At 39.4% G+C, this 72089-nt stretch overlaps 2 protein-coding genes across 2 annotated transcripts; both read right to left on the bottom strand.

Annotated features, from left to right (window-relative positions):
• Positions 1 to 13838: 13838 nt before the first annotated feature.
• ankef1a (ankyrin repeat and EF-hand domain containing 1a) lies at positions 13839 to 27516 on the bottom strand. Its single transcript, XM_077553244.1, has 10 exons — positions 27412 to 27516; positions 25492 to 25727; positions 24243 to 24404; positions 21584 to 21783; positions 19596 to 19745; positions 19360 to 19483; positions 18491 to 19292; positions 16119 to 16345; positions 14174 to 14295; positions 13839 to 14081 (listed from the first exon to the last, which is right to left on the bottom strand). Exons 2-10 carry the CDS (start codon positions 25679 to 25681, stop codon positions 14076 to 14078), a joined length of 1983 nt encoding a protein of 660 aa, XP_077409370.1. The 5' UTR covers positions 25682 to 25727; positions 27412 to 27516; the 3' UTR covers positions 13839 to 14075.
• Positions 27517 to 27979: 463 nt separating this feature from the next.
• Positions 27980 to 68442, bottom strand: emilin1a (elastin microfibril interfacer 1a). The gene is made up of 12 exons (XM_077553242.1): positions 68137 to 68442; positions 50134 to 50250; positions 45970 to 46145; positions 43969 to 44068; positions 43773 to 43881; positions 43371 to 43541; positions 40515 to 41792; positions 37675 to 38089; positions 36077 to 36202; positions 35929 to 35946; positions 35707 to 35841; positions 27980 to 30377 (listed from the first exon to the last, which is right to left on the bottom strand). Exons 1-12 carry the CDS (start codon positions 68244 to 68246, stop codon positions 30058 to 30060), a joined length of 3075 nt encoding a protein of 1024 aa, XP_077409368.1. The 5' UTR covers positions 68247 to 68442; the 3' UTR covers positions 27980 to 30057.
• Positions 68443 to 72089: the final 3647 nt, after the last annotated feature.

Below are 72089 nucleotides of genomic sequence, written 5' to 3'. Positions count from 1 at the left end.
CAATAAACATTTATCTAAATCTAAATGTACAATAAAATGTACAGTAAAATATTGTTAAAATGTCAAAATAATAGAAATATGGCTGCATCTTTTAGTTATTGATATAGTAATTTCATAATTCATAAAAAACTAAAACTTAAAAAAAAAAATTGTGTGATATTGATTTGCATTGAGGTAATATTTTTTCTGCCACTAGATGGTGATATTTGCAGTTGTTAGACGGTGACGGCTCAGTGTATTTTTCTCTTCATATTAAGAAGAGCTATCTAATCTTTAACATGAAGTAACTTGTGAATTTCTGCACATTTTTAAAACTGTAAAATACAACTTGACACTAGTCCCCACAAATATATGCATTATTAATAAATTTACTACTAAATTTTGACATGGCCGTGTCTGCTGCATTGCGACTGGAATTCCCCCATTATAGACATTCCAAGTAAGGGGCGGTCATTAATTGTACGTTAAAAAAATGAGTTAAATTGACTCAAAATAAACGCACAAATTTTGACACCCTTTGTTTCTACACAATTTTTTACACAATATTTTTTTTAATTTAGCACTTACACGCACACATACAAACATGGTCTCTCAGCCCCGGGGAAGCGAACCCACTCCAACCTGCATCATAGGCAAGTGATGGTACCACCGGGCAACCTGGAGCGCCGTCTCTACAGAAATTGATTAGTCATGGTTGGAGAGTGGAGCATGGAGATGACATGCTAAAGAGGCGACTGTGACTCTATCACTTGTGAGCTGAGTTTAATAGCATGTGTGAGTCTGTAACGGATGCCAGCTCGCGCTGTGCAGAAGTACATTAGTCAAACCTCACTCCTCAAGAGCCTTATGAGTAGAGGCAGTAGCGGGTTAGCAGCCCGGGCTCTTAGTCTGCTGTTTAGCGCATTCGACTCTCGACCCAGGGGACAGTGGTAACGTGGGTTTGAGCCTCAGGCAGGACTGTACTGGATAACCACTGTCGCGAATGTACTCCAAGATAGAATAAGTTCGTTTTTTTTCCCCCAGTCTTCTACTATATATGAGTGTTTTAGTTCATTTAAAAAATATTTTATTCATTTTAATGGGTTATCTATATCAAATGTGGATCACGCCCCAGGTTATGGATCCACACTATTGCCATTCCCTCATACTCCTATCCCCCTTTGATAAAATCATAAACTTCCTCCTTTCTCCTTGTACCTTTAATCACCAAGGTGTTCTCTTTCATTTCATCAAATTACACTTACACTACGTATCACATAGTCCTCCCTGCCTTTGTGTGTGCCGCACCGCCATGCGCATGTAAATGTTTCACCTCCGCAGATCGAAAGCCAGAGCAGCTCCCAATGTCTAGCACCTGCCTGTTGCTATGGAAACTGGGGATCCTCTTGTGCGTCACCTGTGCCCATGTTTGGTCTGCTTTCCGGTTGCCGTCTATCAGCCTCACGCTCGCTCTCGACGCACACGCAGTTGCTTCATATCATTTCCCGACTACGCTTCGTGAATTAATGAGCATTTCCATACGTCAACATTATAGCATTTATGTTGCACAGAAAAAGCATTTAGAAGAATGTTAATCACCAAACAGACCTTATTCTGAATAAGCCATATTTGTTAATTGGATAATATTATATTATGTACATATTATATGATATACTGTATAGTTTTTGGACTCACACTCACATTACGTCTCTACGATAGCCTTATCATACAGAACACCACAACCTCCATTTATCTTAAAATATGTATAAGTACAACTAGCATTTGAACCCTCAGTCATTTTGCCTGGGATTTGTATAATACATCGTGTTGCTAAACACCTTTAAACACAAACACAAATTGCCACTCCCTTCCAACCCACAGGGGTGCTATTAAAAATATTTTTAAGATAATGATGATCATTCAATGGATTATTTCCACAATGATACAGAGGGATTTTCCAATGCTGGAAAGGAAGTTTCCAATACGACAATATGCACCCCACACGCCTGTTGAGCTCAGAATCTGTCTTCCTGCACCTTGATCAAATTGCGTTATATCACCTGCACCACAACTTAGACCTGCTTATAGCTAGTCTAAAATCTAGTCAACAAATTGACAGCCAACCACTCAGGCACCTGTCAAAAAAAAAATTGTACCTGGTTCAATGGATTTGTTAATTTGGAAATTTTTTTTTAAATAAATTGTACCAAAATTGCAATTCTCTCTTCAGTTTTGTTTTTTATCCACAAAAAAAATAATAAAAAAATAAAATCCCAAACGAAATCCCTTCTTAACATCAATTGATCAACAGTATTGGATTTTTTTTCTTGATTGGATTTTCCATCATTTCTGATTTCAAATTAAAATTTTTATACGAATAAAATACAAAATAATATGTGGTGATTATACATTTACAGTACCAGTATATGATTCACACAGACTGAGGGAAACCGTAACTACAATGTGGCTTGTGATGAAACTGAGTTTGACATTCCTGATCTTGCGGAAGAGAAAAAAAAGCCAGCTACTTGACTGAGCAGAAATGACATCATCAGGCTAATAACCATCACCATGGGTACATTAAAAAAAAGTCAACTGTAATTAAGGTGCCAATAAAACCAACACACCCATGATACTCACAAACAGAAAAGGTATAATACCAAAGTTCCTGACCAGTTAGCATAGTAGCTAAGAATGCTAGCATGTACTTTCAAGCAAAAACTCCTAACATTAGCATTGAATTATAACGTTGTAACTGTAATTAGAGTAGGACTAATGTCAATTAGTATTGGAATACAATTTAATGTTCCTTATTTCACTGAAAAGGATTTATTCATCATTACTTGATAAGCATATTTTTCAGGGGCCTTAGTATCTGTAACCGAGTTGCGCTTGGCTAAACAGTATACTATACATGCTAATGCTATGAAGTAGTACTGCCAAAATCACTTTGTGCCACAAGCCAGACAGCACCGTCCAAGAAGGACAGCAGGACAGAGCGAGAGAGACATTTGGGTCTCTCGGTGTCACATTATGGAATATACTGCAGTGCAACAACTGGCAGATCCACACACACCCCAGCCCACCACATCAATCCAGCGGTGTGGCAGCATAACAACTAAGCTGCAGGCCATGCAGCAGATTCCCCAATTTGGAATAATACACCAAGTACTAGCCCATTATCTCCTTTGACTCCTACATCGTCCCTATTAACTAGGGTGTAAAACCTTAGCCACCATGGCTCTCCATTACCCTGCAGCTTATTTCTCTTTGTGTGATAACATCAGGAACAAGTGAGCAAAACAGGCACTCCAAAGACTCTTTATATATTAATAAGATGAAGCAATACATTCTCAATCAATTGTGTCAGTATGGGTTAGCAATGTTGCTTTGTAAAATGTTACATAGCATAACACCTATACATTATATTACATATATGCCATTAAAGAATGGTTTTAAATTCAGTAAACATCACACAGCTTCATGGAGCCGTGAGTCTCTTCCATTTGTCATCTATTTTCCTCTTGCGGCCACGTCACAAGAGTTGGCTAAAATTGCTTACATTTCTAAATAATACTTGCAACTGTAGCCACAGGAACATCAATCTGCTTGGTGGTGGTTTTAATATCACAAAAAGTTTTATTTGAAAGTGTGTAGACTTTTCAATATACAAATATTAGGGGTGTCAGGCAATTGAAAAAATGGTTAATCGTAACTCGTAATTAATTGCATGACTTCAATAGTTAACTCAGGATTCATCGCAAATGTTATATCTGTTCTAAATGGACAATAAAATGTACAATAAAATATTTTTTTCTAAGGTTCATACTCTTGTTAACATAAAAGTGGGGAAAAATGTTAAACTAATCGAAATATGGCTACATCTTTTAGTCATTGATACAGTAATTTCATAATAACTTATAAAATTGAGTTGAAATTAACTCATTCACTGCCATAAATTCATTTGAAAAAAGATGATTAAAAATTAGGGGCGACAGGCGATTAAAATTTGTAATTGTAATTAATCGCATGACTTCACTAGTTAACTCACGATTTAATCACAAATTTTATATCTGTTCTAAATGTACTATAAAAAATTCTAGGTTTTCATACTCTCGTTAACAAAAGTGGGAAAAAAATGTTAAACTAATAGAAATAGTTAAAATGAATTTTTGACGTCTACAGCTGTCAATGGCAGTGAATGAGTTAAAAAGATGGACTAAACTGTAAAAAAAACAAAAAAAAACGTGTGATACTGATTCATGTTGAGGTCATTTTTCTGCCACTAGATGGCATGATTGTACACCTAAGACATTGGTAACAGCTCAGTGCTTATTTATTTTCATATTACGAGCTATCTAATCTTTGACATGAAGTAACTTGTGAAATTCTGCACATTTTTTTTAAATTGTAAAATACAACTTGACCCCAGTCTCTACAAATATATGCATTGTTATTTAATTTGTTACTGCTCAATTTTGACATGGATGTGTCAGTTGCTGGAATATCCCCAGAACAGTCTTTCCAAGTAAGGGGGCAATCATTAATCGCATGTTAAAAAAGATTTGTGGCATAAAGGAACATTAAATGAACTCAGAATTAACGCACTTATATTGACACCACTAACAAATATACAGTACACGGACTATACTGTGCTATTTCTGCTGCCTTTTATTGCAAAGAGGCAAAAAACTAGTATGGCATTTTAGAGTAATGGCATCCCCCAGGTTTTCAGCTAGCTACAATAATGAGCAGTTTTGGAGCAGAGGAGACTACACTTCCGAAAAATTAGAGAGAGGAAATATATCAGTCAGTCTAGCTTGTAGTGTTGATTAATTACTGTAGATGACTCTGTAGTTGTAGAACACATGTTTAAAAAAAAAAAGAAAATAGCGGAGGCGAATACATTGAACACTAAATGTGCCAAAATGTCTAAAATGCAGTATATACAAAAGAAGTACAGGTAGCTGTAAGGTATCCAGTGAAATATTTATTGCATCTGTTTTTGGACGGAAGAATTGGTTTGCTCATCTGAGCCAAGACTCAGCCGCCCGTGTTTACCACCCAGCGTTATTGGTCTCACTATGAAATTCAAATCGATACCCTCATAATAAAAGGCTCAGACCTGCAGCAAATTGGAATCTGTGGCATGGAAAGCTAAAGAAATCTATGAGGGTACCAAGGCCGCTCTAATGAATGATGAATCGCCGCAACAAACAAACAAACACACAACTGCTGCGTCACATGCAGTCAGTCAGGTCTCCACCGGCAACTGCTGTGGTTGGAGGTAAACACATTGTAATCCCAAAAAGTCATTTGTGAACTTTCAAGTTTTTGTTTGTATGTATGCCCTGTATTTCCTCAAATAATAGCTGATGTGTTATCTACTTGAACAAAATAATAAAATTAGATGCCTTTTCTTCCCTTCAGGAACTTTACAAGATACTGTAGCTGTAATTACCTTTTCATCAGGTGGCACCATTTTGGTAGCCTACTGTATACCCTGATTTAATGTAACCGCAAAGGGGGAGCAAGCCAGTGTATTTTTGTGCCGGTCCCAAGCCCAGATAAGTACAGAGGGTTTTGTCAGAAAGGGCATCCGACGTAAAACTTTGGCCAAATCAAACATGCGAATCAAATATATGACTTCCGGATTGGTCGAGGCCCGGGGTTAACAACGACCGCCATCGGTGCTGTTGACCTACAGCAGACATGGGCAATCTCGGTCCTCGAGGGCCGAAGTCCTGCAGGTTTTGGAGGTTTCTCACTTCCAACACAAGCTGATTCCAATCAACAGGATTGTTATCAGGCTTATGCAGAGCTTGCTGATGAGCTGATCATATATCAGCTGTGTTGGAAAAGGGCAACATGCAAAACCTGCAGGACTCCGGCCCTCGATGCCCACCTCTGACCTACAGGGTGCCGGTGGAAACTGGACTATTGTTGGTTGAAGAAGGAGAGGAGGAAGGTATCTTCCTAGGATGAAAGAGAAGAGGAGCACCAAGAGTCTAGGACAGAGGGTAGGGACTTGGAACTTGTTGGAACTATGACAGGAAAAAGTAGAGTAGAGTAGAGAGGTTGACATAATGCAGAGGAGAAAGGTGGACAGATTGTGTGTTCAGGAGGCCAGGTGGAAAGGGAGCAAAGCTAGAAGTTTAGGAGCAGGGTTCAAGTTGCTCTATCATGGTGTAGATAGGAAGAGAAATGAAGTAGGAGTTATCGTGAAGGAGGAGTTTGTTAGGGAGGTCCTGGAAGTAAAAAGAGTGTCAGATAGAGTGATGAGCCTGAAGCTAGGAATCGAAGGTGTGATGATCAAGGTTGTTAGTGGGTATGCGCCACAGGTAGTATGTGTGCTCGAGAAGGAGAACTTTTGGTTGGACCTTGATGAAATGATGCAGAGCATCCCTAGAAGTGAGAGAGTTGTCATTGGTGCAGACTTCAATGGACATGTTGGTGCGGGAAACAGAGGTGATGAGGAGGTGATGGGCAAGTTTGGTATCCAGGAGAGGAACACAGAAGGACAGATGGTGGTTGACTTTGGAAAAAGAATGGAAATGGCTGACTTTCTTCCAGAAGAGGCAGGAACATAGGTTAACCTACAAGAGTGGAGGTAGGAGCACACAGGTAGACTACATCTTGTGTAGACGGTGTAATCTGGAGGAGATCAGCAAGTAGTGCTAAATGAGAGTGTAGCCAGGCAGCATAGGATGGTAGTGTGTAGGAAGACGGCAAAGGCAGAGCAGAGGGCAAGATGGTGGAAGCTGAAAAAGGAAGAGTGTTGTATGACTTTCAGGAAGGAGTTGAGACAGGCTCTGGATGGTCAGGAGGTGCTTCCAGATGACTGGACAACTACAGCAAATGTGATCAGGGAGATTGGTAGGACAGTCCTTGGTGTGTCATCTGGAAGGAAAGGAGATAAGGAGACTTGGTGGTGCAATGAGGAGGTGCAGAAGTGGATCCAGAGAAAGAGGTTAGCTAAGAAGAAGTGGGACACTAAGGGGACTGAAGAAAGTAAAAAATAAGTACAGGGAAATGCAGCGTAAGGTGAAAGCAGAAGTAGCAAAGGCCAAACAAGGGGCTTACGATGATTTGTATGCTAGGTTGGATAGTAAGGAGTGAGAGAATGATCTATACAGGTTGGCAAAGAGACAGAGATGGGAAGGATGTGCAACAGGTTAGGGTAATAAAGGATAGGGATGGAAGTGTATTGACAGATGCCAGTAGTGTGATGCGAAGATGGAAAGAGTACTTTGAAGAGTTGATGAATGAGGGAAATGAGAGAGAACGAAGAGTAGAAGAAGTGACTGTTGTGGACCAGGAAGTAGCAAAGATTAGTAAGGATGAAGCGAGAAGGGCATTGAAGAGGATGAAGAGTGGAAAGGCACTCGGTCCTGATGATATACCTGCAGAGGTATGGAAGTGTCTAGGAGAGGTAGCAGTAGAATTTCTGACTGGGTTCTTCAACAGGATCTTAGATAGTGAGAAGATGCCTGAGGAATGGAGGAGAAGTGTGCTGGTGCCTATTTTTAAGAACAAGGGAGACGTGCAGAGTTGTGGCAATTATAGAGGAATAAAGCTAATGAGCCACACAATGAATCTATGGGAAAGAGTAGTTGAAGCTAGACTGAGGGCAGAGGTGAACAATTGTGAGCAGCAGTATGGTTTCATGCCAAAAAAAAAGTACCACGGATACAGTATTTGCTTTGAGGATGTTGATAGAGAAGTACAGAAAAGGTCAGAAGGAACTGCATTGTGTCTTTGTAGATCTGGAGAAAGCTTAAGACAGGGTGCCCAGAGAGGAACTGTGGTTTTGTATGAGGAAGTCTGGAGTGGCAGAGAAGTACGTTCAAATGGTGCAGGACATGGGGATTGTAAGACAGTGGTGAAGTGTGCTGTAGGTTTGACGGAGGAGTTCAAAGTGGAGGTGGGACTACATCAGGGATCAACTCTGAGCCCCTTCTTGTTCGCTATGGTAATGGACAGGATGACAGACGAGGTTAGACAGGAATGTCCATGGACTATGATGTTTGCAGATGACATTGTGATCTGTAGTGAGAGCAGAGAACAAGTGGAGGAGAAGCTAGAGGCGTGGAGGTGTGCCCTGTAAAGGAGGGGAATGAAGGTTAGCTGTAGCAAGACAGCGTCTCTCTGTGGGAATGGGAGGGACCCAAGTGGAAAAGTGAGGTTACAGGGAGAAGAGACCAAGAAGTTGGAGGAGTTTAAGTATTTAGGGTCAACAGTACAGAGCAATGGAGAGTGTGGAAAAGAAGTGAAGAAGCGTGTGCAGGCACGCTGGAACGGGTGGAGAAAAGTGTCAGGTGTGATGTGTGATAGAAGAGTTTCAGCTCAAATGAAACTGTGGTGAGACCAGCAATGTTGTTTGGTATGGAGACAGTGCCAGGAAAAGACAGGAGGCAGAGCTGGAGGTGGCAGAGATGAAGATGCTGAGGTTCTCTTTGGAAGTGGCCAGGATGGATAGAATCAGGAATGAGTACATCAGAGGCACAGCACATGTTAGAGGCTTTGGAGATAAAGTCAGAAAGACCAGACTGAGATGGTTTGGACATGTCCAGAGGAGACATAGTGAGTATATTGGATGCTGAGTTTCCAAATGGCAGGCAGGAGGTCTAGAGGAAGACCAAAGAGGAGGTTTATGGATGTAGTTAAAGAGGACATGAAGGTAGTTGGTGTGAGGGCAGAGGATGCAGAGGACAGGGTTAAATGGAGGCAACTGATTCACTGTGGCGACCCCTGAAGCGAAAAGCCGAAAGGAAAAGAAGAAGACTGTATACTGTGACAGCAGATATTATCGGCCACCGTCGCGAGTTAAAACCAATACCAGGGTATCGGTACTCGCCTATCCCTTTAAGTGCTTTGGTCTTTTGTGACTAATTTAGACTTTAAAAACTTATTTGCATTTGCCAGCTTTCATTGCCAGTGCAAAAATGCATGATAGGAACCAAGAATAATTGAATATGTGATTAGAAAAATTCTGGTGTAAATTCTTTAGTGACCAAATCAACAAACCATTTATTTTAAATAAATAAGTAAGTAAACATCCCTGGTCACTGTTTGAAGAAATATAGTAGGCTACTGCGCACCAGTATCAGTTCTCTCAGTATATAACCAATAGGGATGTAACGATATCCAAACATCACGATACAATATTATCACGATATGAAGGTCACGGTACGATAATTATCACGATATTGTGGGGAGGTTGGCGATACAAAAAAAGTCTAAAAAACACATACACACAATATTATGCTTTTGTACATTACAGTAACGATAGATATTATAAGAATATATTATATATAAAAAAATATACAAACATAATTTATATATTGAGGCACTTACATGCTAATTCAAGGGTTCCTCCACATAATGACCCTGTTCACAAGCATATTACGTTCCCCTTCATCTGACCATTAGCGGGGATTTTAAACATAGAAGGGCCAAAACATGCCTTGTTAAAATTAAACTGCACCAAAAAAGCAAGCCACCAGAGGGTGCTAGCATTGCACAAATGGAAATCAACCCAACTTTTTTAACAGACTGGCTGCTTTTAATATCGTGACATAACAACGATGATATAGTGTGGCAGTTTTAATATTGCGATATCATGATATTGCCGTTATTGTTACAACCCTAATAACCAATGCAATGCAACAACACATACAGGTATGCAAGTGAACAGCATATCACACACACACACGCACAGTGATCCAGTGAGTGGTTTGGGGATGGAGTGCTGAGTAAGCGGCGCAGGGCGAGTGCTGGGAGACTGCAGTGCTTTTCGCAGCAACACACACTGATGGGCGCACACTGATACTCAGCGCGGGGGGGGGGGGGGGGGCGGCTGAAGACGAGAAGAGAGGAAGATGCGCTCTCATTTTTAATTCAACGTGAGCGCCCACTCGTCCAGATAAACATCACAGTCACGTCATATTTTCTACAAATGAGGCAGTCCTATATTTGGTGTTGAAAGAGGAAATACGTATGGATACGGCGCTACGTACGTACGTGCAGCCATGCCGCGCTGCATGACTGTGTAAGTGCAAGGACACGCCCTGACAGACACACTGCGTCACGGCCAGCCACCAGCCCAGCACGCTCCCTCTGACCTGTGCGCCACAAAAGCCCTCACGCTCTCCACCCGCCCGCTTCTCCATTCCCACCATTTCCTCTGAGTCACCCTCCGCTGCTTCATCATCGACGCACCCCTTAACACCCCCCCCCCCCCACACACACACACACACACACACATCCGTCTCCCCCTCTCATGTCCTGTCCACTTCTTGTCGTTTCTCACACTCCTATTTGCTTACCTGTCATCAATGATATTGTGAGGATATATTTTTAAAAAGCCGAGGGCTTGTTTCACAAAGCTCAAAGCCATCCAACTCCCCCTATCAGCCTGTAGATTTGATTATATAACTGTGTCCCCATGGACCTTGAGGACACTGCAATCTAATTTTATCTGGCGATAGTGATGATGGGAGCGTGTGTGGATGCTGCATTTAACAAAGAAATATCACCCACTATCTCTGATGCTTTCTGATAAATAATAATACAAATAATGTTGAGTCAGCCGCACTGGCACAATTTGTGAAACAAGTCAATTAAGACCAGAATCCACACTGAACATCTAGTATTGTATACATGCTATTTTATTTTATTTTATTTTATTTTATTTTATTTTATTTTATTTTATTTTATTTTATTTATTTATTTATTTTTTTACTTTACTTTACTTTACTTTACTTTACTTTACTTTATTTCATTTTATTTCATTTTATTTTATTTTATTTTATTTTGTTTTATTTTGTTTTATTTTATTTTATTTTATTTTATTCCGAAGTTTGTGTAATGGTAAGTTTGTCAAATAGCGCCACACGTTGGTCAAAAGGTGGCAATGCTGCAAACTGTAAAAGACTTCTCTTTTTCTTTGACAGCATTGCCACCCTTTCACCAACGTGTGGCGCTGTTTAAAAAACAAGTTATCAAATTAATTCGAGACAAAATATGCACTTTTGCACTGAAAATGGCTAAATGAATCAAGTATCCCTTTTAGTTTGCTTTACTAGTAAGGTTTCTTAATATAAATATATATAATAATTATAAAATATATGTGCTTTGTTTATGTAATACTTGCTATCAAATATGTTTTGCTTATTTAGTACTTAACAACTTTATTGTTTTAGTCTGTCTAAATCAGGGATGTGCAATTGAAATGCTTAATGGTGACATCTTTTTTCTTTAAATCTTTTTTTTTTCTCGGAACACACATTTACTGACCATATGACAAAAAAGCTATTTTGATACATTTTGTTTTTTCAGACGTTTTTTTTCCCCAAAATGTTTTTTCCCCATTTAACCCCAGTTTTTCGTGGTAAAATTATGTTGAATATTTAATAGAGTATATGGTGCCTCACAATTTTTCCTTTCCTTTAGTGATTCTGGCGGAAAAGAAACATGAAGTCATCTAAATCTGTCTCGAGTGTCAGGAGTGCCTGCTGTCTCTCTAGTTCGGACTTCATCTGGCGTTTTGATGGTGGCTTTTCCCAAACCTGGCACAGACATAAGACTTCTGAATGTTCTATGCTTCAGCATAGGCAAACCAAACACAAGTCATATTGAAACCTACCGTTTTTGCCACAAAGCTGATATCTCGAGTGTTGTTCTTCCCTGAGGTGATGCCACTGTTGTGCTGGATGATGCTCTTTGACTGCCTCTTAGGAGTCTTCGGTTCTGTTGTGGTCGCTATCTGTAAACACGGTGCAGCAACAGCCTAATGGAAACGCCAAGATTAGTACATTATTTGAATTACTGCTGTCAAATTAATTCTGGACTGCCATATTGCCTGAGGTGCAGTGTTGCTGCACCTCATCATCAGAATTTAAAAATAAAAAGTGAGGGCAGTGGTGTTGATAAATTTATTTTGGACTTGTGAAAATATTAGTAGTAGTAGTAGCAACAATACTAATAATAATAACAATAATAATATTAAGTAAAAAAAAAATATATATATACATATATATTATTATGCAAACGTATTTGTTTAAAAATGTAAAAATATACTCCTGGCTGTATCGGATTGGAAACTCTCTAGAGTGCCCTCTAGCGACAAGACCGGAGAGGTGTACAGTAAAACGACTGAACAACAAAGTCAGATCGACCTCTGAGCAATACCTTTGCTAAGATCATGAAATGCAAACTCCACAAAATAGATTTCCAAACATTTCTTATGGTGGTGTATAAAATTATTTATTTCGTATGGCCATACAGAAGTTGCACTTATTGTTTGACCTTTTGCCACATTTCAGCTTCAAACAAAGATATAGGCCTAAAATTTGATTTGTATTTTTTAATTTTTTGTGTGAATTCATTTCGCTGCACTGAGAGAAAAGGGGGTGAATAATTTCTTAATTAATTCACCCAAAAATTAATAATCACATTTTATCTTTATATTTGAAGCCAAGTTCAAGGAGGCTAATAATTTGCAAGGCACTGTGTTTGTATTTTGTACTCACATGCAGATAATTGCACCAAATTAGAGCATTGTTATAATAATAATAATAATAATAATAATAATACATTTTATTTGTATAGCACTTTTCAAAAGACTCAGACACTTTACAAAAATAAAACTGATAAAAAAATTAGTCAGCAGAAAAATATATGTAGGACTTCTAAATATGTACAGCTAAAAGAAACATCTCAACAATACATCATGTAAAATAAACTCATTACAATAATCGGAGATTAAAAGTAGTTCTAAAAAAGTGGGTTTTGAGGTGAGATTTGAGGCGGGTATGTCAGTACAGTAACGGATGTGTTTTGGAAGAGAGTTCCAGAGGGTGGGAGCTATGGAGAAGGCTCGGTCACCCCATGTCCGGTGCTTGGTTCGGTGAGGTGGAGACAAGAGGTTGGCAGCAGAGGAGCGGAGGCTATGGGAAGGGGGTGGCAATGGAGCAGGCTAGAGAGGTAGCGGGGAGCCTTGTTATCGTCGGCTTTGTGAATGAGGAGGAAGACCTTGAAAGTGATATGTTAAGGTACAGGGAGCCAATGGAGTGTGTGGTTTTTGTCCCGGCCGTGGAACAGTGGACCAGCTCGGGTCCTCGAGGGTGCAGGGGAGTTGGCCCAAGCAATCCACATGTGTTTTGTAGATTTGGAGAAGGCGTTCGACCATGTCCCTCGGGGAGTCCTATGGGGCGTGCTTCGGGGAGTACGGGGTGCAGAACCCCTTGATACGGTCTGTTCGGTCCCTGTACGACCGGTGTCAGAATTTGGTCCGTATTGTCGGCAGTAAGTCGGATTCGTTTCCAGTGAGGGTTGGACTCTACTCAATCACAGATTCTGTTCATAACTATTATGGACAGAATTTCTAGGCACAACCGAGGCGTTGAGGAGGTCCAGTTTGGCGGCCTCAGCATTGCATCTCTGCTTTTTGCAGATGATGTGGTGCTGTGGTGCACAAGATAAGGACAAACATTTTGTTGTCGGAACACCCTGTAAAATAATAATAAAAAGAGAGGGCTTGGGAGAGTCTCTGTTCTCCTCACGAGTAAAAATAACCTAAGTCACTTGTCTTCCTTCCTTGTCTATTGTTGAAATGTTCTAGGTTGACTCAACCTGACAACTGCTTATCCACAATGTTTTAACTTTGAAGCATGTTAGAAATGATTATACTGAACATACGAGGTTTCAAACATGTGGTCCAGGGGCCATTTACGGCCCGCATGGTGACATTTTATGGCCCCCTACTTGACATGAAAGTTTAACGTTATTGCGGCCTAGACATGAGGTGGCATAGATGGGACTCAATGTACTAGTCTGAAGATCTTTCACTTCCCAAGTTGATGACTATATCAGAAATTTTATCAACACATAAAACATTATTTCCCCATTAGCTGAAAAGTTGGGTGAGATGATTTGCTGTAAAAAATAAAAAAATAAAGTATGATTTTATTTAAAGACAAATGCAGCTGAAGGAAAATGTATTGCATAACAGCTGGCAGCAGACCAAGATGAAGAAAGATCAGAAAGGGAAGCACAGTCGGGGTGAATGAGTTCCAAGAGCGGCAGATGGAGAATTATTTCTGTCACACAAAAAGAACACAGAAATATTAAAAGTTTTTAAAAGTGTCACTTCAAACGGAAGGTTAAGAATTCAAATGTGTAACTTGGGTACCTTTCCTTTCCCCTTCCCTTTTCCTTTGTTTTTTGGTTTAGGCATGGCTTCAAACGTGTCTTTGACCAACTGATATATGGCACCGTCACCAAATGCAGTGGCTACTTCAAGGCAGGTTTGTTCTAAAAGAGCAAGAAAAAAATAGCCACATACAGACCCGCTTTCAAGGTTGCAAAATTTTGCTCAACCGATATTTTCAGGACAAATGAACCTTAAATCCAAACAATTTTTAACATTCTAAGTATCATAAAGCGTTAACGACAATGATTGTACGAGTACTCAACTCTTGAGTATTAATAAATATAAAATTAGCACTAACACTTTTGATGTATAACATTTCCCCCAAAAAACAATGTTAGGTAATTTTAATGAAAAAAACTACTTCTACTACTACATTTTTCATTCACATTTTTTAATTAACTTTTATATATATATTTTTACTTGTGTATATATATATATTTTTAAATGTATTTTAAAATGGTAATATATCCCTATATATCCAAAACATAGCATGTTCCCTTTAACTCATTTAAACTCAAAAATGTATACAGTAAATAAGTTTTTTAATAGTTTGGCCTGCACTCCCAAAAACGTACGTTTTTTCTTTTTTTTTATGCTAGTGCATGTAGAAGACTGATACACCTTTTGACATGAAGAGGTCGCTTAATGCAATGGTATTTATTACAAAAACGGCCAGCAGGTGGCAGCAGAGTATAAGCGATCAACCAGGGCCATGTTGCAACAAGCTCTTTTTGACAGTGTTTTTAACAGGTTTGTGAATAATGATGAAATTTAGCTATACTCTTAAGCTAACTGCTGCGAAATGGAAACGGATACAAATGTACCTTTTTTCCTGAAAAAATAAGACTCTAATCTTTCTTTTGGTAGGTTCCATGTTGTTATAGCAATAGAACAGAATATTCTGTGGACCTTGCAAAATCTGGCAAAATCCAGTTTTAAAAAAGCCGGGAGCGAAGGGGGTTGCTTCAGTGAAAATGGCTGGGAGTGAATGAGTTAAATTGCACAAAATCAGTTTTCTATTATTCTAATTTCTACTTCCTGACCGCAAAACGGCCACTGGTATCGGCCTGCTGTTGCGAGTACCGATACCTTCAAATGGGACAGATATGAGCCCAATACAATAAATGGTATCAGTACTCACCAATCCCTAACTATTTGGCAAGTATTATTATTATTCAATTTAAATTTGAATAAAAACAACAGTTTATGTTTAACTTAATTTTGCCCTTACATGACAGTTAAGTAGACTAAAATGGCACTTAAAACATTGCATGCACAATATTTAAAGATTTAATGATTATGAAGGCCAAAGTTCAACCACTGGAACAGATGAATGATATTTCAATTGTTCGTTATTCGGCAAATTAATTTAAAAATATTAACAGCATCCTGAACTATATTGGTTTCATTTTAGGGATTTGTTTAATTTTATCTAAAAGTTTAATCATGTTGAATTTGTGAAATGTTAACAAAACCTTTCTCACTATTAGGAATGCACGAGCCCTGATATCAGGCATTGATATTGATACCTGGCCTTATTTTATGGTATCGGTACTCACGACAGCGGCCGATACCAGTGGCCGTTTTACGATCAGGAACTAGAATTTAGAAATGTGAAAAAATGTGATATTTTGTGTATATATAGGGATATATTACAATTTTAAAATACATGAAAAAATTACATTTCATTTATACAAAAAAAAATATATAAAAATTTGAAATTAATTAAAAAAAAATTTATGAAAATTTTAAAAATGTGTTTTGTAAAATTATCTGTCAGGGAAATGTTATGCATCAAAAGTACTAGCTGTATCAGTACTTGGTATCTGTGACTACTTGTACTGGGAAAAATTTGGAAAAAAGTAGTACCAAACATCCCTATTATTTATAATGGTGATTTCTGATGTATGAGTGAAAATCACACCTTTCTTATTCTCCATGAAAAGATTGACACCAGCCGCAAAGAAGAACTCAACACAGGAAAGGTGCATGCACTCAATGGCCAGCATGAGGGGTGTGGTCCCCGTGATGGTCTGAGCGTTTATGTTTGCTCCGGCCTCCACCAAAAGTTCCAATATTTCCGCGTTGCCAGATTGAACAGCATGGTGGAGCGGCGTCCACAGGAACTGGTCACAAATATCCACCGTGGCCCTGTTCGGAACACAACCGTACCGGGATTTCGTTACACGACTTCAACACATTAACCCTAAGCCTTACACATTTAAACAACAACATATGCCTCAAAAGTCATACAATGATTTTGAATTTCAATTGTCAACATGGCAAGGAATACTTAACGCTCAAGAGAATTCACTTGCATTCACATGCATCACTAAAAGGGGATTTGAATTCATTTTGTTTTATTTTTACACTTTTGTTTGGAATTGACAGTTAGGAATGTTAAAATGTCACTGAAATAATTCTTATTTCCTATATTTTGACCACGCAATGCAATAATTCCATTTCCATGACGGATTTTTATTTTGAAATATAAAGAAACTGTAGGTTAAGCATCCTAAAACGGTGTTTTTAGTCCATAATGTAAAGGGGACAACTGTAACATTTCAAATCTATCTATGCTTATAGATATTTTCATGCCTTTATTATTATTATTATTTATTTATGATTGTTATTATTATTATTGTTATTATTATTATTTAATTTCAAGCTTTCGCTAACTTTTCATTTTAAACGTCTATAGATTAAATAACAAAAGTTTCAAGACGATTGCATGCATTTTGTAGGAGTTGGTTAAAATATGACATTTAAGGGCAAAAATGTTACCAAATTTAAAAATTAAATCAATACAGTAACTTAATATAGTTAAGTCTAGCGCATGACTTCAAAATACTTTATTGTAGGTCTTGGGCAGTTTCATATCCCTTTCATTTTTCTTAGATCTAGGACAGGTGAAACTTTCAACCAGAGGTGTTTTGCTAAAAAATTGGAGTGTATGGGTCATTTGGAAAAACAGAATCAGGTGTGTTGGAGGACGGAAACATCTAAATCCAACCTTTTCATCATAAACATCTTTAGATGAAACATGCAAAGTTTGAGGACATCGAAAACATTCTCTAGAAGGACTTGGTTAGAATATTATAACGATGTATTAGGCCAAAAACCAAAATATTTTTTTCTTAAGTGGCAAATTTGCAAGTTTATAAAGTGGCAAATTTGCGAGAAAAAAACAACTCAGAAACTTACAACAAATACACGTGGCATAGCTATAGTCTAATGTGAGGATTTTTTGGTGGTTAATGGGACACTGTTTATAAAATGAAAACAAAGGATGGAGACGGATTCATTCTTAATTTAAACTTTACTCGTCATACATGACAGCTAGAGCACAGCCCTTCCTGATCCCCTATCAGCTGACTAACACTAACCAATCAGATGCTAGCATACATTAGGTAAATGCTAGTGAAGAGAGCAGCAGATTCGACACATCAACTTAGCAACTTAGCTACTTGTACAAAAAATACCTAAATGTTTGAATGTGTAAATAAGAATTCTGGACACATAAATGTAAAAGTAAATTCACATTTTAACAAAAAATATCTATATTTATATGTGGCCCTAATACGTAGAATATAACCTCTATAAAAGGCCCCAAAAATTTGACAAAATTCTAAAGTAAATTAAAATGGCATTTTTCCTGTTAGTATTAGCATACGAATGGCTACAAAATACTTTTTTCTATGTTGTGGGCTGTGTGGGCCTCCAAACTTTTGTGGATCTAGCTGAAACGTATAACCGAGAATGCTTCGTTAAGAAGGAATTATGAAATGCAAAATTTGATGCCCCACTCCCCATCATATAGTATGTCGAAAATATATATATTTTTTCCCCCTGTAGTTGTCCCAGGTGTTGAGATGGTACGGCCCAAGTTTGAAGCCAATCAGGTTAAACATCGAGGATAAGGGGGCAAAAATATGACCACAAAAAATGGGACAAAATTGAACATTGAATAACTCATACAGTAGCTCCCTTCCTGTACATTTTTGGAAATGGCTACCGAAGATATGTGCCTACCAATTTTCGCAGCTGTAGGTTAAACATACCGGAATAGGGATCCATTAACCCTCTATTTTTTTGTACTTGTGTAGAAAAAAAATCAAAAATAATTTTTAGCAGGGCTTGGTGTATGTGTAAGGTTTGGTGAGTTTTTGTTCATGTTTAGGGTCTCAAAAATACGATTGTTTTCGAATTTTAATAATAAGAATTCCTATAGGGAGTGCACAGCCCTAAAAAGCTCTAATTTGGTAATGACCAACGCTAGAGACGGTTGTTCCTCACCCATTATCGAGGAGGTACTTAGCCACCTCGGAGTTTCCGATGGAGCAGGCCACCATCAGCGGGGTCTTGTAAAACGGATCTAGAACATCCACGGGAATCCTTTGACTGAAAGCCACTTCCAGAGACTCGATATCGCCGTTCTTCACGAGGTAGTTGATATTGAGGTAGATCTTGTCTGGCCTCTCTGTGTACCAGGCAGTGTCATCAACTACGGGATGTTCCGATGAAAGATCGTCATCCAGTTGTCGGGTGTCTGCGGTATTGTAGGTCTCCATCAAGTATTCCGGTGGGCCTCCGTCCTCCCGCCGGGGCCTGAACTCCGGTGGGAGGGTACAAATAGGCATAGGGAGGACAAATTTGGGCTTCTTCTTCTTCCCCTTCCCTCCCTTGCCACCTTTTTTCTTCTTGGGGATATAGGAGAGGAGGAGGTATGGTTTCTTGATGTAGCTGACACCTTTGATGAAGTCAGAAAGGTTTATCGTAGGATCTCTCCCAATTCCGTGGAACGAGATGACTAGCTCAAGTTGCTCTTGGGTGACCGGAGCTTGTAACGTTGTTAAAACCGAGGCAAATTTTTCACAGGGAACCTTATCGCTCTCAAACGCTTGCATCAGTTCCCGCTGGTATTCGTTGGACCAGTCGTGGAGGGTCAGAGCCCACACGTCCGTCAGGACCGACTCATCGGTGTTGGCCTTTTGTTTCTCAGCTTTCTTCAGCTCCTTGACAGCCGGTTTGAAACCAGCATCTTTGGCGATCTGACGCGGAAGAAGACCATCGTGGTTTTTTATTTTGGCGTTGCAACCTGAACATAAAGCACACGCATCACCGCACGGTCCTCAAATGGGCACCATTGATCAAATGTGTCATACCTCTCTGAGCCAGGAACTTGCAGCAATTGACGTTACCCGTTGCAGCGGCAAAGTGGAGAGCTGTGCACTCGTCCACATTAATCACACTCATGTCTGCTTTGAATGCAGACAGCAGCACAATCACCTGTAAGATGCAAAACGTCACATAAGAAAAAATGGCAGTTTGCAATCGAAAAGAGCATATTTCAAACATATCATTCTGTACGGAACTCGAATGGCTGCTGGGGATGTTTCACCTCAAAAAAGCCCCCCATGGCGGCATAGTGCACCGCTGACAAGCGCTTTTGGTCCAGGGCGTTGGGGTTGCCCCCCCTTTTTAGAATGTCTCTGACAAGCTCCAGGGATCCGGCTTTGGCAGCCTCCATCAACGCTGTCACACCAGTTTTCTAAGGATAAGTAGAATATTAATACTCATACAGTAAATTCCCCTATCATTACAAAACATAGAAAATGGCTGGATGGATGGATAAATGAACTCATTCACTGCCATTGACGGCTATAAACGTCAAAAAATAATTTGAACTATTTCTATTTTTTTCCCACTTTGTTAACAAGAGTATGAAAATCTAGACATTTTTTTATTGTACATTCAGAACAGATATGAAATTTGTGATTAATCGCGAGTTAACTAGTGAAGTCATGCGATTAATTACGATTAAAAACTTTAATTGCCTGACGGCGTGAATTTGTTATCTTTTTTTAAAATTATTATTCATTCATTGCCATTGACAGCTTGAAACGTCAACATTTCATTTTAACTATTTCTATTAGTTTAACATTTTTCCCCATTTTTGTTAACAAGAGTATGAAATCCTAGAATTTTTTAATTGTACGTTTAGAACTGATATAACATTTTGATTAATCCTGAATTAACTAGTGAAGTCATGCGATTAATTAAAAATCAAAAATTGTAATCTCCTCTTGCCCCTAATTTTTAATAATGTTTTTTCTGTTAAATGAATTTATGGCAATGAATGAGTTAATATACAGTCTTCATCTTATAGTAACAGACAGAACAATAAAATGTGCTTCTATGTGTTTGTTGCTTGGTTTATTGAATCCCCATTAGCTCTTGCAAAGTGCAAAAGCTAATCTTCCTGGGGTCCATAAAAGGCATAACAATGTAAAAATGTATGGTAGAAGGCACAATAAACATTTTGCCACTTAATAAAGCAGAATAGGTCATGGCTTCCTGCAAGTATTTTTGTTGTCTTGGCTCAATGAATGTTGGTAAACGCTGGTTTCAAAGTTTTATAATTGCAGTATTTACGCTAATGTATGTTAGCTATTCTGTTTTGCCTAATGTTATCAGTAAGCTAGCAGCCTTTTGTTGTATGAAATTAAATAGTTTGGTTAAACAATTTGGTGTTAAAATATACAATGTTTTAAGTTTTACCTTTTTTACGTGTCAAATTTACAATAAATTCAAGTGTCACATTATTATTTTGACATCTGTTCAAGCAAGAGAGCAAACAAGGGCTAATAAATACTTGAAGTATTGTTTTTTGTCAAACATTGATAACTGTCAGAACAACAAATTGTGTTTCTATTAGATAGTAAAAAGCACAATAAACCATTTGCCTTTTATAACAGAATAGGCCTAAGTCGTGGCTTCCTGCGAATATATCAGCTGTGTTCCAAATTAACATGCGTTGATTTCACATGAAGTCAAATTTGTGGGTAAACCGTTATTATTTAAGTATTTTTGCTGTTTTGGATCGATAAAGTTTGGGAAAGACTGTTTTCAAAATTAATATTTGCCATAACATCTATGCTAATGTATATTAGCCCTTCTGTTTTGCATTGTTAGCATCAAGCTATCAGACTTTTGTTAGACAAAATGATATGGCTTGGTTGAACAATTTGGTGTTATAATAGAGAATGTTTACATTTTACCGTCTTTTATGTGTCAATTTTACAATAAATTCATGTGAAAGTGACAAATTATTATTTGGACATTTGTTCAAGCAAGAGGGAGAACAAATGCTAATAAACAAGTGCTAATGAAGACAGAAAATGTTTTACTGCAATATTTTGAAGAGGTTTAAATACGTTTTTTAGACCATATATTATATTTTTCCATATAATTTTCAGCTGTGGAACCTATCCCCCCAAGATAAACAGGAGACATGCTACCCTTAACAATTAATAGTGCGTACACAAAACATTCTGCTAACAATTGTAGGCTCCCCCTCTCCTCCCTAACCTCCATCTAAATATGAACCTCATCTGTTGCATTGGGGTCGGCCCCTTTCTCCAGCATCATGTGACACATGGGAGCGCAGTCTTTGGCATTTTGGCACATCAGCTGAAAGACGTGAGTCCCCTGCGATGATACATTGTTGACGTCTGCCTGATACTCCAGCACCATCTGCAGACAACGTGTGTGCCGCCTTGTCGGGTAGATACAGTAGAATAGAACCCCTAAAGTGCGGGGAGAAAGATGAACATGTTCAGCATTTCCTGGCTAGCTTGGTCGTCACTAGCAGCTATATTGTTTGTCATATGTATTCAGCTGTCATGTTAGCCCTTTAAATGTTAAAAGAACAAAACAGTTTTGCCCTTCAGTCAGCTTTTCGCCAATATATAAGAACTTGAGAGCTTTCATTCGCATCAGCGGTTATCCAGCACAATTAACGACGTGCTAAGTTACTATTTTGCTAACTACTACCAACAGTTATTCAGTAGGCCATAGCTCCAAAACCCCTACGCCGATTGACAATTTTTAAAAAAAAATCTTTAGCATTGTGCCATCATTATAAACAAGAACACCGAGTTTCATTAAAATTTAAATATGCTTGGTTAAACTCACTTGGTGATTTGGCATGGAACAACCCCAATAAAACGTTTTGCTCAACCTTAACAGTTCCACTATACAAGAAAACATGCTTAGCCAAACACATATTGAAAGTCTCAGTGAAAAGTGCAATACGAGGATTCAGACATTCATCCTGGAGGAGAAAAGGCCTGACTATCAGGTTACTCACTGTTTCACAGAAGAGGTTCACCAGTAGCGGCTGATCTGTAATTACATCTACCCGTACAGTACACTTTTGGCTGCCGTCTATTTGCCTCTGTCCTTCAATCCGACACTCCCAATGACTCTCAAAAAGTGCAACTTTCAGTAGTCATTAATAGCACTGATGATACTTTGCGTAATTAGTGTGACAGCTTATAAATGGTCCCAAAGAAGGGCTTTAGGCTCTCTGATTGAAACTGTCTGAGTTACCGCAGCCTCATCAATATCTCATGAGACTCGCCCTGCATTTTGATGAGCTGGACGACCAAGCAGTGCCTTCAAATAAACCTATTGATCTCACTTAAGATGGAAAACACATCCATTAGGAACCTGATCCTTTGCAATCAAGCTTGAATTAAATGCAGTGGTGTAACCCCAGGCCAATCTATTACCTTTGGTTGTTAAAGACTAGCATTACAAGTAAAACACTCAAAAACAGGCCACTTCATTAGGTACGCAAACACACTGATTAAATATTTTACAAAAATGGTATGCATGTATTACTTCGATTTTGGTTTCCACGTTCATCTACAGTACGTAGTTCCAGCATTCGCCTTTTACCGCAATTAGCAAACAGAAACCAGACTCTCAAGTGTCCATGGCTGCAGTAACCTACCAACCTGTGATACATTCCTGTAGAACTTTCAGTGCACTATAAAAAAATAATAAAAAATAATAAATAAATAAATAGTAATATTTGCTTGAAAAAAAATAGTAAAGAATTTAAAAAAAAAAAAAACGAAGTAATTTCTATATTTTACCAGTTTATTAAAACTAAATAAAAGCTACTCAAAGGTTGAGGAATAAACCCCCAACTTTCAGGCTGGGAGACGCGATGCCACTCGTGCTGTGTGTTAGTATATTGCTGGTGTCAGGTGGAATCCTCGTACTTCACAGACCCCCTTTTGGTCTCATTTTGGACACACCAGCAATGTAGTGGCAAGCAACAAGAAGTGGCATGGCTCAGGTGGTAGAGTGGCTGTCTCCCAAGCTGAAGGTCCTCAATGCTTGAGTAGCTTAATTTAAAAAAAAAAAAAGAAAAAAAGGAAAATGTACTTAAAACTCTCCTTTTAAAAATTACTTAGATTTTCTGAGTGAAAAAAACATTACTAGGTTTTCTCAAGTAAATATCACTACTGATTATTATTATTATTATTTTTACAGTGCATGAAACCTGGCCCAAATAGTGAAATTTAACATCTATTTACCTGCATTGGGAAAATGAAAACAAATATATCTTTAACACAAATAGTTCTTTAAAAAATATAAATAAGCAAAAGAAAACCCCAGCTGATAATTAAATGCACTTTCTATTAAAAATTGGGAAAATGGTTGGAAACAAGCAAAACAACCACAAATATATTTTTTAAATAAAATAGGCTATGTGGGGGTCCACTGTACCATTTTAATGGCCTAAAAATGTCAAATTAAGTACATTATTGTTTTTACAAATTATTGTAAATGAACATAAAAAAGCTTGAAACTCTTTCAAAAACAAAAATAGCATGTTTAAAAGACGTGTACACATACACGCTCCAGTAAACAACAGCCATAGACATGAATAGGCATATGTCATGCTGCTTTTTGAGCTGCGCGCTAACCTAATGTCTACGTTTTCCATTAGGCTACATTTAATGCCGCCCTTGCTAACATGGTCGCCAGGTATGGACGTAGTTGGCTAGCCTACTGTATACAGATACCAGTCTGTATCTGTTGATTACACAACAGCGCCATTTACTGGCCAGTTCTGTAACTAACATACTTTGAAAGCTACTGTACTGTGCAAAGCGATGGACACTATTTTTTTGTCTGTTGGTTGTGGGTACATTAAATTGAGGTTCCACTGTTCGAGTACCCTACTCACCTTTGCCCTCGTTGTCTTGGATGCTCATATCAGCGTCATGGTCCGCCAACATTTTCACGATGCCATCATTACCCAGTTCCGTTGCTAGCATGATAGGCGTGTGGCCCCTCTTATCCCGGACGTCAGGGTGCGCCCTCAGGGAGAGAAGAAACCTGGTCAGGTCTGAGGAAATTGAGATTAAAAAGTCCGTCAAATCACTTCAAAGACTACGGAAGCGTATTGCGTTCACTTAAAAAACAAAAACAAAACAAAATTCCTGTTTTTCAGGGAGCTTTGTTTTTTGTGTGCAATTTTTTCTTTATTTTCTGTTTTTCTGAATATTTCTTTGTTTTACTGAATATTTTTTTGTCGGGGGAGATATTCAGAAAAAAGTATTTTTTTTCTTTTTCTTTTTTTTTAACTGAACTAAGTGTGGAAAAATGTCCACCATTATCGAGTCTGCAACAAGTCACTTGGAGTTCAGAGGTAAAAATATGTGTTTTCAGTTTTTTTTTTAAATAATCCCCCCGCCCTTTTTTTCTGTTTTTCCCGAGTAATTGGGAATGCTGAATCTCATATGTCATTGTGATTTTTATTCTCCACACTTTTGCCGTGTAACAACTCCCACATAACACTTCCGATTTACACTGTTCAAATTTCAACTTGCTTCAAAAATTATATATTATATATTATATAGTATATATTGTCTGATTCCACATTACTTACAGTATTTCAATTTAACGTTAAATATCAACTTTTCCCCATTCATTTTGAATGGGGCAGACATTGAACTTTTTTTGTATCACTTCCCACTCCCACTTCCATACATATAACTTATCATCATTACGAGGTAATGATGGCACAGGTGGCACAGTTTGTAAAGTGCATTGTCCTGTAACCAGTATGTCGTAATTTCATAATTTATCTCTCAATTTACTTGATTAGCATTCCACATGCATTCAAATCTTGGCATTCAGCTATTAGCATTCAGCTTTCAGCATTCCCACACAATTTCTCCAGAAAATTGCACTTAGTCTAGTTTTTCCTTTTTTTTCTGAATATTTTTCCTGCTGTTTTTTTTAAATATTTTTTTATGACAGAAAAAAATGCAGTGAACAGAAAAAAATATTCTGAAAATAGAAATTTAAAAAAAAATTACACACAAAAAACGAATCTAAATTTTTTTCTCAACTGATTGCGATACGCTTCTGTAAAAGTCAGCTGGGATATTGAGGAGAAAGACTGACCGAGCAAAGGTAGAAGTCATTACCCTGATTGTTGGCTGCAACCGCCATGTGAAGTACCCCGGTTCCATTCTGCGGCTCTGTGAGATTAATGAGGTTGTCCACCCCGAGGTTGACCATCATCTCAATCTGTGCCTCATCATTTTCGTGGATGTACTGCAGCAAGCGGTAGATCTGCAGCACCTGCAGGCGGATGTCTACCTCCCTTCCCGTCATGCTTACGTTCAACACAGACAACTGCAAATGCCAAGCGGCTCAAAACCTGATGACGAGAAAAATGTTTTACAAATAATGAGCTATCATCAATTCATAGTCTTCTTCAGCCATCTGGGTTGGGGTAGAAGACTCATGTTTAGTGGAAAATACAATATCGCAGTGATTGTCAAAAGTTGGCTAATACCTTATTTCAAGATATTGGTACTTGCGGCCAACAAGAATAGAATATTGCCATCTATTTCATGCACTTTTGAGGCAAAATATGCTATATTAGCATACATAGGTCTTTCTGTAAAATTATCTCTCATGATTTTTAAATTTAAAATTTTAATTTTTGCTGTTAAAATTTTACATGTCAAAAATTCTAGTGGTATCCGTACCCAGTACTTGTAGCCTACTAGTTATCCATCTGAAGCAATGTGGTTTCAAACATTACTAATTTTAATGTTGGCCATTACAACAGCATTTAGGGGGTGGGGGTGGTGGTGGGGGTGGGGGGTACTCTATGTAGAAAGTTTGCGAACTGCAGTATTGTTAGGTTGATCATCTCAAGTAACGTTAGAAAATCAAAATACACACGACAAAAATGTTCTTTGTGTGGGGACTCTCATTTTAAAAATTAGTTAGGGTGTTGAAAATCTGTAAGCAGTAAAAATGTACTTTACCATAATAAGTCAAATTAATAAAAGTAATGATTACTCAACTGCTTTTAAGAACGCACAATATATGATCATTTCATATAAAAAGCATGAAACACATCTAGAGTATATAGTATAACTCAACCTCGACCTGCTGAAGTGGCACTGATCCACTTGTATAGAAGTAAAAAGGTCATTTCATCTTATTTTGCTGGATAATGAGTGCGTTTCATTGTGGTGGTATGAGGATCATTTAGAATGGTGGAATGTACACTTTAATTGTTTACTGGCTGGACTGACATTTCTGCACAGCTGTTGTAAGCAGAGATAGACGCAAGAGTATGATAGTGGTGACGTCATGTTCCTAAATCACTATGACGCAACTGTATTCAGCCGTAATTTACAGCAATGTGACGTCATCAGGACGAGACGAAGAAAATCAAGAGCAGCAGTAATTTTGATAGTTTCCTACCCATGCCAATCATATCTGCTTGAGGCATATATTTTAAATGGAATCCATAAAAAAAAAACTATATTGGAATGCAATTTTAACAATAAGAAAAGGTAAGATTCAATCACGACTGCACTCACCTGCACTACGAACGCGCTAGTCCATTTAGCATTAACACATTCTCAAAAACCTTCGCTTTTATCAACATGTCGTCTTCCATCCATAACTCCAAGCAGCCGGCTATACAGTACTTCATTTCCAAAGCGTACTTGGCCTTCCTGTAATTGTTTCCTTAGTTGAAGAGGCGGAACTCGTCTCCATAGCAACGAAACGCGCCTTAAATCCCAGCAATACAATGTGGCACATTGGTGAAATGGCCATTTTACTCAAGTGGCAAAAGTACTCAAACTGTAGTTTAGAAGTACTTATGTAAAAATGAAACCGGCAAAATTGAAACTGGTTCTGCTCATGTACTTAAAAAAGTAAAGAATGATTGCTGTTAAAATACCTGCACGGCGCACAACATATTACTTCTAAACCGTTTCAAGACCTCTTCTCATGTCTCTCACCTTACATGCCCAAGCAATTCAGGTAGGGTTACAGATTCAAGGTCAAGGTCGCACTTGTGGTGATCAACTTACCTTCTGTAGATGTGACTTTGTTTCCACTACAATGATAGTCAAAGAATGAGCTGTCATATATTATTGAAAGTATTTAGCAAAGTGCCCGCTTTCTTTCCCTATACCCCCTTCCGAAGAGTATATATAATACAGTAACACAAACGAGTATGTGAAGATTGTGTACAGTAGGCTATATTGATTCAGTGGACAAACAGCTGTACTTCCGTATTAGGCCGCAAGGTGGCACTGTAGTTCAGAGCAAGAAACGCCACATTTAAGTAACTCGCCGTGGCGCACCCTTAACGGGACAAAACCGAAAGTCAAAACATTCAATCGAACTTACCTTAGGGCCCCTTCTCGCCCATAAAAATAGAAAAGAAATAAACAGTAAAGCACGGCGGTAAATGAGCATAGCTTGAACCACTTGATGTAATGTTCTTATCACTGCTGTGCAAACAGAAGTATAGTCCATTCATTGTTAGTCATTTGTTACTTTGTTGTGAGTCTCTTCCCCTACAAAAGGTCTAAAATGGTAATTGTACAATAAAAGTGACAAATTCCGAATAAAGTCATAGTGCCAGAGCCCATGTGTAAGTGTATTTTGTATTTGGCACACATATTACACAACATATAAAAACATGTACAGTACCTTGCAAGGTGAAGTGGTAGCACATAAAAATATATGATAAAATGCTTTAAAAAATATTTACATTCCTTCAAGAGTGTACAGTTCCTTGAAAAAAAATCCCATTCTCAACAATGAATGACAAGGGGATGTTTCTATCAAGTGAAAATAATACAAACAATATCTTACCCATCATGACAGTTTATTTATGCAAAAAATACTTTGTATGAAGGCATTGTTTATTTTAATTTCATTTTAGGATGTTTACTTCAATGACCATCAGTGGAAAGTTTTCCACTGATTGTCCACAACAATACACAGAATTCCCATCTTTGCCCCTTTCTGCCCTGCTCTTTCCTCTGTGGTCTCCAACAAGATGAATTGTGGACAATTTCACTTTTGCTCTTCCTGCAAAGAATAGTGGTTTAATCTGTGTCACACGCCTACTTATTTCCCTCCGCATTTTTGTAGGACAGTTGGCTTCCTGCATCATGGTTCTCGGAAACTGCTTGTGGTCACATTGCAAACGTCAGCATGAAATGAATAGCAATCATTAGAGAGAAAAATGCGTGTGAAAATGGCAAAAACATGAATGAATTGTATGCTGTGGGTGGATAACACGGAAACTCGCTTTTACCCCCTTTTATTTCATTAAAAAGGCACCTGAGGGGTATGATATCACTAATATTCAAGTTTTGGCAAGAAAGACGGATTTGTCAGATAACCAAAAAGTGGCTTCTGTCAATTATATCAAGACTTTAAGGAAGAGGATTAAGGCCAGTGAAGAGAGAAAAAGAAAAGGTTGGCTGGCACGATTCTGACTTTATTCTTAGCATTCTGACTTTATTCTCAGAATTCTAAGAATACTATTCTCAGAATAACTACTTTCTTTTTATTTTATTTATTTATTTTTTTTTCTGGAGAAAATAAAAAGAATAACTACTTTCTGACTTCCTCCCACAATTCATAGCACTATGTCACAGACTCAGAATTCTCACTTCATTCTCAGAATTCTTACTTTAAAGTAAGAATTCTGACTTCATTCTCAGAATTCTAAGAATATTATTCTCAGAATTCTAAGAATATTATTCTCAGAATTCTTACTTTCTGACTTCCACAATTCATAGCTCTACGTTACAAAGTCAGAATTCTCACTTTAAAGTCAGAATTCTGAGATTAAAGTCAGAATTATGAGTGTAAGAGCTATTTCTGTTACCTGTCTATTTGTTAAACCTCTTCGTGTCCATTTGCCCTGGCCCGAGACTACTTAATCAATGGGATGATGAGTCTCAGGGGTAACCCGTGGGAGAAGCAAACAGTTTTAGACCGTGGTCGGACTGAGATCATGTTGTGTCTGGTCATTATGGAATCCCGTTTTCTGTCCCAAGTGGAAACAAATTTGAACTAACTAAGTAAATAAATCATTTTAAAGTCGGAACTGGAGTGAATCTTCGTCATTGAACCACGCGTCAAAACAGCAACCCACAGGTAACCATGGTGATTCATTTTGATTGGCAAAAGGATTACTACACAGATTAAAGTGAACTCTCACTTTAAAGTCAGAATTCTGAGATTAAAGTCAGAATTCTCAATTTAAAGTCAGAATTCTGACACTGATGCGACACAGAATAAGATTAAAGTCAGAATGTTCACTTTAAAGTCAAAATTCCCGAGATTAAAGTCGGAGTTCTCACTTTAAAGTCAGAATTCCAAGATTAAAGTCGGAGTTCTCACTTTAAAGTCAGAATTCTGAGACTAAAGTGAGAATCTTGCCGACCCTTTTTTTTTTATTCCCCTTCACTGGCCCTAATCCTCTTCCATAAAACCTCAACGCTTTAAAAAAATAAAATAAAAACTCTTTAAAGCTGCAGAGTACAAATGATTGGTTCAGAAGTGGAAGCATTTTTATTTACGCCTGATGTCTAAAGTTCAAAATATGCAATTCCCTGAAAGAACCCTTGCATGCTCTAAAGACCCTCTTGGATCATTTCAGTCTCCATGACTGCCTGGTTAGAGTCTACGCTCTGAAAATGTGTATCCAATCAGACGTTCTCATACAGCAACATCCCACTGAAAATGGTCAAGGGTTCCGAGGAGTACGCCAGTTTGCCGGTGACCAGGTCGATACAGACCGTATCCCCCACCTCCATGGGCAGGATGATGTTAAAGACCGCCAGAGCTCCAGGGATGTGTTTTGCTTCCGCCATGGGCTTTTCCAGGCCCTCAGGCTGATATCCTGCTGAGTCAACTCGAGCCACACCGGTGTTGGATTTGGACAGCACCGCCTCGATCTTCACATTTTTATGGCCGGTCAGGATTCCACTGAAAAAGTACCTTCCTCTCACTGGAGCTGTGAAATAACCTACGGGGCAAAAGAAAGAATTTCGATATTACAGCACATCATCTCACAAAAGTGCATATTTTAGTGCTCAATTCAACAAAATGGATTAAAATATTTTTGTGTCTTATCATAACTGGATCTAGTTTGATCAGTTTGATCTTAAGCAAAATATGAAGCAATATTTCATTACTGCAACTTCTCTGGTTTATGTATGGCCTTGTGATTTATCAGGGCCTGAGGTCTCAATTGTTTTTGTAGGAATTACTATTATTTTCAACAAACCATCGCAAGTTTGAAAGCCTAAACATGAACAAAAACTCACCAAACTGCTCACAAACATTGAGCCTGGCAACATTTAAAAAAAAAAAAAAAAGTTCTACACGAGCACAAGAAAAAATATCTAATTTTGTGTTTCATAATTACTCCTTAAAATTGGGGTTGTACTTAATTGCCCATGACCTCTAAAAAATATTTTGGAGCCATATGCTAAACCTAATCTTCCGTCCGTCCATCTTCTTCCGCTTATCCGGGGTCGGGTCGTGGGGGCAGCAGCTTTAGCAGGGAAGCCCAGACTTCCCTCTCCCCAGCCACTTCAGCCAGCTCATCCGACGGGACCCCAAGGCGTTCCCAGGACAGCCGAGAGACATAGTCTCTCCAGCGTGTTCTGGGTCGTCCCCGGGGCCTCCTGCCGGTAGGACATGCCCGGAACACCTCCCCAGGGAGGCGTCCAGGAGGCATCCGAACCAGATGCCCGAGCCACCTCAACTGGTTTCTCTCAACGTGGAGGAGCAGCGACTCGACGCTGAGTCCCTCCCGGATAACCGAGCTTCTCACCCTATCTCTAAGGGAGAGCCCGGCTACCCTGCGGAGGAAACTCATTTCGGCCGCTTGTATCCGGGATCTTGTTCTTTCGGTCACGACCCACAGCTCGTGACCATAGGTGAGGGTAGGAACGTAGATCGACCGGTAAATCGAGAGCTTTGCCTTTCGGCTCAGCTCCTTCTTCACCACAACGGACCGATACAGCGTCCGCATCACTGCAGACGCTGCACCGATCCGCCTGTCGATCTCCCGCTCTAACCTACCCTCACTCGTGAACAAGACCCCAAGATACTTGAACTCCTCCACTTGGGGCAGGACCTCCTCCCCGACCCGGAGAGGGCACTCCACCCTTTTCCGACTGAGGACCATGGTCTCAGATTTGGAGGTGCTGATCCTCATCCCAACCGCTTCACACTCGGCTGCGAACCGCTGCAGTGAGAGCTGGAGGTCACGGCTTGATGAAGCCAACAGCACCACATCATCTGCAAAAAGCAGAGATGCAATGCTGAGGCCACCAAACCGGACCCCCTCAACGCCTCGGCTACGCCTAGAAATTCTGTCCATAAAAGTTATGAACAGAATCGGTGACAAAGGGCAACCTTGGCGGAGTCCAACCCTCACCGGAAACAAATTTGACTTACTGCCGGCAATGCGGACCAGACTCTGACATCGGTCGTACAGGGACCGAATAGCCCGTATCAGGGGACTCGGTAACCCATACTCCTGAAGCACCCCCCACAGAACTCCCCGAGGGACACGGTCAAACGCCTTCTCCAAGTCCACAAAGCACATGTGGACTGGTTGGGCGAATTCCCACGCACCCTCGAGGACCCTGCTGAGGGTGTAGAGCTGGTCCACTGTTCCACGGCCGGGACGAAAACCACACTGCTCCTCCTGGATCCGAGATTCGACCTCCCGACGGACCCTCCTCTCCAGCACCCCTGAATAGACCTTACCTGGGAGGCTGAGGAGTGTGATCCCTCTAAAGTTGGAACACACCCTCCGGTCCCCCTTCTTAAAAAGGGGAACCACCACCCCGGTCTGCCAATCCAGAGGCACCGTCCCCGATGTCCACGCGATGCTGCAGAGACGTGTCAACCACGACAGCCCCACAACATCCAGAGCCTTTAAGAACTCCGGGGCGGATCTCATCCACCCCCGAGGCCCTGCCACCGAGAAGCTTTCCAACCACCTCGGCGACTTCGACCCCAGAGATAGGGGAGCCCACCTCAGAGTCCCCAGACCCTGCTTCCTCAAAGGAAGGCGTGTTGGTGGAATTGAGGAGGTCTTCGAAGTACTCTCCCCACCGGTTCACGACGTCCCGAGTCGAGGTCAACAGCACTCCGTCTCCACTATACACAGTGTTAACGGTGCACTGCTTTCCTCTCCTGAGACGCCGGATGGTGGACCAGAATTTCCTCGAAGCCGTCCGGAAGTCGTTTTCCATGGCCTTACCGAACTCCTCCCATGTCCGAGTTTTTGCCTCAGCGACCGCCAAAGCCGCATTCCGCTTGGCCAGCCGGTACCCGTCAGCAGCCTCCGGAGTCCCACAGGCCAAAAAGGCCCGATAGGACTCCTTCTTCAGCTTGACGGCATCCCTTACCGCTGGTGTCCACCAGCGGGTTCGAGGATTGCCGCCACGACAGGCACCAACCACCTTACGGCCACAGCTCCGATCGGCCGCCTCAACAATTGAAGCGCGGAACATGGTCCACTCGGACTCAATGTCCCCCGCCTCCCCCGGGACAATGGAGAAGCTCTGCCGGAGATGGGCGTTGAAACTCTTTCTGACAGGGGATTCTGCCAGACGTTCCCAGCAGACCCTCACAGTACGTTTGGGCCTGCCTGGTCGGACCGGCATCTTACCCCGCCATCGGAGCCAACACACCACCAGGTGGTGATCAGTTGACAGCTCCGCCCCTCTCTTAACCCGAGTGTCCAACACATACGGCCGCAAGTCCGATGACACGACTACAAAGTCGATCATCGAACTACGGCCTAGGGTGTCCTGGTGCCGGGTGCACATATGGACACTCTTGTGCTTGAACATGGTGTTATGGACAGTCCGTGGCGAGCACAGAAGTCCAATAACAAAACACCACTCGGGTTTCGATCGGGGGGGGCCATTCCTCCCAATCACGCCCCTCCAGGTCTCACTGTCATTACCCACGTGAGCGTTGAAGTCCCCCAGTAGAACGAGGGAGTCCCCAGGGGGTGCGCTCTCCAGAACACCCTCCAAGGACTCCAGAAAGGGTGGGTACTCTGAGCTGCTGTTCGGTGCATAAGCACAAACAACAGTCATGACCCGTTCCCCCACCCGAAGGCGGAGGGAGGCTACCCTCTCAATCACCGGGGTAAACCCCAACGTACAGGCGGCTAGCTGGGGGGCAATGAGTATGCCCACACCTGCTCTGCGCCTCTCACCGTGGGCAACTCCAGAGTGGAAGAGGGTCCAGCCCCTCTCGAGAGGATTGGTACCAGAACCCAAGCCGTGTGTGGAGGTGAGTCCGACTATATCTAGTCGGAACTTCTCAGCCTCGCACACCAGCTTGAGCTCCTTCCCTATCAGAGAGGTGGCATTCCATGTCCCCATAGCTAGCTTCAGTAGCCGGGGGTCAGAACGCCAAGGCCCCCGCCTTTGGCTGCCACCCAACTCACTGCGCACCCGACCCCTTTGGCCCCTTCCACCGGTGGTGAGCCCATGGGAAGGGGGACCCATGTTGCCTTTTCGGGCTGTGCCCGGCCGGTCCCCATGGGTATAGGCCCGGCCACCAGACGCTCGCCTTCGAGCCCCACCTCCAGGCCTAGCTCCAGAGGGGGGCCCCAGTGACCCGCGTCCGGGCAAGGGAAACGAAGGTCCAAGGTTTGTGTTCGTCATTGGGGTCGTTTGAGCCATGCTTTGTCTGGTCCCTCACCTAGGACCTGTTTGCCTTGGGTGGCCCTACCAGTGGCATGAAGCCCCGGACAACATAGCTCCCAGGCTCATTGGGACACGCAAACCCCTCCACCACGATAAGGTGATGACTCACGGAGGAGCCATATGCTAAACCTAATCTTCTTTTGGAATTTGTTTCCGTTTTTGGCCTTTCATAATGGTCTTATTTAAAAAAAAAAAAAAAAAACCTAAAAAAAAACCTAAAAAAAAAACCTAATGAATTTATCCAATTGTCTTCAAAGTTTGAGTGTTTTATCTGAGATGTTTAAGCTGAATCATCAAAAGCTTTTTATTTCATTGCACGCTGTCCACTGTTTGCAAAGAAAAAATTATGCTGTTTTTGAGCGTCTAAACCTGGGCAGACACTCACTTACAAACACATCAGACCTGGCATAACAATCAATATTTTAGAGATTTCTTGTGTGATTTTTAATGGCTGGTTCAGTCTATTTTTTAAATTTCTTTTTTAACAAAGCATTCTTAGTTGTACGTTTCACCTAGATCTGAGAAAATTGGGAGGCATACTGTAACACCAAGACCTAAAAAAAAATAAAGCCTTTTGGAGCAATTGACTAAACAGGAAGTTTGCCATTTTGAATTACTTTTGAATTGGATGACATTTTTGGCCTTTAATAGAGGTCAAGTTTGAACGATTTCCCACAATGTAATAGATTGTTTTTAAACTTTGGGTGTCTCATCTAAAGATGTTTAAAAAGTTATTGAAAGCTTTTTATTTCACCGCACACAGTTGCAGCTCTAGTTTTAAATTGCTTTGGGTCGATTTGGGATGTTCAACTGTGGTGTAGTCACTTTAATTGTTAAAACACTAAAATGACATGCATTGCAGTTATTTAAACAGACACGCTGAGAGCAAAACCTCTTATCAAATCTCCAAAACTTTAAACACATTTTCTGCTTTACAAACATTTTGCAATTTTAAATGCACTGATTGCGATTTTCAACATAAGACACAACAATCTGATATAAGGTCACGTTTGCCATTTCAAAACACTGACATTCAAAAATGATGCTACATGAGCTAATTGGCCAATTTATGTGCCAGCTGGCCAAACACCTCAATGGTTATACCTCAATCAGGAATTAAGCACTATAAAAAAAAAAATTTAAACAACAATGGAAGATGTGGGATAGAAAGGAAGAGGAAGAGCGAGGGTGAGAATGAGAGGGGGAGGAAGAGAAAGGTAGGGGTAGAGCTGTGCATATGTTCAACAGCATGTATGTATCTTCAAATATTTCTATGCATGTGAACAATCTGAAGAACCATTTGAACTGTTTTAGTATTATGGCAAAGCATACTAAAGATGAGAGTTCTTTTCATTATGCCCAACAGCTGTTGAGACATAAATCTGGTCATATGAATGGCGGCGTGTGTGCCACTTGAAACAAAAGTTTGACTTTGATAAAGCTATATGTAGTTTTGGTTGTAGTGTTTCATTTTGCAGGATATACCTGTTATGAGGGACTTTGCAGTTTGGGTATGTGGTTTTGTGAACTGTGTGCCTAGCTTGCAAAATTGTGTTTTAGCAAAAATTTAGAAAAAAAGGGAAAAAAAGAAAATATGCTAATTCAAACCTGTTCTGGGGTTATAGACGTCTTTTTCATTAACAAATACTTCGTTGAAAGCGATGGTTCCTACACCCCTCATGGGCCTGGTGAGCGCTGCAGAGAATGAGAGTCGTGGCACATGGGCGTCAGACCCTGCAAGACCTGATGGTGGGAGCAGACAGATAAGAAGCAGGAGTTCAAAACAGGAATGGGAAATTTCATGTGATGTTCAGTTAGATCGACACTGACCCTGTTCACCTCTGAGACCTGGAAAATGAGATGGAGAAAACACAAATAGTGAGTTACGACATCAGGATCTTATTAAGATAAACAATGAAACTTGCAAACCAGTTCTTGTTCGTATAGCCTAAAGGAGAGTTTTAGTTTAGTTATCTACCTGGGGGTCCAAGAGGTCCTTGTTTGCCTTGCTCACCATGAGGCCCCACCTTTCCTTGGGGTCCCGTAGCTCCCTGGGGCCCAGACTGCCCTCGCTCACCTTTGGGGCCCGGTAGACCAGGTGGACCTGGAGCACAGGAACAATTCAATTTATTTTTTTATAACTCCGTTTTGGATATGGGTCAAATAAGTGGTTTGAATGTTTGCTTGTGTCCAAATTGTGAAGGCCGAATTTGTCGGCTGCATGACGTCACTCCCAGCGCGACTCGACAGCACGCACGGACTTCCATATGAAGGGATTGTCAATGCTGCTTGTCAGTAACGCATTGACCGACACTCCATTCATTTGTAAGTCTGCGCGTGTTGTCGAGTCGCGCCAGGAGTGACGTCATGCAGCTGACAAATTCGGCCTTCGGAGGAGCCAGCCTTGTGAATTTGGATACAGGCTGTGACTTTTCTCCAGGTTCTCTGTTAGGTTAACTCAAGTCATGCTAGCAACGTAGCAGCTTCTGCTAACATTGGCTAGTTTACACATACGGCCCAACAGATATGCATTTTTTTAGGCCGATGTCGATGGCAATTTTTGGCAGAAAAAATGCAGATTTTATTAGATTTTTTTTTCATTCTCACAAGTCTTGGGACTTTTTGTGTTAACCTGGGACCTCAGGGATTGTATTTCATGCCATGTCATGTGGAAATGTGTGTTAAGACAAAAATATATATAATAATAATTCTTGGATGTTTGCATTCTTGAATTTTGAGACAAGAAAGTCTTTGAATCATTGAAATATCAACTTTAAATGTAACTTGAAAGGACAATGACAAAATAAAACAATAAGAAAGTGAAATAAGAATAGAATGAACTCAAATAATAGCAACGAAAAAAACAGTAAGAACAAATACCGACTGTTCTTTTAAGAGTACAGAAAAAGTTGTGATTGAATTCTATTAAAATAACTCGTTTTTCACACATTGGGAAGAATTTGTGCCTTTGCGTAGTGTTAGATCACATGTGGTGTTTCCACAAGATTTGTGGTAGATATTCGTTATTTGAAGGAAAAACACTCCCAAACCCGAAGCTAACTTCCTGTTAGCATTTTAATGGGATCCTTCCTTTGCTTTTAGCATTAGCGCTAGGCTGGTGACTTTATCACAAATGTGCACATAATCTCATGCCTGTTAGTGAGAGGTGCTTCTGGTCAGAGACTCAAGGGGGGAGCGGGGTATTATTGAAGTGAGGCCACATTCAAATCATGCTAGCAGTTTTAAAATCGCAAACTACTTCTTGAAGTGAAAAAAAAAAGAGACAAACTTCTTCTTCTTACTGATAAACGATGGCTCAAGGGAGATTCCTGAAACTTTTTCTGTATGCCAAGAAATCTGTGAGCTTTGACCTAGTGTGACTAAGTCTTTCACCCTGATGTTTACAAAAACTCCTCTTTCACACACTTTAGACTTTATAGCCTCTTAAGTGAATGCTTGGCAGGCCAGATTCTTTCTTTGGTCAATTTTTTTACATTCCCTAACTGCCTCCCATTAACCAAGCTCTATATCTTGTCCAAAAGTCAGATCCCATGCCCCGCATCCCCTGAGTCTTACCCATGAAATCCTGTCGTATGAAATCATGGAACTCCTTCGTCAAGTCTAGCAGAGATGAGTTCAGCCTGTGTATTTTGGAGTGGACGTTCTCGAGCTGCACATTCTGGATATTATCGATAAGATGTCCTTGAGATGTGACTGTTACATTGAGTCCATTGACACAGCTCCACAGCCCAGAGACATGTTGGTTGAGGCCCTCCTTGATCCTCTGTAAACTATTTGAAAAAGAGTCGAAGCGTCCGCACAGTCCGTCAAGCTTGTCGAGACGGCGTTCCAGGCCATCGCTTGCCCGCCGACACTCCCCGACTTCCGTCACATAGTTACTCCTGATCACTTCGATGTCTTTGCCAACGCTGCCGAATCGAATGTCTGAGTCTTTGACATGCTCAGCGAGATCGCTCTTCATATTGTCCACCTGTAACAGAAAACAGACATGCTGAGTGTGCGACACAAAGTCTATTATTCTGTGGCCGCATAGAGACTCATCTCAAAGCCAAAACAACTGTTACAGTCCATAAAGAAAAGACGTTTCAGTCCATACACTTCAATGAAATAACACATAAAACATCCTTGCAACAATGACACTGCTGCCATAAATGGTGTTCCATTCTCAAAGGCTATTTAAAGTTTCATAAAACAGTGGTTCATCACGGGATGATCTAGGTCTTACGGTACAAATTATGACTGAATCACTATGTAACATCTTAAAAATGCAATGACAGTCCATACATTTTAGTCCATACTTAAATACAGTATCAGCAGATTAGGTCTTAATCAGTTGTAGTACAGTTTACATGTATAAATTATATAACACCAACAATTTCAGATAGACCTATTAGTGCTATGTTCTTGATTAACAACCAAATCATATCTGAATATAACTCCCAAGGGTAAGAAAATGTATATTTGTATATGAGATTGCCAGGAATCAAACTGGCACCTTAACTGTTGAGTGGCCTTGTTTACATTTTCAGATACACATAAAGGACTTTATGAAAACAATACTGTGTAACTTAAAGCTGCTCAACGCAGGAAATTGATTTTCGAATAGCTACTGCCACGGCAGGCCGAAAACTGAAACTGCACACTCCCTTCTTCACCTACAAACTGCGTGTATGATGCCACATCCAAAGACGGAGGAAAACGATTGGCCAAAGGCTTGCAGGAGTCTCCATTGTGAAAAGCTAAGGTGCTAATCTGCTCATTAAAATTTTTTTGAGTATTGGTCAAATAAAAAAGCTATTGTAAAGTTATTTTTGGGTAAATTGCTACATAGAGCAGCTTTAAATAATCTTGCGTTTGTTTACAGAGAGAAAAGACATGATGAGATGCCATAGAGCTTAACAATAACAAAACATGTCTGAGTTCTAGCGTCATGTCCTTAAATAATAACTGCCTGATTGTTTTAGTGTGCAGAAAAGCTTGTACACGCACTGCACACAGATTTAAAAAAGCAGTGATGCTAATGCAAACAAAACAAGCTATTCTGGTCCAACATTTCACAGTGTCCTCGATTTATGGCAGCATTCTTTTTCTTGTTAGTTGTTAGCATTTACGCTAACATTATGGTAACGTCATAACCTTTTCTGTCAGGACTTGGGCTTTGGAATCAGACTGTGATGGTTACACTTATGCTGCGGACAAACTGCAAAATGGCAACTACTGTAGTTTTTTTGTAGAGTTGTTCCTCTGCCGCCTGACTGCCAAAGTGCGCTTGAGGAAGGCATCAAACCCACCTACCATCTTACACTCTAAAAACAGTCAAAAATAACCCAAACTGGGTCAAAAGGGACCGAGCCAACATTTTGAGTTCTATATTTTGAACCTAACTTGGGTCAAAGTTGAGTCAACTGAATAACCAACCCGACTTTTTTGGGTTGTTTGGGACCGACACAACTTTTCAGGTTATTTATTTAAATAAACAAGTTTGGTCAAATGAATAACCATCAACCCAATTTTTGGGGTTTTGTGTGCATTCTAGAAACAGTTTGATCAAACATAACCCAATTTGGGTCAAAAATTGACTGATCCACTACTTGGGTCACACTTGGGTTTGACCCAATTTTTTGGACTGCTGTCTACAAACAAGTCCCCCAAAATTGGGTCATTTTATACAACACCTAAAAATTGGTCAAATTGACCCAATTTTGCACAAAACACTCCAGAAATTGGGTCAAATTGACCCAAGTAGTGAATCAGTGCAGTTTTTTTACCCAAATTGGGTTATTTTCAAAACAACTGTATATAGAGTGTTATTCATTTTGACCCCCACCCCCAAAAGGAAAAAAAAGTTTTATTTTTTTATTAAATTTTTTATTGCTTTTCATATAACTCAATTTCTGGGCTTGTTTTCTGGGTTATTTATTTAACCCAACTTTTTGTGTGTTTGTTTTTATGTTGTTGTTGTTTTTAATCTAATTGCCGTTATTTTTTACCCAACTATTTTTTAGAGGTGCAGAACTGCAGTTTGATTCTGACATCGCTCCTTGCGTGCCTGCATGTGTATGATCTCATTTGCTGTGTAGTTTGCAGTACAAATATGCAGAATAGTTTAATTGCACCTTAAGGGATTATAATGAGAATAGTAAATAAAGAATGATAATTACAGTGTTTGTATGAAAAACCTTTAGGACAGTAAACCTGTCAAACGGTAACGCAGGTGTCCTAAGGCAAGCTCGGAGAAAACAGAAACCTGCGGGGCAGAAGAGTTCTCTTGTTTGCCTTATTGAAAGCCAGCGTACCCTTAAACTATTTTGAGGTTGCTGGTTGCTTTCACGGTAAAAAGAACAAGTGCAGTCATAGAAAAATCAACTGTCAGTGTCATGACCAATTCATTTTACCTCAGACTGGATCCTGTCCTGAGTGTCAGTCAAATCATCTATGGTGTAACCATGTGTCTCTATGGTGGTGTCCATGCTCTTCAGAGTGTCATTAATGGATCGGAATGTGCCCATGACCTTAGATAGCTCTCCTTGGATGGACTTCAGATCCCCTCCTAATCTTCCATTGTGGTCAGTGTGACCGTCTAAGCGATTCCTCACATCATTGATGTTGATTCTACACAGTTGACTGCTCTTCTCCATTTCCTCTCTGAGTCGGCCTACCTCTTCTTGGAGGTTTGAGCACACCTGCGAGCACCCCGTTTCTCCCGAGTCCACCTTTCTGCGTATGTCATTCAGCTCGGTCTGGCAATTGTTGAGGCCCGTTGTGGTGGAGTTGGCCAGCAAACGTAAGTCTTCCTCTACATTCTTGCAAATAGAACAATCTTCCAAATCCTGGCTTAGTGTTTCAACTTCCGTGACTACCCTGTTGAAGTTCTCCCCATCCTTGCCTGTCACGGCAATAATCTTTTTGACATCATCTGTTAGGTTAATGATCCTGTCTGCCAGTGAGTCACCTGACACAGACAAATCATTTAATCTTGTGTTAAATTTCTGGATTTCCCCTTGGTTAGCCACAACTCTCCATTCTAACGTTTTTACAGTCTCTTCAGTTTTATGGCCTTTTCCGTTGCGCCCACAAGTGTCATTGCACATTTTTGCAGTCGCTATTAAACTTCTGTCGAGGAAGGTTGTGACGTTCTCTAGCTGGCTTAAACGTCGACTGTGGTCAGTTACAGTGTCTCCAAGAATAGCCACATCGAGCTCTAGCTTTCCGATTTTGAAGCTATGATCATCCAACTGACTGAGGACCATGTTTCGTAGTTGCGTGACATCTCTTTGGACACTATCCTTCAAGTTATTGCCAGTGTTAGTACACCTTTGCTCTGTTTTTCTCACAGTGTTGTTCACCCTCTTCTCCAACTCTCTCAGTTTGCCATTCACCCTGTCCTCTGTCACCCTTCCCTTTCCTCCCACACTTCCGGCCAGCTCCTTATCCAGTCGCCCTTTGATGATGTCACACTTGCTGGAAGTGGAGGTGACTTGGACATCCAGATCTGATAATCTCTTCTCCAGCTCAGTGACTGTGTTGCAGCACGTCTGGGACTGTTCAGTCTCACTGCGAATGATTTGCAGGCTCTGCCTAAAATGTTGGTCCATGGAGCTGATCAGTTTCTCAAGGGCTCTCACTCTTTCTCGGTCCGCCTCTTGCTGTCGCCTCAGATCTTCCACACCAGCCTGAAAACAAGAACATGACAAGAGCTGTTATTTCTATTGTCACAGTATTGACTTTCATTTGGAAGTGTTTGCGAGATTACTCATGCAAGAACTTGCAAAATTAATGAATGTGCTGACTTGAAAGTACTTGGTCCATTCTAGCTTCATTGTTTTCTGCCCTATTGGGAATTCTTCTTTATGTAACACTGTACACTCATTCAATGTCATTGACGACTATTGACGTAAGAAATCCACTTTAACTGGGCTAGCAGTGAATGAGTTAATAAATGCTCACCCTTTTGGAGAACATTTTGCCACTTTTACACTGTAAACTATCAGCTCATTTTGGGGTGGCTGATTTTCCACTACCCTCGTGCAGTATTGCTTTTTATTAATAATATTATCATAGATCAAACATATCAGAGGAAGCTGAAATTTCACCCAGAATGTTGAAGTTAAAAATGGCACCATCAATCATTTCTAAATAATTATTGTCATTATTATATGTGGAAGAAAGATTTTTTGATTAATTAAAAGTAAAAAAAATATTCATAAATGACTTGGTTAGCACAGTTTGAAGAGAGGAGTCAACCCTTGGCTCCAATACTGCGAGATTTTATTTATTTATTTATTTATTTTCCTTACAAGGGTTAAAATAGTACAGCAGAAAAATGAAAACCATGCGTCATTGAGCAAATCAGGAAGGAATGAGAAATGCTAACAACAACAATGGAAGAGAATGAGAATCAACTGCATCAAGGTAAGGAGATTTTTTTATTGTAATTTATATATATATATATATTTTTTTTGTAACGTTTTTATTATTCAAGAGGAGAATAACAGCAGGAAGTTAAACAAGATGCTGCAACAAAGGGGAGATTGGAGCATCATTGAGCTAAGTTACAGTAAGGAGAAGCTAATGTTAGCATTGGGGTCACCTACATGGTCCCCACAGACACCAAGTCAAGGAAGGTCAATTCTATAAATAACTCACCGGTGATAAGACATTGTAGTTTCCTATGAATACTGTAGGAGTGATCATATGAAAATGTATGTAATGTACTTGCAAAGATTTCTAGAGATAAATTGCTGCATTTTGTTGCTTATCTGTTTCCTATATTAAGAATGGCCAACAGTGATTGACGTCACACACATGGTCTACAGTAGGTTTTCCACAGGAAACACATTAATAAGTGAGCTGGTACAGTGCAGTGGAAAATGGGCACTATACATCGCCGTTATTTACTCCAGGAAATGCAGTTACTTTTTTTTACTTTTTCTTGTGAGGGGCACTCACAGGCATAAGCCTTCTTGTAATGAACCATGAAAGGTGAATGAGGGCAGAAGTGACTCAATGTTTATGGAGAGGAAAGTTATGGCTTTAAATGGGTTTATACAGTCATCCTCACCCTCTAGGGGAAAAGATAGGAGATATTCATAATACTTGGGAATATTACTAACACTACCTGACACCAGAACAAGTACTGATACTGCAGCAAAGAAGCACCTGGATAAATAAGCAGGTTCTTTAAAAAAAAAAAAACACCTGATGTTAATCTGATCCTGGCATTTATTTATGTTTAGTACATCGGACTTCACCTGGCAGGCAGAGCAGGACAGAGTCACCCTTCTCTCCAGCTCTGTCAGTATTTGTGCCTTGAGTGTGTTCAGCTGGTTCCCCTGATGTCCCCCTACAGTGGCTCCATCTAGGTCATTACCCCCTCCATTCTCTAAGTGGTTGTTAATGTTGAGCAGGGTCTCATCATGGACCTGAACAAACAAATCAAATCACATAGTTTATGCTTGCCTTGAATATTCTTTGTGGGGCAAACACAATAAAGTAGTGTCCAGAAAATTGGACTTATTGTTCATTAAAATGACATACTGTGTAGCTACACTTTGTTGGCTATTTTATGAGGGGAAAAACGCAAATAATATCATTATTGGATAATATAATGCAATACACTAGACAAATATTTCATTATTATTATTATTATTTACCTGTGTCCTATTATACAGATGGTCCAGCTTTGTGTGGATTTTGTTGATTGTTTCCGTCATGTGTGGTTGGGCTGAATCAGCTGGCACAATAGCTCCATTTAGAACTGAACTATACAGGAGAAGAGTTGACATTACTTTATTTACAAGAAGCATAACGTGGCATGAATGCATTGGATTAAAAAACACATTCACATACAACTTCCGGTTTAGATCATGAACGGAGGTCTGTATGCTGTGGAGGTCCTTAGTAAGGCCGTTGATTGTTTCTTCCAGCTGTCTCACCTTTTCACTGTCACCTGTTTACAAGAAAAGTAAAACAGGCATAGGAGGACTGGTTCCATTATACTCAAGTGCCTTTTTTTATTTGATTGACAAGTGTGCTTAGACACGGTAAAGTACATCAGCAGAATATTTGATGTTCAAAGGTCTGGACGTGAAGTGTCATTTTAGTCTCCACTGACAAAGTGACAAAAGTAGTCAGTGATTCCACTGACAAAAAAAAATAATTCAAACAGAATTTGCTTTTCCCACTGGTCGCTGAATCAGTGGTGGCTGGTGTTTGCTGATCTCACTCTGCTTCACCTATCCTTCCTTCCTTTAGTCTTTCATCTGGTCTCTTGAGGTCTCCCTAATCTGTTGAAATTTAGATGTTTCTGGGGTTGGTGAAAGATTCTGGTTTTGTAACTGTGAGTGGTAGGTGGTGTCTGATTGGTGCTGGATTTCACTTTGTTTCATCTTTCTTTCCTTTGATCCTTCCTCTGGTTTCCTGACAACTTCAGGACTCTGAAGTATACAGTTAAGGTGAAGGGACTGGGCTTTATAACATGTTTCAGGTGAATTCAAGAGCACAAACTTACACGCACAGACACGCACGCACACACACGCGCGCCCAAAAAAAAGAAGACATAAATATGTTCATGACATATCCTTTCCCACAAGAAGAGTTTCTACTCTTCTGGTAAGACTTCCTGCAAAATTTTTGTGTCTCTTAATTATTATCCAGCCAAACCTGACTTTTACTCCCCAGATTGTTTGGTTTAGTTTTAGTACGTTCTTGTTTGGAAGTAAGATCATTATGGGCCAGGAAGTAATTTTAGACTTGAGTTGAGATTGTGTGGTTTCGGCCGTGTACAAATGCTGTCTGGCTCAGTGTGACGGTTTCCACTGGTTTTGATATAGGTCACAGATAATGGAAAGTATTGCATCATGTCTATGCAAAACAAAAGGGTGCGTCATAAACCACAACATTAAATTTACAATTACAGCGTTTTATTACTTATTCTTCTCTTAAAGAACACTTGAAATCTTGATATGCTACATATGTACCATATGTTGTAATAAAGAAAATATCATTTCATATGGAACTTTAGTCACTTAAAACCATACTTTATTATTATTATTATTATTATTATGATTGTTAATTACTCATCCACTAGACATGTTTGTTTCTCTTTTGATGAATGCATATCTTGTAGCTCGGATCCTAAAAAAAAATGCAACAGATGTAATATGCTGAACATTACTACGGTACATAAAAAAGTGAAAATGTGTAAAGATCAGTCAATCAGTTAATATAATATTACTAATAATAGGGCATGGATAACCAAGATACATGGTTGATATTTCAGTAAAATACTACACTAACATGTAATATAAAACCATCAACTTGAGGTTGAGCATATTGTCGCTGCTATGTGAAAAAGACTTATGTCCATTTTTTCTCCATTTTTTATATTTTTATGTTTTTGATATGCCTGCATTCAGTTTCATCCTAAAACATAGAAATGTAAAAAAAAAAAAAGGCAAAAATGGACAAAAGTGTTTTTCACATAGTAGCGAAGATATGCTAAGTTAAAGCTAAAGCAAGAACTAAGCTAAATCACATGCTAGGCTAAAGCATGTGCTATGCTAAGGTACTCATGAGTGTTTGTTTATTATGTGCTCGAATAATTTGGCTTAGGTAATGACACCATTAGTAAAAACAAATGTAAAGTGTTGTACTAATATCAAGTGGGGTTTCCTTTGTCTGTTTTTTTCCCCTTTTACAGGCTACAACCGTGGAAGCTATGATTATGTCATACTCATAATACTTTAACATTTTTTTTTTAAATATAGCCTATATGACCCTTACATATGTTTGCTGTCATTTGTATTGACTACTTTTTTTATTCAAGTTTGGTAGCATGCAGCTAATTACCATTTCCACTCTGTCCGCTGCCTTGTGTGTGGCCTGTCTGTGTGACATGGGGTCGTCCACTGTTGACGGGCCCCTCGTGACAGTCCTCCCCTGAGTATCCATGGCAACATTTCCACTCCATTTCTGTCACCATCTTGTAAGCCACCTTGTACCTCGGCCTCCTGTATGTCCGGTACCTGAGAATTCAGGGAATTGAGTGGTGAACAACAATAACATTGAATTTATTTTTTACAACAAAAAACTTGCATGTGGAAGCGTGTAGATATTGTTGGCAATGGGCTTTAATGAAGAGGAATTAGGCACGGATTCATCCATCCAATTTCATCAATCTCAAGGCGCTATGTTTTCTGGTTTTGGTCACATGACGTTTACAATGCAAGCCCGAGGGCACTTTGACATTAGAGAGTGGTAGAGTACAAAATGGCAGCGCTCATTGCCACCCAAAAAAAGTTAAGTTGCATTGAGCAAGTATCATGCAGCGGGAATGAAAATAAATGTAATTAGTTGAATTCTAACTGGTTAATTTATCAGATTGTATTATTTAAAGAATTTTGACTGAAAGTGCTATATAAAGAAATGTATTATTATAACAATGCTGTGACAAGAATAGGGATAGCATTTGAGTGATTGGATGCTCAAAGGTAGTATGTCACTGAGCAGCGGATTCTTGCAAGTGTTTTCGAATGTAACAAATGTTGATGTTTTGTCAGGGTTTGTTAACTCATTTGCTCCCAAAAACGCATAAAAACCTATTTTAAATATTGCCATGGTCCCAAAAACGTATTTATATATTTTTGTTTATGTTTTTTTTTATGCTAGAACGTACAGAAGACTTTGATGTAGGCTCTGATCTGAAGAGGTCTCTTAAAGCAATGGTAGTTAATACAAAAACGGCCAGCAGGTGGCAGCAGAGTATAAGAGATCAACCAGGGCCATGCTGCAACAAGCAGTTTTCAACACATTTATGAATAATGATGAAACTTAGCTATATTATAATGCTAATTGCTGCAAAACAGAAACAGATACAAACATACTTTTTTTCCTGATGAAAGAACAGACTCTAATCTTTCTTTTGGTAGGTTCCATGTTTTTATAGCAATAGAACACAATATTCTGTGGGCCTTGCAAAATCAGTCAAAATCCAGTAAAAACGCTGGGGAGAGAAGGGAATTGCTTCAGTGAAAAATGGCTGGGAGTGAATGAGTTAAAGGTGGCAAATGGTTGCAAAGACATTCACCAGACATTCGCAAACAGTTTTAATGGTTGCAAACAGTTTTTCTTGGTTCAAAATTTCGCCAAGAAATTTCTTGGGGACGATTGAAAAATGTGTGCGACCGTAACGACTGTTTGTGAACGCCTGGCGAACGTTTATGCAACCCTTTGCAACCTTTAACGAAGCCTGATGAAAAAACACATTTGCTATATTCGCAAATACTCGCAAGCCTTCGCCACACAGAAAGATATTACCTTAAGGGGGTAATATCAGCAATCCATTTGGATATTTTAGCGCATGACATCACCTTGAACGATGAGATATGCCTAATGCTCATTGTTGAAAGTTTCCCGGTCCTATATTATGGGAACCGATAAGTGTTTGGGTGAAGCCAATAACAACTCACTCCACCCACACATTGCGTTTGAAAGAGTTGAGAGATGACTGCTGTTACACATCGTTACTACAGGCTGAATTGAGAAAAAATAGGCGAGGTTTTTTGGCGCAGGACAGTAGAAGTCTGACGACAGGTGGAACCATTCAGAGTTGTAAACATTCCCTGCTATTTTCATTCTCCAAGATATCTATATTTAGCCACTACGAAAACTCGATGTCTTGCTGGTAGGAGAAAGTAGAATGCTTATCTTGGCCAGTTCTCCCCCTCATTAATGTGTCACTCCAACTTGTGATTGAGGGCCATACACGCCTCAATAATGAGCCAAGAATTGGACGGAAGTCACAATAAAGGTTTACGGCAGCAACTCCAGATACATTAACGAGCCTCGACAGTAATTGTTTAGCAGGTTGCTCCCTTTTAATGCCACTTCATAGGCGGCACTCAAAAGTTTATATGCACATGGAAAATATCTTCATCTTCCAGCTCTCTGCGCTAAAAGCGTGAGAAGAAGGGATACAATGTGCTCTCAGAAGAAATATAAAAAACAGCAAGAGAGGTGGCGTGTGGAAGAACAATTATATAAAGGACAAAAGAGGAATATTGAGATTATTTTCCAGTGTGCTAGACTAGATGGTGATAGCGGGATGGATGAAGCCCCTTTTCGGCTCCATTCTGGCCACAGCCCACATTTAGGCAGATGATTCAGGCAGGCATAAGGATCAAGGGGCGAAACTAGTGTCCACAGCGATATGGTTATTACTTCAATAGAACAAAAACATCACGAGGGTTTGCTGAATGTTTTCTCACTGCGTAACATCCGTATTTGGAGAACATCGTCAAATCCATCCCATCTTTAGTCAAATTGTTCCTCGACTGAGGACACTGGATATTCCCTGGTCAACACAGTAATGCATGTGTGGGTTTGAATACAGCACTTCATCACTGAAATCAAACCCTTGCGGTGTGAGCATGCACATAGTGACATTTTGGCAACACACCAGGATAACCACAAGTGAGCACCTCTCTGACCAGACTCTTTTGAAAGATGGCTCGAAAATAAAACAACGTTGAGTGAAATGAGTATCCTTAGACAGGAAGAGGTACGTTGGAGCCAATAGACGGAATACAAGCCAGCGCAATAAAAGGCAGGAAGTTAATGAGGAGAAAGATATTTGTTTGAGTGTGCAGAGAGTACAGTAACACCCCTGAGGTAGAAGTAGGAATTTTCAAGAAAAAATTGCTTTTTAGAGCAGAGGTTTCAGACATATGTCCCGTGGGCCAAAACCAGTCCGCTGGGGGGTTCAATCTGGGCTGCAGCGTTAATTTAACCCTATAAAGCCAAACGTATCATATATAATGCAAGACCTTTTTAGCCTTCTATTTGAGTATAATATTTTTTTTTCAAATTTAAACCTTGATTTACAGTATATGATCTGACATATGCATTGCACAGATAATCCATTAGAGGGCAGTATCACCCAGCCGATGGGTTTTCCAGTGACCTTGCAAGATCGCCACAATTGAGAAAGGAGAGACACCTATACTTATCAAAAGTGGGAAATGTTCGTTCTGATTTTTGGGAATACTAATATGTTAAATGTGTCTGTTTATTATAATATTTTTGACAGTTATAAATGTACGAATTTATAGCATTGTGGCCGGATGTATCAAATATGACACAAATCAAAAGTCATATGTGGAAGTTGATTTAAAAAAAATAATAATAAAAGAACATTTGTTCAAAAGGACCAATAAATACTTTATTTACAAAGAATCAAAATTGTCTCATATATTCCATGGGGAAAAAACAGAAAAGTGGATGTACATACAAACTATGAATGTTAAGTTTATGTTAAAACTGATTTAAGATATAAGTATTTTTGTTGTCTGAACATTTTGCACAGGAACAATTTTTGAATAAATGAAACCTTTCAATAAACGTTTGTTGGGTTTATTAGATTAAACTCGATCATAATTGTCCTGAATAACTGTAAAGAAAAAAAAATTGAGATCGAATTTTTTGGCCATATCGCCCAACCCTAATTTGATAGTTTGAAAACTGCTCAACTCTTTTGAGGCTCAAAATTCGGACATCTTATTTTTATATAAGTTAACTTGTGTGTTCAAATCATACTTTTAAGATGGGAACAGTTAGATAATTTTTTTCCATAAATTCCATTGGTAAAAATTGTCATCCCGTAATGGATTGCTTGTTTGGCCTCAGAGGTTCCGTTTTGTGTGTGTGGGTGTGTTTTGTTTTTGTTACATAGTAGGGCCCACCCATTCATGTGGGGCCATTTTGCTGGGCCCCACAAGTTTAGACCTATTTTTTAGGGTCAAGACTTGGTTTTAGAGTTTAGGTTTGAATTGGGTTATGGTTGAAGTTAGGGTAAGGGATCGGGGTAGGCAATCCTTTTTGATGGTTGGGGTTAGGGAAAGGGGCTAGGAAATGCATTATGTCAATGAGATGGCCCCACAAAGATAGTAAAACAAACCTGTGTGTGTGTGTGTGTGCGCGTGCGCGTGTGTGTGTACATGAGTAATAGTTACTCACGCCACTCGAGGACACTGGCCCCAGGTACAGCGTTGGTAGTCTGGTTTGATATATGTCTCCACGCCATCCTCCATCACACAGCTAACAGTGCGGGTCACCACATAAGCACACCAATTCCTATGATACCACAGAAAAAAAAACACAGACTGAAGGAAATGACAAATGATGAGTGTCACCATTTACTATAAATGCAGAGTCAGGCCTGATGACAAGGCGTGTCTTTGTTTTCCAGTAAAACAAGAACAAATTGATATGAAATCACACCCATGCTTATTTTGTACATTCAAGTGGTCTACTAGTGAAAATGTCAGATCGTATCAAGACAATTTCACTAATTGAACAATTGATACCATTGTATCCCCAAAAAACACACACATAAAAAAAAACGGTCAACACGACGTTGTGCATATTGTGGCTTCAGATGAGATCGGATTAGTTACATTCATTGGGTGACACAAAAAAAACGGTCATCAACTTAACTTAAATAACTTTAGAAATAATTAATCTATTCTATTTAATTTTTTTTGATTTACCAAGAATAATTAATATTCTAAGAGTTTACCAAATTTGACCTTCCATGTCATGGACTACTGAGGAAAAGACATTTATAGTTGAGGCATATTTTCTGCTTAAGTCTATCCACGCAGCTCAATTGTAATTCAAAGAACGGTTCAGAATTTCCTGTCCACTCAATGATCTACAGATGGGTCAACAAGTTCACGACATCCGAACCGTTCTTTGAATTGCAATTGAGCTGCGTGGATTACATCCATCCATCATCTAGCGCTTATTCGGTGTCGGCAACTTTAGCGGGGAAGCCCAGACTTCCCTCTCCCCAACCACTTCAACCAGCTCCTCCGACGGGATCCCAAGAGACATAGTCTCTCCATCGTTTCCTGGGTCGTCCCCGGGGCCTCCCGCCGGTGGGACATGCCCGGAACACCTCTCCAGGGAGGCGTCCAGGAGGCATCGGAACCAGATGCCCGAGCCACCTCAACTGGTTCCTCTCAATGCGGAGGAATAACGGCTCAACGCTGAGTCCCTCCCGGATGGCCGAGCTTCTCACCCTATCTCTAAGGGAAAGCCGTAAATATGCCTCAACTATAAATGTATTTTCCTCAGTAGTCCATAGCATCTCGAAGGTCAAATTTGGTAGACTCTTAGAACACTAATTCTTCTTGGTAAATCTGAAAAATAAAAAGAATTGATTAATTATTTCTAAAGTTATTCAAGTTTAGGTGATGATTGACCTTTTCTTTGTTTTCTGTCACCCTGTACGTTCTTAGAGCTGCAATCTGGGTTTACAAAATGCCAAATCCATGGTTCTGTAATATGGATAAAATTATTGGGACACCTTGCCATAGGAGAGGAATCGGTTAACACTTGGCACCATGTTGCTCTAGTGGTGTTCGAAGGGGTTTATGTCTGACTGGGCTCTTCGAACATTCCAAAAATATGCATGTTCAAGACTCTAAATTGTCCATAATTGTGAATGTGAGTGGCTGTTGGTAAATTATTGAGGTTCAGTTAAAAAAAAAAAAAAAAGATTGTTAGTCTTTCTCAATCTTTCTAATTCACTTTTCCAATTCTTGTTCCGCTCGTATCACTCCACCCATGTGTTTCCATAGTTTAATTGCACCTACCCCTGCTGACCCCCCCCCCCCCACTCAACAGCTTAATCATGGTTCATTCCTCTCCAAATCTGTCACAATCTCGTGTTCCTATCACTACTGTACTGTATGTACAAGTGGACACAAAACCTATAAGTGTAGGACATACTTTTTGTGGTTGTGGTTTGCAGTGATATAGAACTACACTGAATCATACTGAGAATGGTTTCTAATAAAGCTTATGTAATTATGTGAGAGTCACAAAAATGCCACAATACTGTTAAATTAAAGGGGAGTCAACTTGAAAAAAAAATGTAATCTTTACAATGGAATGTTCTATGCGCTGCCACTAGTCTAAACACGGCATTCTGATTGATATTGCGGTTGTGGAATATAAATTAAGCAGCAAAATCTACACGTTTTTATCACAGACTTACATATGAATGGACTGTCAATGCCGCTTACTCACCGTTGGGATAAGTGAAGCCACTGGTGGCCATCTTACGTTGCCACCTAAGGCCACCTAACTTGAATACATTGATTTCTCTGCGGAGTTTTCACATGATTTTCTTTCCTTTTTTTTAATTGTTTTTATTTGAACAAATTTTCTCTTCTTTTTTTCATAATGCAAAAGACAAAGGTCACAAACATAACCAACAAACCCCGAGAAACGAAACAACAACAATAACAATCTGAAAGACAAGCTAAACCAAGGACTATGTAAACAAAACAAATATAATTATGTCACAACACACAAAAAACGGACATCACAGACATGACCAAAACACTCAAAACATACGGTACTTGTTACAAACATACATATTCACATAACCTACAGATATACACGTACACATACATATCCTACTCCACACTCACACATATACACACAAACACAATATATTCCTGGTGCTACTTTTAACATACAGTCGTTATGGAAGAAAGAGAAAAAAAATATTTGGGAGACCAAAAAATGAAAGACAATAATTTATAGAAATGGTAAGTAAATCATATACCTAATACATTAATTTAACTCAATAATACTAATAGTACTAATACTAATTACAGGGCCTCAAATATTTGCTTTGCTTTGTTTTTGTTTATTTTTGTCGCTGATATAGTTCTCTCAATATTTAAATAATTTTTCATTAAAGATTTCCATTTAATTATTCCTGGAGGGTCTGTATTTTTCCAATGTTGTAACAATAACTTCTTATAAACTAATGAAGAAAATGAAATTTGCCATTCCACTGGATATTTCTATTTTGTCAGATTTTGAAGTAAGCAAGTCTCTAACGTAAACAAAAATCTCTGTTTACAGACGATAGAAAGACAATCCTGAATGTCAATCTAGGTTTCATGTACAGTACCAAAAGGAATGAATAAGAGAATCGCTTCTTCGACAATTTAAACAAGTAGGAGGGGAAGATGGATCAAATTTATGAATTTTATCCCATTTATAATAAATTCTTGTCATTAATTTATACTGGATTAATCGAAGATTTTCATTAGTTGTAACTGAATATGTAAGCTGTAAACATTCCTTCAATCTTATTTTGGAATCAAAACTTTGTATGTCCTTATCCCAGCCACCATATATTTTACTTAATAAATCATATTATTTTTTGTCTCTACAGCAAAAACTCCACCGTGTATAACATCGTTGTACCAATAAATCTTGTCAGAAGCACTACATGTACATTTCATTGCTAAAAAAATACTAATTTTCTTTTATAAGGTAGATCTCCAGGCGCTGCTCAAAGATTTGTCTGCATCATGTTATCAGAGCCATCAACGATCAAGTGAAAGTAAAGCCCATGAGGAAAAATTTGCTGCGAAATGTAAACCTAACCTCTATGAGTCACAATTCACAATATTGAGATAATAAACGGTCGATACAAACAGTTAAGGTCGCTCTGTGCGAGACTCTCATGACTCAGGATCCAATCTTAAAACGCGCACTGATAAGTTTGTTTTCAGCAGAAACATAACAAAAGTTGTCAGTAAAGGTGGCAACATAAAATGGCTGCCCTCTAGCTTAAGCCGCAAGGGTCCTATTGACATTATATAATGCTGCATTCGAGATGACTCGGAAGTCGGATTTATTCGAGTTGGTTTTTCCCGACCTGAAAGCGTTCGAAGCAAAAGTAGACAACCAAAATGGCGGATAGTGATAAATTGTTTTTCGTTTTGGTCCTCAAAACTCATTTTGACCTCCAGCAAACTAGCCTTCTCACAATTTTTGTTGTGTTACGCGAAGTTATGTCGAATATTTATGAATGAAGAAAGCTATCTTATTTTATACTCGAGTAAATTGTGTTTGACCATTCACGGTCTGTGATTCCAAAACGGTCACCATTGTAGAGTGATGTCACATTGTAGTCCGTCGGTGAAGTCGGGCTACTTCCCCCAACCACCCCCGAGTTCGCAGGTGGAATTTCCGAGTTCAAGGGGGCGTCCCCGTACACACTTCCTGGTTTGAAGTTTTATCCATCTCAGGGGGAGGCCCTTTTGCCACTTCCTGTCGACTGAAAATGACATTACAGTTGCTCAGGGCTGAGGTAACAACCAATCAGGGCACAGCTTGTAATTGTCACGTGACCAAACACAGACAGCAGGTGAGCTGTGATTGGTCGTTACCTGATGTCATTTTTAGTCGACAGCAAGTGGCAAAATGGCTGGCAATATTAATCAGAATGCCGAGTAGATATCATTAGATTGTGGCAGTGTACAACTACACCATCGACAATATGAATGTACAAAGTTCCAAAATTGAAAAGAGTACTGTACTAGTGTAGGACTGCCTGGGTCATTTTAAGATTACTGGCAGATTATATTGTTGAACTCTATTCAAGTGTTGAAGATTTGCCGCTCATCACTGTAATCCACTTGCCTGTCACTTACTATTCGCTGTTTTTGTATCACATTTTAATGTCACCCTAGTCTAGCCATGGTGTTTGGAGCCAGCAATCTGCCACCTTGCTTCTGGAATAATCAGCCTTTGTTAGCCACCATAAACACAGCTGTCGCTCAATTTTGTTATCATGTTCTGTGGTTGGTTTCACTGTGTGTGTTTTGGACTTTCTTAGAGAAGGGAAAATTTCTCCATCAGGAGTTGAAATGGGACACAGACGACTGGAATCGGGAACATCTAAAATAAGACAGCTGCAATAAATCTAAAGTGCTCTGTCTGGTCCCTGTGTAGTTTTGGTCATAGTGATTCAGTGAGCTGCCTCTAGCAACGTATTATCCCGTATTACGGACTCAGAGGCTCAAAGGCAGAAGATAAGCATCAAGTTTGCACCGTAATCCCAGTTGATGGAGGACAGACACTGCCTTTCACATAATCATCTTTTTTTTCGCTCTCATTTAGCATACACATGTCTATACATTTACAGTCATACAACTTTCTCCATCTTTGGAGTGTCTAGAGAGGCACACAGTTTTCCATTGAGGTACTTTAATGCCTGCAAATTCTCAAGAGGAGCATTTATATTTGTAAGATGACGACTAAAGGCAATTGGTGTGTCTGGCTTTGTGTGTTTTTGAGAGAGAGAGAGAGAGAGAGAGAGAGAGAGAGCCTAGTGAATTCCCTGTGCTAGAAAGAAAGCACAGTAAATTTGTTTACATGTATGTGTGCATACTTGCTGTTGAACAGGTGGCACCTTTGGCCTTATTCACACTCTTAGCAGAGTGAGGTCGAGCATTCCATACAGTAATCCAGTAAAGCAACATTAATGCAAAAAGCTGGAAAGAAATCGCTCTGATGAAAGTCCCTGAAAGAATCTTGGCCTCAATTCCACAAGTGTATAATGGAGGGCAGTCAGACCTGTGAGACCTTTTCTGTTGGCCGACAGTATCACAAGAATTCACCATCTACATTTCCATCTACATTTTAGGTACGACCAAAATTATATCATATTTATTTAGTTCCAACATTCTATTATCTTTACTGCGTTTCTCTTGGCTGCACTTTTTCCAGTGCTGAATGTGGACATTTTTTTTGTTGTCCAGTATCTAATAGTCTACCCAGGGCCTTCAGACTCAATTATGCAGGCCAATACAACTTAAAGTGGTAGTCAACCACAAACATTTCTTAACAATATGTTATATGTGACCTCACTAATCTAAACATGACATTCTGATTAAGAAGTACATTTGCGAAATATGAGTTATGAGCAAAATCCATCTGTTTTTATCAATCTCAGGGGGCGGCCATTTTGCTACTTGCTGTCGACTAAAGATGACATCACAGTTGCTCAGGGCTCGGGCAACGACCAATCACAGCTCACCTATTTTCTGAAGCTGAGATGGTTCTTACCCGAAACCTGAGCAACAGTGATGTCATCTTTAGTCGACAGCAAGTGGCAAAATGGCCGCTCCCTGAGATGGATAAAAAACATGGACAAATGCTACATTCGAGGATGGTCGGATGGCCCCGAGATGGATAAAAACGGATGGATTTTGCTGCTTAACTCATATTCCACTCACGCAATATTAACCAGAATATCATATTTAGACTAGTGCCGTTGCATTAAACAAACTATTGGTAAAAAAAAAAAAAAAAAGGGTTGTCTTCCCCTTTTAACTAATTTGCTCCCCCAAAAAAACGTATATGTTATATTTCAGATAGAAACAGATAGAAATATACTTTTTTCCTGATGAAAGAAGAGGCTTTAATCGTTCTTTTGGTAAGTTCCATGGGCCTTGCAAAATCAGTCAAAATCCAGTATAACGAAGGGGGTTGCTTCAGTGAAAATGACTGCAAGTGAATGAGTTAATGATTAGCAATCTTTAATCAATCAAGGCCTATGCAACTATTAGCAATCTTTACCCAATCAGATTTCAAATTGATCCTCACAGCACCAGAGCGCTGTTCCTCGATGACATCAGCATTTTCCCATCCTCTAATTGGATGGTCAGGGAAAAACTTGTTACAAGCAACTTGGACTGCAAAAAAAGTATGTGATCTACACATATCAATACATGTAATAAGCATTTCTGTTGAGTACAGTGAATTATATTTATGTGTTGGTTTAGCATGACATACAGAAAGTGAAAGTTAGCAATAGAAAACTGTATTAGATAGAAATAATTTTGTTATTCACAAGTACTCAAATAAATCATGAATTGGACTTTTTTGTTGGGTGGGATTGGGGAGAGAAAGGGTGTGGTTGTATGCGTGCTTGGTTGTGTGGGTGTGTGTGTTGCCCATGAATGGCATATTCAGCAGCTAATCTCCTTGTTTCCTTTACCGCCTGAGCCTCACAGGAAATGATTGCCCACAAATAAGTGTGCATTTGCAGGATGCAAATAACTGTATTTGTTTACAAGTACAGTGCCGTCTACTATGGGGACGTTTTAGAAAATTAGTGAACAACAGTAAAAGGGTAGACTCTTCTTGGGAACAGTGCATGTGGATTTGCACAAAAACACAGATACAAGGAGGTATTTATTATTAGTCAGTATGGCATCAATGGAAAAGGCCACCATCCGTAACCATGAAGGTGTCAATCTTCTGTTTGTCATCCTCAATTAAACAAAAAATACCTATTTGACAGCCAAACAAAAATAAACACAGCGCTCCATGATTTTTCTGTTTTTCAACCCCTTTGTTAACATTTCAGCCTTAGGGGAGGTCTGCACTCCACTGAGCGACATTATAGTTATATGTGACCATTATAGACTTGCTAAAATAACAAATAATGGTGGCAAGATTTTTTTTTAAAGTTTACTATACAACCACCAGTTCTTGGCTTGTAATGGACCACACAGACATATAAATTTAGTTTTTGTACTGGAGCATAATTTACACTTGGAAGAGAGTAAAATAAAACGTTTCTTCTTCGTCTTCTTTTTTTTCTAAGTCATTCAAGAATTGAGGAACAAACCCACAACTTCAAGTTGGGATACAGACTATCTACTCCCGGACTCACATTGCATGTCAGCTGGAATCTTTGTAACTCCAAGACCAAAAACAATGTTTGTGGTCTCCTCTTGGATATAAGCAAACAGTAGGAATGGCAAAGCTCAGGTGGTAGAGTGGCAGTCTCCCAAGCTGAAGGTTGTGAGTTCGTTCCTCAACCCTTGACTGACTTTTATTATTGTTTCAATTCTTTATTTTACTCTCGGCGGCACGGTGGCTGACTGGTTAGCACGTCTGCCTCCCAGTGCAGAGGACGTGACATCGAATCCGGGCTTCGGCCTTCCTGGGTGGAGTTTGCATGTTCTCCCTGTGCTTGCGTGGGTTTTCTCTGGGTACTCCGGTTTCCTCCCACATTCCAAAAACATGCATGGCAGGTTGATTGGACACTCCAAATTGTCCATAGGTGTGATTGTAAGTATGATTGTTCATCTCTGTGTGCCCTGCAATTGACTGGCAACCAGTTCAGGGTGTACCCCGCCTACTGCCCGAAGCCAGCTGGGATAGGCTCCAGCAACCCCCGCGACCCTTGCGAAGGACAAGTGGTAAAGAAAATGGATGGATGGATGGATTTTACTCTCTTCCAAGTATAATTTTTTTCCTAAAACTGAGTCTATTTGGTACCACTCTAAATAGAGTCAAATTTACTCTACAGAATTTACTGCTTTCTTTTCAGGGTTATTCTACCCAAAATGCGTATCTGGCGGTAAAGTGCGTAAATGACAGGTTTGATTTGACTGGAGGATGCGCAAACTTTTAATAAAACACTGAGAATATTCACATCTAGGTACAAATTAAAGTCTTCCCTCCTTTTGCATTCAAACAGCTCAATTACCACTTGTGCAGACATTGATCTGTGAAATGTCTCTCAGACAGACATCTTATTTCTATTCACAGGGTCAGAACTCTGCACAAATCGAACAATTGCACCTGTCTGAGTATCCATAAAATCCACCTCCTTGTTAAACAGCAGCCAGGCACTATGACTGAGCACACCATGGCGCAGTCACGGTCTGACAAGTCAACCCACACACAACGCTCCATCTGCATGAAGAATTGTGGGTCAAGCCGGAATGTTCAGTGACAACAGAGACAGAGGGCAAGTGGGAGCGTAAATGAAATGGAAAAAAATGGAGGAATGAGGCTTAATACTTAAACAAAGAAATCACTAAGCGGTCCCTTTTGTTATGAGATCTTTCATTTGCCTTCAAGGGACGGCTTTGACAGCAACTTCAATGAGCTCCTCGAGACCCTTCCCAAAGAGGTGTGCCTCCATGTTTGAACTCTGACCCCGGGTCAAGCTTCCCTCCAGTGTCGTTGTAAAGGTATATCCCTATACACACAGACATATACACTTGAGGGCACTCACTCGTGCTTGAACGATTGCATGCGGGCGAACATAATGGCAGAACACACATTCTTCCGATGTGACTGTGGTTTAAGCGTGCACACACACACACACAAACACACACACACACAGGTTTGTTTTACTATCATTGTGGGGCCATCTCATTGACATAATGCATTTCCTAGCCCCTTACCCTTACCCCAACCATCTAAAATGATGGCCTACCCCTACCCCTATTCCATACCCTAACCTCAACCATAACCCAATTCAAACCTAAACTCTAAAACCAAGTCTTGACCCTCAAAAAGAGGTCTAAAATTGTGGGGCCCAGCAAAATGGCCCAACATGGACGGGTGGGCCTCACAACTCTGTAAAATCCCAGAATTTTGGCCCCCACTATGTGACAAAAACAAGAACACACACACACACACACACATTTGGACTTGCTCCAAAATGTAGGGACAGCATGACTATGTAAACTTCTCTTTGATTGTTTAGCCTGGCAGTCACAAAGATATACAGAGACGATCCATGATACTGCCATTTGCTTTAGCATTAGCCACACATTGGGACATCTGGGGGTGCTTTAAGTTTTGACCATTTATGGAAAAACGTGTGTAAATACTCGTTTTTGTTGTGCCTTAACAAGGGCTGAGGCAGCATTGTTGAGGAAGTGCCACAGATGTTTACTTTCATCTGTTAAACTAGTGGTTCTTAACCTTGGTTGGATTGAACCCCTAGGGATTCGGTGAGTCAATCTTAGGGGTTCGGCGGCTGTCAAGACACACACCTGACTCAAATGTTTCGTGATGATACGACCCACTTGGCCACCATTGGCTGCAGGTGATCATAAATTTGGTGCACTCAGTAGTGCTGTTGTGATGGTAGGTCGTGTGATTTCTTTATAATTGTAATCCCTTCATACTAAGTATGTTGAGGTACAATATGAATTCACATGTATAACGGAAAAGGGCTACTCTCCCTGTTCATTTTGTACATCAGTAAACTCTATACCTATATCTTGAATTTGGGGAAAACAACATATCATTAATCAATAAAGAAGGGGTTGATGAATGTGCGTCGGAAACTGGTGGGGTTCAACATCTCCAACAACTTTGTGAGACGAAGGTGTGAATTGTGAAGCTAAGCTAGCTATGTTAGCTTGACAGTTTAGCTCATCAATTGCTGGTCACATATTAACTAAACTATACATTTTCATAGTTTTAAGTTGTTATTTTATTTTTTATGGAAGTAAATGTACTTTTTTGGGGTGTTCTTTTAATAATTTGAGACATGAATGTTGTCATGATACATGATAATACTTTTTACTCAATACATTTTCAAAACAGAGGGTAGTTACTCGTTACTTTAGTTGTACATGCATGACAAAAATTAAAAAAGAGATTAAACCACCTTGCGCAAACGCTGCTGTCAATGTTCCTGGCTCGGCCAATCATATGAAGCGCTATACACGGTCCCCAACATCCATCCCCGCTTGTGATTGCCTCTATTTCAAGCTATGAGATGACGCGAGAAGACGCAATGCTTCCCTGTTGGTCTGAATGTAGCGTAGCTCCCGGAGTGTCGACGTTGTCAACATTATTGACTCGCCTCAGAAGGAGTTAACAATTCAACTGACCCATGGCCTTACCTGCGGGAAGTTCAAATTGGTCAGCTCGAAGAACGATTCATGGCAAATGCATTGTGTCCTGTGTAAACCTAAAGTCCATGAGCTAGCCGCCTACAAAGAATTCCCCTCATTACCCTTTCGTTAGCTTGGCCCTGGGTAGCCCCTTTAGACTCTTTTCCCACATAAGAACAACCTGGAAATGTTTTTTGGGGGTTATCTTGTGTCTTTAGTTATAGTGGACGCCGGGATAATATGGCTGTAAAGTGTTGTTAACTGATAAGCTTATATGCAACATTTTTTAACATGAACGTCATGCAAATCAACATGTGATTGTAATTGGTTATGTAAGAATCCAGATCATGAACCAGAAGTGTTGAGTCTGTTCATATTATTCAAATCATGCGTTTTATTGGTTTAGACACGCGAATATGTCATGTCCATTACAACCATCAATAGGTCTGAAAGGAATAATGACAAGCACTTGTGATATTTTTTAACTGCTCTAAATGGCATTCTTGGTTGATTAATTTCCATTGGATCTTTAAACCAAGGGCAGCATCTAGAGGAGTAAAAAAAATGTTGCAAGGGCTTCATGAGGCAACTTAGTCATTTTTTAAGAGTTTGTTAAGTGATGATCTTTTAAATGTAATGGTCTTCAAATTAAATGACACGAGGAAAAAACATCCGGTAAAAATACTTTTTACTTTTTTTTTTACTCGTGAAGTGCATTTTTGAGCCTGTACTTTTTAACTTTTACTTGAGTAATTATTTGAATGAGTATTTTTTACTTTTACCAAAGTTTTTTATACAAGTAATTGTACTTTTACTCAAGTACAGAATGTCAGCACGTTTCCCATCTTTGCCTCTGGAATAGTTTATGATTCCTCCGATATAAATTGTGACTTGATTTGACTTGCTTGCGATTTGGTGGTGACTCGGCTTAAATTAATTCACCCCCCTCTCCCACTACTCCCACCTTTGCGTTCACGCAATGTAAAGGTAATCCAATCAACATGGCCCAAATTGCAGTGAATAGTGGAAGCTACTTTATGCTAATTCATTTGCAGTAGCTGGGGCTGCAATGGATCTTTCCTCCCCACATTATTACTCAAATATAAGTAGATTTGCCAACTGACCTAATTTGCAGAAAATCAAACAGACTACATTTGGATACTCTCCAAGGTTTGGCCAAGAACAGGAAAATCCGATTATACTCAAATTGCCTGGTAAGATTGCGGTGCCTTCTGGTATGTTGTCTCTCTTGTACCGGTGAGTAAAATAGCACTCTGCATTGCACTGTGCTATTTATAGGTTGAGATTTAGAGACCAAGGCACTGATGCATACAATAGTGAAGACTTACGATGCATTACATTACTCACAGGGCAATTTATTAGACACACCTGTAGAATCAATTGACAGTCAATTCATGAGCTGTATCAAATATTTAACTTTAAATCATTTATACAGGTGTACAACCCATTAACTTGAGAGGCGGGTCCATCCTTGACTAAAAATCTGTACGATTGTTGTTGATTATTGTCTGGGATGATATGACTGCTCCTTACTGGCCTCTGGTGGTGCTCTTGTTTTTTTATTTTGTGTGTGAGCCCATGAACTAGAACAGAGCAGCGGGCCTCTTGCAGCTGGATTCCAACAGCCCCGCAACTCCACCCACACACTTCATCACTATGACACTGACAAGAAGGTGTCCTCCTGTCAGACGCCTGCTGGACGTCTTCACTTTATTCAAGCAACTTTAGCACTTACAGCCAACTAGACACATCTGTCAAAACACAACATTTGAGTTCAAGCAGATGTCAGAGGGTCAACCTGCATTGCATTATTTTCCCTCATCTTAGTTTGCTTGTGGTGCATTTAGTTTAGAGGGACTCAGCTATGCAGACCCCTCATGTCTCGTCCTTTCTACTGGCTTCACTTCTGTCTAGTCTTTTCTGTCTCTTCCTTTTATTACTTTTCCAACATCATGCCTGTTTGTCTTCTACTAAATATTTTCCATACACCCCTCCTCTTCTTTTGGTCCTTTCATGCCCTCTGGTTCTGCTTGGACTTGTGTATTCTGACTCACTCAGAATCAATGTTTATTTCGGCTTTGCTCATCTCTCTGGCGTCTCTATTTTGCTGTTCCATTTCCTTGGCCGTGTGCTAAACGCAAACCACAGAAATACAATCTTTCTGATTTGATCAATTTCAACTTTTCTTCCTGAATATGATAAAGTGTTAGCTATTTTGCATTGTGACCTCAGTCCAAACCATTAGACCGCAATTGGAATTCATCACAAAGCGGCTCCAGTGCAAGTGTTTTTACAATCACAAAATTAGGATTGGGCATTTGTCAACATTTTCTTGCCTTGATTGATTGCGGGAAAAGGCAGCAGTGTTTTTCTCTGGGTGCTAATGTTTCCTATGACAGTCCCAAAACCTTTATGTTGGGTTAGTTCAATAATTTCAAATGTCCATAGATGTGAATGTAAGTGTGACTGGTTATTTGTCTACATTGCTCTGCAATGGACTGGCAACGAGTGCAGGGTGTTCCCCTAACTCTTGCCTAAGATCAGCTGGGATAGGCTTGAGCTACCCACAACACTATAACGAACAAATGGTATGGAAAATAAATGATTGGGTCTGTTATGTGGAAAAGCACTGACTAGACATGAGCCGATTACCGGTTTGATGGTTAACAATGGTTTTAAAAGGTCATTGTTTCAATATTAATAACTGTTAAGCCTGTAACTGGTAATGAGCTCTTCTTTTCTTTTTTGAGGGCACATCTAAGCAGGACACATTATGACTAGCTGACTTGAGGAGTTGAGTAAACGAGCCACTCTATAAAGTTAATTGCCTTCAATTAACTTTTTGTTCTGACTTCTCTGGAGCAGGGAGCATTTACACACAGAGGAGGAGGAGGAGGAGGAGAGAGGGAGCAAGACGACAGAAGTTAGGTTTCCATCCAATTGTTTAAAAAAATGTAAGCAAATTTACTGAAAATGCGCAAAACGCCATCTGTTCTTCGTTTGTGAATATTGAGAGGGAACTCCGCTGCTGTAGGTGGCGGTATACACCATAAAGATGTGATCCACCAGTAATTTAAAAGAAGAAGACCAGGAAGTGACGGCACGCTCTAAAAACATTTGGGTCAAAAGTAACCTAATTATGGATAAAAAAATTGGACCAATCCACTTTATGGGTCAAATTGATCCAACTTTCTGGGTTGTTTTATACAAAATGACCCAATTTTTGACCCAAGTAAAGAATATGACAAATATTTATGCATTGTTTTACACTAAAATACACATTTCTTGACTCAAAGTTGGGTCAAATTGACCCAACTAGAGGATCTGTCCATTTTTGACCCATAGTTGGGTTATTTTTGACCCAGCTGTTTTTAGAGTGCACCATGCGATGACGTCGTATGAGTTTGCTCTTGTAATTTGGTAATTCTTGATAAACTTTGCTGTTTACCATCTAAAATAACATTAATATTCGCTTTTTTAATTCCCAAAATATTTCAGTTTTGTCCTCCCCCCAAACATACCTTTACTTTATTGTCCGCCATTGCTTTGTGACTACAAACATACGTATGACGTAATATCCGGTCAAAGCGTGCGACGTCTTGCCAACGGTTATTCGAAAAAAACTGTTTCCAGAGTCAAAATTCGCATTTTCTTTTTTTCGATACGCTTCAAAATCCACCCCCTCCAAGCGTAAAAACGGTTTTGGGGGGGCTTTTTTTTTTTTTAAATTTCTAGCAATTCCATTCATTTTATTTTCGCATTTCTTGAAAATTAAAATTAAAATGGGTGGATGGAGATCCCACTATAGATACAGCAAACACGTTTCCTTTGCAGTGCATTGCACTAAAAATAAATAAATAAAATGCCAGTGGGTACTAGTTAGCCCCAAGGGCAACAAGGGTTGGTTCTAAAAAGTAGCTCACCAGTTGTGGGACACTGCTACAAAGAGGAATTCAAACAGAAGAAGAATGCTAAAATGTATTGATTTATTAATTTCAATAACATGGTACACACACATTCCTTCTGTACCAACCAAACATTTTATATTTTGTTTAAAAATAAAATCGATTGTGTTCGACCTAAATGTTTCAAAATAAAAGGTCATTTTATAGCTGTAAATTTCATTTTGTGATACCGTAATACTTTTGTTTGCGGTTATCCCATCAGAATATCGACCCATGCTTAATACTGACCATGACACAAATAGTTTTGGGCACATTCAATAATACCGCCCCTACTCCAAGATTAACGGCATCAACAGATGGATGAATGGATGGACTATGTGGAAAATTAACAACAAACTAATAAATTACCTGTTATTCTTTTAATGGCATTTTCACTATACATCTTATACTGTATATCCATCACTGACCCTTTCAGATCATCATACCTATCGACATGCATAAACACAACCACTGAAAAGTTTCATCTGAAATCCACCTGAAACAAACATTTTGCAATTGTGAAAGTGATCTTGGTTGTAGTTGAGAACCCACACAAGCATAGGTTCCACCAAAGAGGCCACCCAACCATGTAACATCACTCAATAAGTCCAAACAGCAGACTCCTGCGATGTGCAGAGAGAAACCTAATAGAAGCTCATATTGTGGGAGCTCAACCTCCAGAAGCTTTGCTTGTACAGCCACACACACGTATACACGCGCAAAGTGCAAACATATGGTAAGCATGAACGCAGCTGTGCACCACATGTAGTTCTGTAAGCTGTCAGTCATTTTGTTGGGGTGCACATGCATATACTTAGAATACAGCATAATCCTTGACTGCCTCAGCTAAAAGTAATCAAGCCATTCATTCATTTACAGACACAACATGCATACGTCCCAAAACTTAATGTCATGTCTTCACACAGAGCCGTAGGGAAATAAGCTCTATAACATGCTAATAACTTACTACTGGGCGGCAACAGCAAAACAAAAAGCATACGAGTGAGCTTAATGACATTCCCCAAGCAGGGAATGTGGGAGCCATAACAAAATTTAACCCGTAAAATTGAAACTGGAACTGTTGAGAGAAACATTGAGCGGTGCTGTTACAGATACAGTGGAAGCACATTATAAAAATCTGTGAACCGGCATAGAAAAGGGTGACTTGCGCTGTTGTGGGCTTAAACACAGCTGAGTCCATTCACTGCCAATCAAAGCAGCTACTCTCATTCTGTAGATATGTGCCACACTCACATCTATCTTACAGATTTATGTTATGTGTTCCTATCCCCAAACGTTTCTTCATTTTTTATTTCAATGGCTTTGGACATAAAGTTTTGTGACCCTGCATTTCATCAACCTTCCCTGAGAACACACATCAACTTCTTGTCAAATGATATTCACCGGAATGATACATTTCGAGCAGGAAGGCCAGTTGAGCACTTTGCTGACCCCTGAAAACACTGTGGTCATACAACAGAGGCGGTTCAGTTATAGGAGTCCTATAAAACGGCTCCCTGGATCATTCACCCCTGTGCATTATCCATCCATCCATTTTCTATCTGTCCAGTTTCATAAGCAAAATGGACTACATTCTGGACAGGTAATCCATCAGTCGCAAGTTACATATCGAGGCTGACTATTCACTCTCATATTCACAACATCAGGCTAATGCAACATTACAACATTAGTGACTCCCATGAGCATTTGGGTATATAAAAAAATTGAATCTGATCAATTTGCCTTTTTATACCACAGAGACAGACTGGTAAGCACTGCACACAACAGCAGATCCGTGTTTGAATTTTACCTCGGAGGGTGGTACAGTACATATTCCCTGCACTTGTGTGGATTCGCGCTTGGTACTCAATCCAAAAATGTACAAAGTATGGTAGTTAAATTTGAGCCATGGAAATGAGTGATATAGAGATATGTCCCGCCTTTCACCTTTAGTTAGCAGGGTTAGACTCCAGCTTGCCCATAGTCTCGAAAAGGATACCACAACGGATGGAGAGATGGCTGGATTGATGGATGGATGGATTTCCTGAGAAACTCAGGATTTATGCCATATTTATTTCTACAAGATGCAATCTGGTAGGTTTTAAGACTATGAACTCATTCAATATGTACACTATGTTGTATGTAATATAAATGAACAACAACCACAGCTGTAACAAACTGAATTATGAAAAAGACAATAAGTAAAATAGAGGTGCAATGATTAATTGATAACTTATCAATCATTAAATTAATAATCTTTTTTGATAACCGATTACTCAATTAGACACCTTATTAAACTTTAAATAGTCCAAATCTTCAGAATTTCAGCCTCTCAACAGTAACTATGTATTAAAGCAGACTGATTAGGCTTGTGTTTTCAGAATAAGACTTCTGCTTTTACTGTGGAAAACAATATTCAACATTTTACCAATTTTTGGACTGATGTTACGGACCAAACCTGTCACTGAATCATAATGAATTCATTTGTGTATTTTCTGCACTGCAAATTTGAAATAATGTCCTGGTTTTGAATAATAGATGGAAATTAAAACAGTTGTTTTTAAATCTGATTAATCAATTGAATGACAAAATAATTGACACACTGGAATTTAGCATTCAGGAGGCGCAACGTTTTGTTCTCTCATGTTGCACGTGTTGTGTGAAGATGTTAGTAGATGAAAAAGAAGAGCAAGCTTTAAGTCTCAAAGGACCAAAACGTTGCCAAGATTTATTTTTGTTTTCGTAGATAAGGATGCCTAGATTTATTTATTTATTTATGTATGTATGTATGTATTTATTTATTTATTTATTTTCAAAGATGACTGAGATGACCAGGACGCTTAAAATTGTAATTTCACGATCACAGCATGCATCATGTCACTCATGTTTGCTACAAACTGAATATGAAAGTAAACAAGCAACTATAGTTTTCTAACAGCCAACAGTTTGTGCAATCACTCTAATACATGGGTCACAAATGTAAACTAACGAGCATACTATAATTTTATCATGTTTTTATTAACACGACCACAAAGGTAAATTAAATAATCGTATATTTGTTACTAATACTTTCTTATTTAGCTCATTGATTTCCAACCGCAGTTCCACGACGGAATAATAATGTACTATGAGTGTGCCAGGAGAAATTATCCAGTTTTACTAATTGGTCCAAAGATTATTACTTATTTACGTGAAATAATGTTTCTTTGTTCATATATCTATGACTGTCATGTATAGTGACAGGAAGAACAATTAAATGCTCTTCCACAAGATGGCAGAAGGTGCAATTAACCTGGGGTTGGGGATCCACCTGTTGCCATTCGTACAGCTCTTTTTAAACAATGTCCATCAGAAATTTCTCACGATGATGAAGATGACGATGATGCTACATACATACATACATACTAGCTTTTGAATAAATTAATAATTTTGCAGGTAAACCCGAGTGAAGCCAGCACGCGCCTTAGTACAACTCAAAATTATTTTAGGGTACAAACATAGCATGCGTGTGATCCTACCTGTGTCTACTAGCCGCCCTCTGACCACTGAGGACCCCGGGCTCGGCGTATCCGAGCCCCCAAGACAGCCGGGCCAAGGCGAGGGTGAGCAGGTAAAACAACGTCTCCATCCTCGAGTCCAGTGTAGCAGCCTGTAAGCCTTCGTTGTAAAATGAATCCAACAAAGACGAAAAAACTCAAACAAAACCTCTCTGTCGTTATCGACAGCTGTACAAAAATGACGTCATAAGATGAGAAGCTCCTCCGGGGACAGTCAAGTGCATTTTTTTTAACTTCTAACTGTTGCTTAATAGATGGAAGTGTAGTAGTGTGACTACTCCTCCTCAGGCGCCGGGAAACTAGAGGAAACTTTCATGCGTCATCTCTCTCTCTCTCTCTCTCTCTCTCTCTCTCTCTCTCTCACTCGCGCGCGCGCTCTCTCTCCGTCACGTGTGTTGTTTTACTGCAGTCAGTTTCGTTAGCATCATCACCTTGTATAAAATGTTACTAAAAATAGGTGAATCTGTATCCAAGACAAACTCCCTTTCTACCAACAGAATAATAATGAATTTATGCTAGAGACAAACACCAGAAACACTAACACAGTTATATTTTGTTTGGCTATTTTCTTAAGCCCCCCAGCTCCTAGCATGCTCCTTGCCAGCTACTACAAGTCATTATGTCTCACTCATTCACCATAACTGTTATTTCAAGTGTTTATGCAATTTATTTCTGTATACTTCATTGACATTGGATTATTTTTCTTTTCTGTCCACGGAGAGACCCCCGCAGTCCACCTAGTGATTACCACTACATTTGCTAACAAGCTAAAATGTTCATTCAGTTGTAATAAAAAATAAATAAATAACAACAAAAACATTACAGATGTGTCTATACATTTTAGTACATTGATTTTGGGAGTTACACAGTGTAGTCTAGTTACCGTATGTACCTCCCACAACACTATAGTGAGTAATGAAATGAGACTGTATATTTTTATTATTTCAAAAATACCCTTGACAAAAATAATGTGGAATATCATCAAACAAATGTACAGTAAATATAAGACAAAGCTAACCCAAGTAGCTAAACATAAAATGCGGTGATTTTGTTTATCAAGTGATTTTTTTTGTTTTTAAATCCTAATGCTGTGGTCAGACTAAAGGTGAGCTGTTTCTTGTGGCGTGTTTCCATATAATATATGTAATTTAATAATGAATTAATGCAGTTTGTGCGGTCACACGAAGCAAATTTCACCTTTTTATGGTATTTCGTCACCAAAAGCCAATTGGCTTCGAAAATGTACTTAGCAGCACAAGCACAAACACACATAGCGTGGTGAAATAAAATCAATGTAGGATAATATAATTGCGGTCTGTGGGACCGAGAGTAGCTTATTTCGCACACTACACGTGGAAAAAAATATGAATTTGAGAAGTGGGTGAATGTCTATATATGCACATACAGGCTAACATTTAAACAGATTCCGGTGTCGCCATTTACAGAGGTTAACTTATTTTTATAGTTTTATAGTGACTATTACAAATGTTATAAAGTATGCTAGGCCCATCTATGACACAATGTATATTCATAGATATTATTTTTGTTTGTCATTGAAAGATATTTTTGTGATGGTTTTACGTAGTGATAGACTGATGTGTTTTTTTCAAGGCCGAGGCCGATAACCAATATTTCAAGCCGATATTCATTTCCAGTAAAAGAGAAAATATTTGCGTCATTTTTTTAAATTAACTTTTGTTGAAATGCCATTAAGCATGTTTGTTAAAACAACTTTCAAATTTAACACACTTTGAAGGTTTTTCTTTTCATTTTAAAAATATAAAGAATAGACAGCTTTGTTTAAAAATGTTTTTTTTTAAATTGCAGGGAGCTTCCCGGGTCATCACTAAATTAAAAACTAAGCAAGTAAAAGGCTACCTAAAGTTTTCTACTGTTGATAAATGTTTCAAAAAATTTCAACTGAATTTCTTAATTTTAACATAATGTAAACATTTTAAAAATAAAAAGTGTAGGGAGTTCCTAGTGTCAACATAAGAGAAAAGAAAAGATGAAATTTAAAGGGATACTTGACTTGAGCTATTTTCAGCAGTAAAAATTTTATATTTTGTCCAGAATGAATTTGATAACTTAATTATCTTTCATGTAGAATTATTGTTATTATTATTATTATTATTTGCACTCACTTACACCAACACGCCCACATACAAACATGGTCTCCCAGGCAGGGAAGCAAACCCACGCCAACCTGCGTCGGAGGCCTGTGACGCTACTTTTCATGTAGAATTAATACCTTTAAAAACAAATTTTTTCCACTTGCTGTCGGCTAAAGATGACATCACCTGTGCTGAGGAAGTAGGTAACAACCTATCATGGCTCTGTTTGCTGACCAAACCCAGAAAACAGGTGAAACATGATCAGTATTTGGGGTAACGCGTTACATTACGTTAGACGAACGATTTGATGAACAAATCTTTTGAACGGTTATTTTCAATTAACTGATTCTAAAGATTCCGTTCACTTAAAAGAACTGTCATGCCCATCACTAGCGTACTCTCAAAACACGACGTAACGTGATACCGTGTTTACTAAAGTACATAATTAGGGTCCCGCATCGGGGATCACCTTATCACATGGATTTACATGTAAGTCCGTGCCGTTTCATCTCATATCGCCAGAGTAGTGAGACAGGAGAAGGAACTAGACATGTTTTGGGGAAATGAGGCGACGTATGGAGAGTTTGAGACGTCTACTAAAGCTGACGTCATGTCATAAGGGTTGCCACCTTGGATTTGTGGGGAAAAAAAAGGGACACCTGACCAAGCTCGGGTACTTAACAGTCAAGCCTGAAATTATTCATACCCCCGGCAAATTTTGAATATGTGGACATTTGAGCATGCCAAAATGCCAAAACATTCAGCAAAAGTGGTTAAGAAATGCTTCGCGGACGAAAATATTAAAGTTTTGCAGAGGCCCAGACAGTCCAGACTTGAATTCAGTTGATAATCTGTGGAGGGAACTAAAGATCAGGGTGATGACAAGAAGAGCTCATTGCTAAAGATGTATGGGCAAAAATATCAGCCGAGTCATGCAAAAAAGCTAATCACAAATATAGGATGCATTTTATTTGCTGTAATGGCCAATAAAGGCTTTTCTATTGATTTTTGCGGAGAAAGTTATTAACAATTTTGGACGTGCCACTTTTTGTTCAAATTTTTTGAGTTTTTTTCCCCACAAAGACAGAGAGACTGTAATGCAATGTATGTCCCTCATCACAAAACAAACTGAATTTAGTGTAATGTTCATTATTCAGCTAATCACACACACTGTAAACTACAAACAAGGCATACACTCTAAAAAACACAACGTGTATTGTACTATTCTAGAAATACGTCCCTCACAATTACGTGCATGCGGTTCTATAAAAAGCCACCATGTGTTAAAAGTGTCGATATACATACCTTCTTGTTAACATTTTTTGCTCAAATTGATGTAGAAATGTCTGAAAATCCCACTGTTCCTCTCTGCACTGCATTACCGTAATGACAGTACTTTTTCTGTAAAATGCAAGGGCTTAGCTTTCAGACACCATTGGAGTTTTTCAGATAGCACAAGCTGTGCCAGATGTACGGTAATCCAAAGTGCACCTACAGAAATGTGCCGCTGGCGGCACGCTCGATAAAAAGCGTTCCGCAGTAGCGCAGAGGATATTTTTAGACTACAGAATTAAGGAAATCAAATCAGCTTTTGGCATTCTTTAAAATGCCACACGCTATATAGTTAAAGGTCCTTATTACAAGTTAACTTTACCAGTTATGGTTGCAAATTTTTCATTTTCTTTTTAAAATCTCATTATGATTAAATAAATTAATACTCGATTGAAATTTTTTAGTAACTTAAACTTGAGTAACTCATTACTCTACACAGACGGTAATATTGTAAAAGAAACTTATTAC

The sequence above is a fragment of the Vanacampus margaritifer genome, chromosome 19 (assembly GCF_051991255.1).
Source record: "Vanacampus margaritifer isolate UIUO_Vmar chromosome 19, RoL_Vmar_1.0, whole genome shotgun sequence".
Lineage (NCBI taxonomy): Eukaryota > Metazoa > Chordata > Actinopteri > Syngnathiformes > Syngnathidae > Vanacampus > Vanacampus margaritifer.
This window is presented reverse-complemented; position numbering and strand designations above follow the sequence as displayed.

Coding starts and splice junctions, on each gene's coding strand:
- ankef1a (XM_077553244.1), bottom strand. CDS start 25,681: ATGACGGGAAGGGAGGTAGACATCCGCCTGCAGGTGCTGCAGATCTAC. Junction 19,484..19,595: donor CCATGGGGGGCTTTTTTGAG/GTGAAACATCCC, acceptor TGCATCTTACAG/GTGATTGTGCTGCTGTCTGC. Junction 19,293..19,359: donor CAAGTTCCTGGCTCAGAGAG/GTATGACACATT, acceptor CTTTATGTTCAG/GTTGCAACGCCAAAATAAAA.
- emilin1a (XM_077553242.1), bottom strand. CDS start 68,246: ATGGAGACGTTGTTTTACCTGCTCACCCTCGCCTTGGCCCGGCTGTCT. Junction 44,069..45,969: donor CAGCGGACAGAGTGGAAATG/GTAATTAGCTGC, acceptor TCTTGTAAACAG/GTGACAGTGAAAAGGTGAGA. Junction 43,882..43,968: donor CATGATCTAAACCGGAAGTT/GTATGTGAATGT, acceptor TCTCCTGTATAG/TTCAGTTCTAAATGGAGCTA.